This window comes from Ranitomeya imitator, chromosome 2 (assembly GCF_032444005.1).
Source record: "Ranitomeya imitator isolate aRanImi1 chromosome 2, aRanImi1.pri, whole genome shotgun sequence".
Classification (NCBI taxonomy): Eukaryota; Metazoa; Chordata; class Amphibia; order Anura; family Dendrobatidae; genus Ranitomeya; species Ranitomeya imitator.
In genome coordinates this window covers 586,037,867-586,109,955 of record NC_091283.1, presented here as the reverse complement: position 1 = coordinate 586,109,955, position 72,089 = coordinate 586,037,867, and the positions used below count along the sequence as shown (strand labels likewise).

General features: G+C 47.2%; 1 protein-coding gene across 1 annotated transcript; it reads left to right on the top strand.

The window, feature by feature from the left end:
* The first annotated feature begins 16,034 nt into the window (after positions 1 to 16,034).
* Positions 16,035 to 64,426, top strand: CTNNBL1 (catenin beta like 1). The gene is made up of 16 exons (XM_069752281.1): positions 16,035 to 16,121; positions 33,710 to 33,871; positions 35,739 to 35,845; positions 35,935 to 36,074; positions 37,671 to 37,768; positions 37,845 to 37,938; positions 39,210 to 39,301; positions 42,466 to 42,538; positions 53,019 to 53,077; positions 54,741 to 54,889; positions 55,018 to 55,199; positions 58,640 to 58,737; positions 58,830 to 58,910; positions 61,791 to 61,928; positions 62,745 to 62,817; positions 64,119 to 64,426. The coding sequence occupies exons 1-16, from the start codon at positions 16,092 to 16,094 to the stop codon at positions 64,205 to 64,207; spliced, it is 1,665 nt and encodes a 554-aa protein (XP_069608382.1). The 5' UTR covers positions 16,035 to 16,091; the 3' UTR covers positions 64,208 to 64,426.
* The last annotated feature ends 7,663 nt before the right edge of the window (positions 64,427 to 72,089 follow it).

Sequence of the window (72,089 nt, the reverse complement as noted above, 5' to 3'; positions counted from 1 at the left end):
GGTCAGCCTGGGGGCTCTGGTGAGGATTCAGTGACCCCTCCTCAAGGGGGGGTACTGTTGTGAATTCTGTGGCAGAGCTCCCTCCTGTGGTCACAAGTGGTACTTCGGCTGATTCTCTCTGTAAGCTTCCGTTGGTGGAGGGAAGTGGTACTGCGGCTTCTAAGTTTCCTCCCTCAGGTGATGTGGTGAGGTCGTTAGGTGCTGCTCTACTTAACTCCACCTAGTGCTTTGATCCTGGCTTCCTGTCAATGTTCCAGTATTGGACTTGTTTTCCTCCTGGATCGTTCCTGTGGCCTGCTGCTCTGCATAGCTAGGTTTTCCTTTGCTATTTTGTTTGCTTTTCTTCTGTCCAGCTTATCTATTTGTTTGCTGGAAGCTCTGGGACGCAGAGGGTGTACCTCCGTGCCGTTAGTTCGGTACGGAGGGTCTTTTTGCCCCCTTTGCGTGGTTTTTAGGGTTTTGTGTTGACCGCAAAGTTACCTTTCCTATCCTCGCTCTGTTCAGAAAGTCGGGCCTCACTTTGCTAAATCTATTTCATCTCTACGTTTGTCTTTTCATCTCACAGTCATTATATGTGGGGGGCTGCCTTTTCCTTTGGGGTATTTCTCTGAGGCAAGGTAGGCTTATTTTCTATCTTCACCACCGATCGACCAAACCGCTGCACGGCCAGCTCTACCCTACCTACTGTATCCTCACCCATCCCTTGTAGATTGTGAGCCCTCGCGGGCAGGGTCCTCTCTCCTCCTGTACCAGTTGTGACTTGTATTGTTCAAGATTATTGTACTTGTTTATTATGTATACCCCTCCTCACATGTAAAGCGCCATGGAATAAATGGCGCTATAATAAATAATAATAATAATAATAATCTTCAGGCTAGCTAGTTTCTCAGGCTGTGCCGAGTTGCATAGGTAGCGTTAGGCGCAATCCACGGCTGCCTCTAGTGTTGTTGGATAGGATTAGGGATTGCGGTCAACAGAGTTCCCACGTCTCAGAGCTTGTTCTATGTTTTTGGATTATTTTCAGATCACTGTATGTGCTCTGACCTCTATGTTCACTGTGGTACTGAATTGCCTAATCATAACAATTAATACATCACACTAAAAAATGCAATATCACCTAGTCTGTACAGTCTGCAATTGGGGTGCAAAAGTCCTTGGAGATCCATGACTTGTTCATCGTAATAAAAGTTAGGTAGTCAACACTTTGAGGGGACAACCATATGTGCTTATCCGTCAGGACACCACCAGCAGCGCTGAAGACATGTTCTGAGAGAACGCTGGCTGCCAGGCACGATAAAACCTCCAAGGCATGTGAGGCCAGCTCAGGTCACTCCTCCATTTTGTAAGACTAAAATGTGAAAGGGTCCAAACCCTCCCTGATGGTATTGATATTTAGATCTAGATACTCCTGCACCATCCTCTCCATTCGTTCACCACATGTAAGACTTGGACTCTGTTGTGCTGGTGCACAAGTTGGTCTAAAAAAAAGTGTATAAGGACTCACAGAAACTGTTTCTTCTACTTCCACCACTGCTGCTGCTAATGTTTTGGCATTGAATTGACGGACCAGAGGCTGGAAGTTTACAGCTGCGATGCGAACTGTGTGCTTCACTGCTGTCTTGGGGAAAAGCTCTCTTAAGGTTGTATAAAAGCATGTTTCGACACTCCAGCATTCGCGGGTCCCTTTCTAGGGCAGGAATCATCTGGCAAAATTTGGTTTTATAACGTGGATCTAATAAAGTGACATCCCAGTAGTCAGCATTATTCCCAAGCATTACTACACATCTTGCAGATTGTGCAAGAAGGCACTCATATGTCAGGGTCTACAATGAGGTCCGAGCCCATGCTGTGGTGGTGGCTGGGAAACAATGAGGCTTGTTTCTTCCATCCCCTCCCGCCGACCCTGATCAACAGACAGAGGAGGATTATCCTCTTCATCAGACAGTTGCTCGCCCAACACCTCTTCCTCCTCCATTTGTTCCTTGGATCTTGCACTTTCGATAAGTTTGTCTGTTATGACAGCCCCCCTTGATTGCAGTACTCCACCCTCCCTTGGCACCCGCCTGTTTGACGACACTATTGAACTTTGAGACAATGTTACCCCTTCCGCAGGCTCCTCTGCTTCCTCCTCTTCTTCTGGGACCACCATATCCTCCTGCAGGCTATTCAAAGTCAGCTCCAGCATATACATGACCAGTATAGTGATGCTGCTGATGGCGTTGTCAGCGGTAACCATCTTAGTAGCCATTTCAAAACTGTGCAGAAAGGTGCAGGGGTCCTTAATCTGTGCTCACTATGTAAACGTGATATGCGTCACCTCCGTACTGCGTTGGCCCAGGCTATTCGACATGACATACTGCGTCAGGGCTCGTTGCTGCTACCACAGTCACTGCAATATGTGTAGAGTGGAATTTCACCGTGTCGGCACATCCCATATCAATCTGTTAACTGGCACGGACAAAGACCCCTGTATCAATGCAAGTCGATGAGCAGAGGGGTGCGAGCGGCGGAAATTAGCACAGTTTATGTGCTTTCTGGAGCAGGTCACACAGGGCAGGATAGTGGCTGAGAAAATGCTGCACCACCAGGTTGAGGATGTGAGCCATGCAAGGCACGTGTGTGAGCTTGCCTCGCCGAAGGGCCGCCACCAGGTTTTCAACGTTATCAGACACGGCTTTCTCTGAATGCAGGTTCAGCGGAGACAGCCACTGATCAAATTTAGCCTGGAGAGCTGTCCACAACTCTTCAGTTGTATGACTGTGACTCCAAAGGCATTTTAATTTTAAAACTGCCTGATTGTGGTGAGCCCTGGCTGCGCAGTAAGGAGGTGGTGCTGGTTCGCTATGCCCTGTGAGAATGCATGTCTCGTGAGGTTAAGGGCGCAGGTGGAGGCCATAGAGGAGGCAGAAGCAGTGGAGGAAGTGTTAAATGTAGAGGTTTGGCCTGCAAGCCTTGGAGATTCCAAGACTTGTGGAGCAGCGCCTGTCCCCACAGCCATCAGAGTCACCCAGTGCCCAGTCAGTGAGATGTAACACCCTTGGCCATGCTAACTTGTCCAAGTGTCTGTGGTGAAACGCACCCTGGCAGAGATTTTGTCAAGGAACGGGTGATGTTGTCTGCTACATGCTGGTGTAGCGCAGGCACAACTTGGAAAAATAATGGTGACTGGGTAATTGGTACTGGAGGACTGTGACGGCCATCAGCTTTCAGAAACCGCCGGTATCCAGCAGGTGGAAAGGCAGCATTTCCGTGGCTAATAAATTGGAGATGGTGTAGTTCAACCTCTTAGCTTCATCATGCATAGTAGGAAACAATCTTTTCCGTGACCACAACTGCGGAACCGTGGGCTGGCTGCAGTGCTGTGAAAGGGCGGAGTACGGTGAACCTGACCAACTGCTAGACCGTGAGAGAGGTGCAGGCGGAGATGTTACTGTGGATTGAGAAACTTGAGGTGTGATCGTTCTCTGAGATCAGTCAAAAAGAGTAGGCCTATCCGCTTCCATTACAAATGAAGGCAGCCTGTCAGTCAGCGTGACTCAATCCAGTAAAGAACCCGAGGTTCTATGGTCAAAGACCTGCGTCTCAATAGTTGGCACGGTAACAGAGGAGGAAGAAGCAGCAGATGCGATTGATGGGGCAGCTGATGGTGGTTGATGTCTGCTGGTCCACATTTTTGCACAGTGGGATTCCCACACTAAAGCATGTTGATTGCGCCTGTGAAGGTTTATACATGTAGTAGTCAAATTTTTGCATTTTTTATCTCAACTCAGTTTTTTTTGTAAAGTTGGCAGATTACGTAAGTTGGCTCATCCTTTGCAGTGTCAAAAAAGGCCCAAGCTAGACAACTCTTGCCACCCCTGCGAGCTGCACAGCCGCGGACGCTGCTGGTCAGAGGCACAGTTATGGCTGAGGATGCACCGCTCGTCGTGGCTGCATCACTACGTGTCTGCGACGGACGGTACAACATAACCTCCTTATCTTCCTCCTCAGATGACCTACTCAGCTGTGTGCCTCTATGTTCATGCCAACTAGTATCTAGCACTTCATCATCATCCTTTGTGTTATAACATTCCTGACCATCGGAGTCACTCTCCTCCTCTTCTTGCCCTGACAGCGCAGTACAGTTCGCATGAGCCTCAGATATCTGAGTCTCATCAGGATCACCTCCTCCCCAGGGGTTAATGTCTGAAGGCGAGGGTCGGGATGCTGTGGGGACCATACTGCTTCCTGCCCTGGATCCAAGCTAAAAAAATTTTGCCATCGGTGCAGATTTCCTCATCTTGACTCTGCAAAGCTTTTGAGTACACTTCTGATGAACATGGCATAGAATGTGTGAACAGCTCAGAATCACCTACTGTATCTGTGGTTCCATGCAGTCAGTTAAATGTTTGAATAATTGGGACGCAGAAGGAAGCAAGGGGAATTTGGATGCCACATCTGTGGACTCTACTGGATGTGATGTTGAGGTGGAGGAAGAAGAGGAGAGACCACTTGAAGCTGCACTTGCCATCCACTCGAGTACATGCTTTCACCAACATTACCACATAGCCCACGTACACACTGAACACCAAGCCTAATTCCCCTTCCACCACGGCCTCGCTTTCTCTCATTCATGTTGCTCAGATAGTTTGGTAGGAGCACAGTATTAACAAATAAAAATTAGATTTTAAACTCTGCACCACCTCTGCAAACAGCTCAACTTCAGCGACAGTAAATTCAAAGTTGAAATATGGTGTGCTGTATCGTGTTAGTCACAGAAAAAATATTTTTATTTGGACCAAGGATCAGGCGTCTATAACACACTAGATGCTAAAAACTATGTTTCAAGTCAGAACCCTTACTGTATGTTACAGCGGTCGCTGTTCAGGCTGCTAGCGTAGCTGCAGCCATTTTGTTCACTGCCACCCCTGCTCTGACTTTATCTAGTCTCCCGCTACCTGATAAGTTTACTGGTGACAATAAGCTGTGTCGGGGATTCGTGAGTCAGTGTGCCATACACCTTGAGCTCCTGGCTGCACTTTTTCCCACGAAGCGGGCGAAGGTGGAATTTATTGTATCCCTGTTGTCGGGCAGGGCATTGGAGTGGGCAACGCCGCTGTGGGAGCGTGACGATCATGAGGTGCAGAGTGCTGCAAGGTTTCGGGACTCTCTGAGACAGGTCTTTTTGGGACCTCGTGTCACCCATGATTCGGCGCTCCAACTGCTGGCTTTGACACAGGGTTCATCCATGGTCAGTCATTTTTCCGTTCACTTCCGGACTTTGGCATCTGAGCTGGAGTGGCCGGATAAAGTCCTTATCCCTGTGTTCTGGAGAGGACTGGCTGACCATGTGAAGGACGCCTTGGCCACTAGGGAGATTCCCGTCACACTGGAAGAGCTGATAGCCATATCCACTCGCATTGACCTCCATTTTCATGAGCGGGGGTTGGAGTGAGCCCACTGTAGGCAGAGGTTTCTGCTGGCACCTACCTTCGCCAAGCCTCTGGAGTCCCCTGGAGTTCAGGCGTCCAAGCCCTATGATGCCATGGAGGTTTCTCAAGCAGGTCCTAAGTCTCGGGCAGCTCGAATACCCATGGCCTGTAATGTCTGCCAGCAGTCAGGACATTATACCAAGAAATGTCCACAGCGGCAGGGGAAACGACCGCGTCTAGTAACTGTAGGAGGAGGTTCACTAGACACAGTGGTGTTTTCCTCCAAATTGTCCTTTAAGGGGACAATTACCTATGGCGCTTCCACTGTAAGGGGTGAATGGGTCGACACTGCCCTCACAAATTACAGACTAGACTATCCTGTTTACATTATCCATGTCTCCATCCCATCAGGAGATCATTTCCCTTCTTGTCATTCCTGAGGGAATAGACGAGATTCTGCTAGGGATACCTTGGTTGCGTTACCACTCTCCACATATAGAGTGCTCCTCTGGGAGAATTCTGGGATGGAGTAAATCTTGTGAGGGCAGATGTCTGAGGGAGTGCGTTCAGGTTGCCACAACAGAGGTACCCGCAGATCTTACCTCTCTCCCCAAACACTATTGGTCTTATGTGGACATATTCTCCAAGAGAGCTGCAGAGACTCTTCCGCCTCACCGCCCCTATGACTGTCCTATTGATCTCTTGCCTGGGTCTGAGCCTCCCTGGGGACGAGTCTATCCCCTGTCTTTCCCGGAGGCAATGTCACTATACATCCAGGAAACTCTGGCAAGAGGATTCATTAGGAAGTCAGTGTCACCTGCAGGGGGCGGGGTTCTTCTTTGTGCAAAAGAAGAACAGAGATTTGCATCCATGTATTGACTACCGGGGTCTTAACACCATCACCGTTAAGAATAAGTACCCTCTGCCTTTGATATCTGAGCTCTTTGATAGACTACGAGGGGCGAGGGTATTTACTAAGTTAGATCTGCAGGGTGCTTACAACCTGATTCGCATCCGTGAGGGGAATGAATGGAAGACGGCTTTTAATACCAGGGATGGGCACTATGAGTATCTGGTAATGCCCCAGCCGTCTTCCAAGACTTTGTGAATGACATCTTCCGGGATATGCTCTCCACCTCGGTGGTAGTCTGTCTGGATGATATTCTCATCTACTCTCCAGATATAGATTCCCACCAGAGAGATGTTTGCAGAGTCTTCGACCTCCTACGGGCAAACTCCCTCTATGCCAAGTTGAAGAAGTGTCTGTTTGAGCAGGATTCCTTGCCTTTCCTGGGCTATATCATCTCATCCCGAGGGTTAGCTATGGATCCTGCCAAGCTACAAGCAGTGATGGACTGGCAGGAACCTCAGTCTCTCAAAGCGGTGCAGCGCTTTATGGGTTTCATTAATTATTATCGCCAGTTCATTCCCCACTTCTCCACTTTGGTACCTCCCTTGGTAGCCCTCACCAAGAAGTGTGCAAATCCCAAATTGTGGTCGGAGGTCTCCAAGGCCTTCTTATCTGTTAAGTCCCATTTTGCTAGCGCTCCCATTCTGCATTGTCCCGATGTAGATAAGCCCTTCATTATTGAGGTGGATGCCTCATCCGTCAGTGCTGGAGCGGTTCTCTTCCAAAAGGACGCTCAAGGTCGGAAGCATCCTTGCTTCTTCTTCTCCAAGACCTTCACTCCGGCGGAGAGGAATTATTCCATCGGGGACAGGGACTTGCTAGCAATCAAGTTGGCCTTTTCAGAGAGGAGACACCTCCTGAAGGGAGCTTGCTTTCCCTTCTAAGTTTACACTGACCACAAGAATTTGGTGTATTTGCATACAGCCCAGCGGCTAAATTCTCGCCAGGCTAGGTGGTCCCTGTTCTTCTCCCAGTTCCACTTCACCCTTCATTTCCTATCCGGTGAAAAGAACATTCGTGCCGACGCTCTCTCCCGCTCCGTGGTGTCATCTGAGGAGGAGGATCCTCGGCTAATTGTCCCCTCCAAGAGTCTGAGAACTGTGGCTCCGGTGTCACTAGAGTGTGTGCCCCTGGGCAAGACTTTCATGCCATCTAATTTGCGACTGGAGGTTCTCTCTTGGGCTCACTCGTCCAGGGTGGGTGGATATTTCGGGATCAAGAGGACATCAGAGCTCCTGGCGAGGACGTAATGGTGGCCGCATATGGCCCGTGACGTTGAAGACTATATTCAGGCGTGCGTCTCCTGCGCCAAGAATAGGTCTTCTCGACAACAGCCTGCTGGGCTACTTCACCCCCTACCGGTGGCTGATAGGCCCTGGGAGATGGTCGGGATGTACTTTGTGGTTGGCTTACCCAAGTCCCGTAGCTGCACCATTATTTGGGTAGTTACCAATCATTTCTCTAAAATGGTGCATTTGGTGCCTCTCCCACAGTTACCTTCTGTACAGGCCTTGGTGGCGTTGTTTGTCAAACATGTCTTCCGCTTACACAGTATGCCTGATAAGATTGTCAGTGACCGGGGTCCCCAGTTTGCGTCTCAGTTCTGGAGAGAGCTGTCGCCTACTTAGTATTGAGCTGAATCTCTCTTCAGCGTACCATCCCGAGACGAATGGGTTGGTAGAGAGGGCCAACCAGACCCTGGTCACATACTTACGACATTTTGTCTCGGCCAGGCAGGATGACTGGGCATCCCTGCTACCGTGGGTGGTTTGCCTTGAACAACGCCGTAGCTGACTCCACTGGGCAGACCCCATTCCTCCTTAACTACAGCCAGCATCCGCGGGTTCCTGTGCCTATGCCCGTGTCTTCCGCCGACTCCAGGGTGGTAGACTGGGCAGTGGAAGCATGGGACATCTAGGACCACACACAGGATGCCATCCGGACCTCCAAGGAGAGAATGAGGGTCTCTGCCGATGCACATCGGTGCCCCGCTCCGACCTTTGCTCCTGGCGACTAAGTATGGCTCTCCGCCCGCAATATCAGGCTGCGAGTTGAGTCCACTAAGTTTGCGCCTTGCTACTTAGGTCCCTTCAAGGTTCTGGAACAGGTTAATCCTGTTGTCTACCGTCTGGTTCTTCCTCCATGCCTGGGTATCACCGACACCTTTCATGTGTCCCTCTTAAAGCCCATTTATATGTCCCAGTTTTCCGACTCATCTGCTGGGACATCGGGTTCGTCCATGGACGAGTACGAGGTGAACTCTGTCTTGGGGTGCAAGGTGGTATGTGGCAACAAGTACTATCTGGTGGACTGGAAGGGTCACAGCCCAGAGGACAGAACCTGGGAATCTGTGGAGAACATTCAGGCTCCGCTGCTCATTGCAGCCTTTGAACATAGTGAGGCCAAAGGAGGGGGGGGGGGGGGGGGGGTAATGTTAGGTGTCGAGTGCACAGAGGGAATCTCGAACCATGTCCACTGCGGTCTCCCATTCCCCTCCAGTCGCAGTGGAACCTGCTCAGCAGAGACATCGATCCCAGTGTCTGGCTCAAGCTGATACTGTGCGCTTGGGTACTGCTGCCTTTCCAGGCTCTGCCTTTGTAAACAAAGGCTCTGCCTTTGTAACCAGCATTGTTCAGCAGCGAGCAGGCGTTTCAGGGACTAAGTCCTGCTTTTCCCACACTGAGCATGCCCACAGGATGACCTCCCATTGGAGGTCGGGGGTCACATGCTCAGGCCCTGTTGCGGCTCCTATTGGACCATCAGGAAGGTCCCGGAGCGCTACTGCTATAAAAGGTTCGCATGGCCGCTCGGCCATGCGCTAGTGTAAACTTATTAACTTGTGTGTGTGTGAATGAACACCTGTCGATGGATGAAAGCTCCGAATCATTCCCATCCCTAGTGTTGTTGCCTGCTTGCGAATGGTATAACTACCTAGCGCCCGACAATGCTATCCTGCAAAATTGCACAAGTTGCTAATCCAGTTAGCAGCAACCGCCAGAGCGGCGCCATGCGCAGATAGTGTGCTTTCCCAGCCCTACTTAGGGTGGTTAGTGGCATCCGCCAGAGTGGCGCTGCACGCACTCCTGTGCGGAAAATATTTACTTTGCTTTCCCTGGCACCGCAGCAGAGTGCAAGAGATCTAGAGGAACTCTTACCCCGGGTCTTGTGGCAGAGTTCTGTGTCGCCTTGCTTGCACTCTGTGCAGTATCGTGGCCCTGCGACGCAACAAGGTTCGCTTCCTTCATACCGGGTGAAGCTAACCCGTGTGTGTACTCACATTATACCGCCATATAGTCCATCATTACCATGCAGCAGGTGTCTTAGCTGCACGCTGGACCCCGTACTGCAAACGCACCTTATATCATCTCCAATTATTATTTGGTGCGTTCCGCCAGTCCTAACACCTTAGGTCTGGAGACAGGTTCATTTCACCGCCACAAAATGACCATGTGGGATACAGCAGGCTGTTTCACATTTAACAACAGAAAAAATTATAACTTTTTTTAAATGTGCCTTAGGTCTGCAAACCGTTTTATTCCACCACAGCACTAAATTACAAGATGGGATACAGCAGGCTGTTTAATATTTTTTCACTAGTGACATGTGAACTAGAATGCTATACTTGTGCATCGATCACAATAGAAGCAGTGCCCTGCTGGATTTGTTTGTGCAACTCAGTATGGCCAAAAAAGAAAAAAAATATGCTGAAAGGTAAATTTTACAGCCACCCTGGACACTATCTAGCTACCTACAATATCTGACTCATATACAACCACCTTACTAACTAAAATTTGGGATACAGCAAGCTGTTTCACATTTAGCTACTGATATAATATTATTTAGTATGCTATACTCGTGCATTGAGCACTATATAAGCTGTGCATAACACACTTGCAGGACATGTGCCCTGTTGGCTATGTCTGAGAACCTCAGTAATGCCACAAAAAAAAATTATCTGACTGATATACAACCGCGGCCTAACCAAAACCTAAGCTGAAATCTTGCTAGTAACAGTGGCAGCATCAGGAGCAGTCTCTCTGCGCTGTTACAGTGTCAAAAAGGCGCTAAAACAACACTATTTATATGGAGAGGGACATGTGATTTCAGCAGCCAATGACACAAGCCGTGGTGTCAGAACATTGTGTTTCCTGGGCCCTGATTGGCTAGCCACAATGTGCACACAAAGTTAGGGGGAAAAAAATTACTGCCGTGCTGTGCTTTCAAGAACGCGGCGCCTCTGAGCTCTGAAAACCCCCTCCCCTCATCAAACACATGCCAAACGCTCATGATACACCACCATTACCATTGCTAAAGTGAGGAAAATATTTTGATGGCAACGCAAATATTTTCCTGCACTTTTACAGATTTTATGAAATTTTGCTGAGATTTACGATCATGAATCCGAATGTGCCATATTTGTGCCGAATTTATGTTTGGCTATCATTTTTCGAACAAATTCGCTCATCTCTACTCACAACCACATTCAAGAAGTGTATTAACCCTTCAGGTACTTCACAGGAATTTTTGGAACGTGGAAGGAAAAAATAAGCATTTACTTTTCTTTCCCCCAAATTTTCCTTTAGTCCTAATTTTTGGACCATGCAATTTGTTGTGCAATTTCTCTTGAGCATGCAGATACCCCCCTCATGTGGGGGAAATCTATTGTTTGGGCACACGGCAGGGTTCGGAAGGGAAAGAGCGCCATTTCACTTTTTGAATGTAAAATTTGCTGGCATAATTAGCGGATGCCATGTTATGTTTGGAGAGCCCCTGATGTCCCTAAACAGTGGAAACCCCCAACAAGTGACACCATTTTGGAAACTAGACCCCTTAGGGAACTTATCTAGATGTGTATTGAGCCCACACGTAGAGTCGTGGAAATAAAAAAAATCACATTTTTCCCAAATAAATCTTTTTTAGCTAAATTTTGTATTTTCAAAGGCAAAATGATAAAATGGACCCCAAAGTTTGTTATGCAATTTCTCCTGAGTTCACCAATACCTGATATGTGGTTGAAAACTACTTTTGAGGCAAAGCACAAGGCTCAGAAGGGAAGTAGCACCATATTACAGTACAGATTTTACTGCACTTGTTTATGGGTGCCATGTTACATTGGCAGAGCCCCTGAGGTGCCAGAACAGCAGAACCCCTCCCATAAGTGACACCATTTTACCAATTAAACCTCTCAATGAATTCATGTAGGGGTGCAGCGATTATATTGACACCACAGGTGTATCACAGACATTTGTACCATTGGACAGTGAAGAAAAACTACCGTATATACTCGAGTATAAGCCGACCCGAGTATAAGCCGACCCCCCTAATTTTGCCACAAAAAACTGGGAAAACTTATTGACTCGAGTATAAGCCTAGGGTGGAAATGCAGCATTTACCGGTGAATTTCAAAAATAAAAATAGATCATTATTTCCCCATAGCTGTGCCATATAGTGCTCTGCACCGTTCATTATTTCCCCATAGCTGTGCCCCATATAGTGCTCTGCACCGTTCATTGTGCCCCATTGCTGTGCCCATATACGGTGCTCTGCACCGTTCATTGTGCCCCATTGCTGTGCCATATACGGTGCTCTGCACCGTTCATTGTGCCCCATTGCTGTGCCATATACGGTGCTCTGCACCGTTCATTGTGCCCCATTGCTGTGCCATATACGGTGCCATATGCTCCCTGCATGTCCCACATATATACACAGCTCTGCCGCCTGCATGTCTCACATATATACACAGCTCTGCCGCCTGCATGTCCCTCATATATACACAGCTCTGCTCCCTGCATGTCCCACATATATACACAGCTCTGCTCCCTGCATGTCCCACATATATACACAGCTCTGCCGCCTGCATGTCCCACATATATACACAGCTCTGCCGCCTGCATGTCTCACATATATACACAGCTCTGCCGCCTGCATGTCCCTCGTATATACACAGCTCTGCTCCCTGCATGTCCCACATATATACACAGCTCTGCTCCCTGCATGTCCCACATATATACACAGCTCTGCCGCCTGCATGTCCCACATATATACACAGCTCTGCTCCCTGCATGTCCCACATATATACACAGCTCTGCCGCCTGCATGTCCCACATATATACACAGCTCTGCTCCCTGCATGTCCCACATATATACACAGCTCTGCTCCCTGCATGTCCCACATATATACACAGCTCTGCTCCCTGCATGTCCCACATATATACACAGCTCTGCTCCCTGCATGTCCCACATATATACACAGCTCTGCTCCCTGCATGTCCCACATATATACACAGCTCTGCTCCCTGCATGTCCCACATATATACACAGCTCTGCTCCCTGCATGTCCCACATATATACACAGCTCTGCCGCCTGCATCTCCCACATATATACACAGCTCTGCTCCCTGCATGTCCCACATATATACACAGCTCTGCTCCCTGCATGTCCTACATATATACACAGCTCTGCTCCCTGCACCGTTCATTGTGCCCCATAGAAATCTCTGCCGCCGCCGCTGCTGCAATAAAAAAAAAAAAAACATACTCACCTCCCTTGATTGCAGCTCCCGGCGTCTCGTTCCGGCGCCTCCATCTTCCCGGCGTCTCTGCTCTGACTGATCAGGCAGAGGGCGCCGCGCACACTATATGCGTCATCGCGCCCTCTGCCTGAACAGTCAGAGCGCAGACGTCGGGAAGATGGAGGCGCCGGCCGGGAAGATGGAGCGACGCCCGGCGGCTGGAATGAGGACAGGTGAATATGACATACTCACCTAGTCCTGGCGATCCTCGCGCTGTCCCTCTGCCTGGTCTTCGGTGCCGCAGCTCTTCCTGTCAGCGGTCACCGACACCGCCGATTAGAGGAATGAATAGGCGGCTCCGCCCCTATGGGAGGTGGAGCCGCTTATTCATATCTCTAATGAGCGGTCCCACGTGACTGCTGAAGAGAGGAAGAAGCTGCAGCACAGAAGACGGGGAGGAAGGCAGGGACAGCGCGAGGATCGCTGGGACTAGGTAAGTATACCTTAGCGCCCTCACCCGCCGACCCTGCCACCCACATTGACTCGAGTATAAGCCGAGAGGGGCACTTTCAGCCCAAAAATTTGGGCTGAAAATCTCGGCTTATACTCGAGTATATACGGTAATTAACATTTTTACCAACAAGATTGTGTGTTAGCCCCAAGTTTTACATTTTCACACTGGGAAATGGGTAAAAATGGCACCAGAATGTGTCCCACAATTTTTGCTGAATGTTGAAATACCACATATGTGGCTGTGCAGTACTACTTTGCCATATGGAGAGACTCGGGAGGGACGGAACGCTATTTGCCTCCTGGAGTGCAGATTTTCCTAGACTAGTTTGCTGATTCCATATAAAGAGCCCAGTCCCGCAGCTCCTCACATCTATACACAGCCCAGTCCCACAGCTCCTCACATCTATACACAGCTCAGTCCCGCAGCTCCTCACATCTATACACAGCCCAGTCCCACAGCTCCTCACATCTATACACAGCCCAGTCCCACAGCTCCTCACATCTATACACAGCCCAGTCCCACAGCTCCTCACATCTATACACAGCCCAGTCCCACAGCTCCTCACATCTATACACAGCCCAGTCCCGCAGCTCCTCACATCTATACACAGATCAGTCCCGCAGCTCCTCACATCTATACACAGCCCAGTCCCGCAGCTCCTCACATCTATACACAGCCCAGTCCCTCAGCTCCTCACATCTATACACAGCCCAGTCCCTCAGCTCCTCACATCTATACACAGCCCAGTCCCGCAGCTCCTCACATCTATACACAGCTCAGTCCCGCAGCTCCTCACATCTATACACAGCCCAGTCCCTCAGCTCCTCACATCTATACACAGCCCAGTCCCGCAGCTCCTCACATCTATACACGGCCCAGTCCCGCAGCTCCTCACATCTATACACAGCCCAGTCCCGCAGCTCCTCACATCTATACACAGCTCAGTCCCGCAGCTCCTCACATCTATACACAGCTCAGTCCCTCACATCTATACACGGCCCAGTCCCTCAGCTTCTCACATCTATACACAGCTCAGTCCCGCAGCTCCTCACATCTATACACGGCCCAGTCCCGCAGCTCCTCACATCTATACACGGCCCAGTCCCGCAGCTCCTCACATCTATACACAGCTCAGTCCCGCAGCTCCTCACATCTATACACAGCTCAGTCCCGCAGCTCCTCACATCTATACACGGCCCAGTCCCGCAGCTCCTCACATCTATACACAGCCCAGTCCCGCAGCTCCTCACATCTATACACAGCCCAGTCCGCAGCTCCTCACATCTATACACAGCTCAGTCCCGCAGCTCCTCACATCTATACACAGCTCAGTCCCGCAGCTCCTCACATCTATACACGGCCCAGTCCCGCAGCTCCTCACATCTATACACGGCCCAGTCCCGCAGCTCCTCACATCTATACACGGCCCAGTCCCGCAGCTCCTCACATCTATACACGGCCCAGTCCCGCAGCTCCTCACATCTATACACAGCCCAGTCCCGCAGCTCCTCACATCTATACACGGCCCAGTCCCGCAGCTCCTCACATCTATACACAGCCCAGTCCCGCAGCTCCTCACATCTATACACAGCTCAGTCCCGCAGCTCCTCACATCTATACACAGCTCAGTCCCTCACATCTATACACGGCCCAGTCCCGCAGCTCCTCACATCTATACACAGCCCTGTCCCGCAGCTCCTCACATCTATACACAGCTCAGTCCCTCACATCTATACACGGCCCAGTCCCGCAGCTCCTCACATCTATACACAGCTCAGTCCCGCAGCTCCTCACATCTATACACAGCTCAGTCCCGCAGCTCCTCACATCTATACACGGCCCAGTCCCGCAGCTCCTCACATCTATACACGGCCCAGTCCCGCAGCTCCTCACATCTATACACAGCTCAGTCCCGCAGCTCCTCACATCTATACACAGCTCAGTCCCGCAGCTCCTCACATCTATACACGGCCCAGTCCCGCAGCTCCTCACATCTATACACAGCCCAGTCCCGCAGCTCCTCACATCTATACACAGCCCAGTCCCGCAGCTCCTCACATCTATACACAGCTCAGTCCCGCAGCTCCTCACATCTATACACAGCCCAGTCCCGCAGCTCCTCACATCTATACACAGCCCAGTCCCGCAGCTCCTCACATCTATACACGGCCCAGTCCCGCAGCTCCTCACATCTATACACAGCTCAGACCCGCAGCTCCTCACATCTATACACAGCTCAGTCCCGCAGCTCCTCACATCTATACACAGCCCAGTCCCGCAGCTCCTCACATCTATACACAGCTCAGTCCCGCAGCTCCTCACATCTATACACAGCCCAGTCCCGCAGCTCCTCACATCTATACACAGCCCAGTCCCGCAGCTCCTCACATCTATACACAGCCCAGTCCCGCAGCTCCTCACATCTATACACGGCCCAGTCCCGCAGCTCCTCACATCTATACACAGCCCAGTCCCGCAGCTCCTCACATCTATACACAGCCCTGTCCCGCAGCTCCTCACTCCACACATAAACACACTGTTCCGCAGCCTCTCCCACACACAGCTCCCTTGTGCGCCGCCTCTCAGCTATACACATTGTTCTGCAGCTTCTGCCCTTCCTCACTTCTCAGTGACCAACCCACGTGTGCACTGCTGCTTCCTGGCATGAGCGCTGCATTGTGGGGAGGCTCCGCCCCTTCTTGTTACGTCATCCCCCCGGGAGCCGCTGAGGTCTAGGTTCGGCCATGGATGTTGGGGAGTTGTTGCGGTATCAGGTAGAGCACCGGGGTTATGCGCGGTATGTGCCGGGGAGGCCGCGGGGCTGGACACTATGGACCCGTGTGTGGAATGCCTGCATGCTGAGACTTGTAGTGTGCGCTGCACATATAGTACCCAGCAGCAGGTTATTAGATGGATGGATGCATTACCATCACAGTATATAGCCAGCTGGTAGAGCTGGCACAGCAGTAATGTTTCCTGCCCTGTGTATGCGCACGATACATGGTGCTCGTGCCCGTGGATGAATGGGCACTAGTGTGGGCTGATCCATCTTGCAGGGGGCTGTTCTAGGGGCACAACTTCTAGTGAAACAATCCATTTAATACAATTACTGTTTTATTACATTTGTCAATTGATAAATTTGTGCCGCTCTCTGCCATCCCCTTTACTAGACACCAGACTGCCTGTAGTGCCTCTTCCCAGTATGTCTGACCGCACATAGAGCGTCTGATCTTGCGGGGTCACGATCTTTTGATTTACCAAATAAATCACATAAATCAAATAAATACTAAAAAACAGCCTCTTCTGGACACAAAGGTATCACAGCAAACACACAGTACACCCAGCAGAACAATATTGTATCATACAATTATTAGGTTCTGTAGAAGGACGTAGATCTGGGGATTTATTATGATGGAATATAGGCTGAACTGGATGGACAAATGTCTTTTTTCGGCCTTACTAACTATGTTACTATGTTACTATGTTATGTTCTTGGTTATATTTGTACAGGGATTCAACTTGGGATCTATCAAATTTATATATTTTTTTTAAGCCTTGAATCATCTGATTTTATGTTTGTGTGAGTTTCTTCCCTTTTTCTTTTCAAATTACAACTTCTTGCATATAAATGTTGAATTCAATAATAAAGAAACACAAAAAACAAATACTGAAGTGCCAGAATAAATACATCTTAATCATCATAACACAACTTTCTCAGCATTTTCAACCTGAATGCATTGAACAAGCCAAAAGAAAAAAGGTGATCATATCCTCAAGTGCAATTTTTCCAAATACAGTCTCATCCTAATTATGTTAAAAACAAGATTAAAAGAACCAATATTTTTTCCACCTATTTATACATTAACTATTTTTTCTATTATATCACTAAACATGTCATTTATGAAGTGTTTAAGAATAGTACAGTAGTTAAATCCTCGTTCTATAAAATATGAACTACCGTATATTCTCGAGTATAAGCCGACCCCCCTAATTTTGCCACAAAAAACTGGGAAAACTTAATGACTCAAGTATAAGCCTAGGGTGGAAAATGCAGCAGGTACCGATAAATGTCAAAAATAAAAATAGATACCAATAAAAGTAAAATTAATTGAGACATCAGTAGTTTGTGTTTTTGAATATCCATATTGAATCAGGAGCCCCATATAATGCTCCATACAGTTTATGATGGGCCCCATAAGATGTTCCATATTAAAATATGCCCCATATAATGCTGCACAAATGTTGATTATGGCCCCATATGATGCTCCATACAGACATTTGCCCCGTATAATGCTCCACAAATGCTGATTATGGCCCCATAAGATGCTCCATAGAGATATTTGCCCCATATAATGCTGCACATGGCCCCATAAGATGCCCCATACAGATATTTGCCCCCATATAACGCTGCACATGGCCCCATAAGATGCTCCATACAGATATTTGCCCCATATGCTGTTGCTGCTATTAAAAAAAGATGACATACTCACCTCTCAGGCCCCTGGCACTTGCAATTCTCACCGGTCCTCGTTCTGGTGCCGCTGTGTCTTCCACGTCCTCTGACCTGAGCGTCACTGCAGAGGACGGGGAAGACGTAGCTGCGGCTGTCGGTGGAACGGGGAACAGGTGAATATCGCGCACTGCGTTATATTCACCTGCTCCTGGGGCGGTGCAGTCCCTTGTTCTCCGGCAGCTTCTTCCTGTGTAGAGCAGTCACATGGTACCTCTCATTACAGTAATGAATATGCGGCTCCACTCCCATAGGGGTGGAGCCAGGTCCATATTCATTACTATAATTAGCGGTACCATGTGACCGCTCAGTACAGGAAGAAGCTGTCAGTGCCCAGAGAACCAGGGACTGCACCGTGCCAGGAGCAGGTGAGTATTATTAGACAGCTGTCGCTCCCCCTCCCCTGCCGACCCTTGGGAATGACTTGAGTATAAGCCGAGAGGGGCAATTTCAGCCTAAAAAATGGGCTGAAATTCTCGGCTCATACTCGAATATATACGGTAATCAAACAATTAATAGTAGGTTTTTACACTGGCCTTTTATCATCAACTAGATGGTGGCCCGATTCTAACGCATCGTGTATTCTAGAATATGCATGTCCACGTAGTATATTGCCCAGTGATGTAGTATATTGCCCAGTCACGTAGTATATTGCCCAGTCACGTAGTATATTGCCCAGTCACGTAGTATATTGCCCAGTCACGTAGTATATTGCCCAGTCACGTAGTATATTGCCCAGTCACGTAGTATATTGCCCAGTCACGTAGTATATTGCCCAGTCACGTAGTATATTGCCCAGTCACGTAGTATATTGCCCAGTCACGTAGTATATTGCCCAGTCACGTAGTATATTGCCCAGTCACGTAGTATATTGCCCAGTCACGTAGTATATTGCCCAGTCACGTAGTATATTGCCCAGTCACGTAGTATATTGCCCAGCCACGTAGTATATTGCCCAGCCCACGTAGTATATTGCCCAGCCACGTAGTATGTTGCCCAGCCACGTAGTATGTTGCCCAGCCACGTAGTATGTTGCCCAGCCACGTAGTATGTTGCCCAGCCACGTAGTATGTTGCCCAGCCACGTAGTATGTTGCCCAGCCACGTAGTATGTTGCCCAGCCACGTAGTATGTTGCCCAGCCACGTAGTATGTTGCCCAGCCACGTAGTATGTTGCCCAGCCACGTAGTATGTTGCCCAGCCACGTAGTATGTTGCCCAGCCACGTAGTATGTTGCCCAGCCACGTAGTATGTTGCCCAGCCACGTAGTATGTTGCCCAGCCACGTAGTATGTTGCCCAGCCACGTAGTATGTTGCCCAGCCACGTAGTATGTTGCCCAGCCACGTAGTATGTTGCCCAGCCACGTAGTATGTTGCCCAGCCACGTAGTATGTTGCCCAGCCACGTAGTATGTTGCCCAGCCACGTAGTATGTTGCCCAGCCACGTAGTACGGTATATTGCCCAGCCACATAGTATACAGCAGAGCCACGTAGTATATTGCCCAGGCACGTAGTATATTGCCCAGCACAGAGCCACGTAGTATATTGCCCAGCCATATAGTATATTGCCCAGCACAGAGCCACGTAGTATAGAGACTTAAAAAAAAATAAACATATGCTCACCTTCCGAAGGCCTGTTGGAAGTCCTGCTATACTCACCATCCGCTGCCTTTGCTGCTCCTCGCCACGCTCCCGGGACCGCTCCATTGCAAGCGGCAGCTTCCGGTCCCAGGGCTGGTGTGAGCAGGACCTATGATGACGTCGCGGTCACATGACCGTGACGTCACGGCAGGTCCTTGTCGCACACCAGCCCTGGAACCGGGAGCTGCCGCTTGCAATGGAGCGGTCCCGGGAGCGTGGCGAGGAGCTGCAAAGGCAGCGGAGGGTGAGTATAGCAGTTTGTTTGTTTTTTAATTATTTTTAACATGACATATTTTTACTATTGATGCTGCATAGGCAGCATCAATAGTAAATAGTTGGGGACACACAGGGTTAATAGCAGCGGGAACGGAGTGCGTTACACCGCGGGCCGTTACCGCTGCCATTAACCCTGTGTAAGCGGTGACTGGAGGGGATTACGGAGCGGGCGCCGGGCAGTGAGTGCAGGGGAGTAGGGGAGGGACTAATCGGACTGTGGCCGTCGCTGATTGGTCGCAGCAGCCATGACAGGCAGCTGCTGAGACCAATTAGCGAATGAATTAACCGTGACAGAAGGACAGACAGATGGAAGTGACCCTTAGACAATTATGTATATAGATGTGTTCCTTCTAGTGGGTGAAATGTCATCTTGTCCATAAGCGCTTACTAACAATGGCCATTTCCTTTTGTGTCAGTATGTACGGCTGTCATGGTGTTCGGCTCCACCTGAGTTAATATCTGATTTTTGTAACTTTTACAATGTCTGGTTTTCTTGGATACACAAAGGACGGCGCTGGACCAGAAGGTGCAGACAAGTCACTTGTACTTCTTCATTTTCACAATCTTTGGAGAGTCCAGTAGCCGCCACCAGCGCCAATCATATTCACAGGTCACATAACCAGTTGTCATCCATTGCCAATCTTGTGCCACCTTCTACCACCTCATGGACTTCGCTGTCTTTGCTGAATGAAGAAACCCTTGTTTTTATTTCTGTCACTACATGGGATGACGGTGCGGTATTGCGGAGTCCCTGTGATGGGTTCTGCTTCCTGTAACCGAGGTTTTCACAAACTCTCCTCCTCCTCTTCGTAGTCCTGGTTTGTACAATACATGAACTGGATGTTAAGAATATTTTTCTCCCTCCATTTGAACAGTTGCCTGAGTGTTCAGATTTGGTGTGAATATGGCCTCTGGAGGCTCGAGCGCCGGCCGGTCATCTGCTCTGCATTCACTGTCTACCCCTGCTCATTCTCAGCCCTAACAAAGCTTTCTCCTTTGTCCTCTCCTGCTTCTTAGGCTTCTTTCACCCATGCGTCGGTACGCGGCTGTCACAACGTACGTTGTGAAAATTCGACACAACGTGGGCAGCGGATGCAGTTTTTCAACGCATCCGCTGCCCATTCTAAGTGCCGGGGAGGAGGGGTTGGAGTTCCAGCCGCGCATGTGCTGTAGGAAAAGACGGACCCGACGTACGAAAAAACATTCCCTTGAATGTCTTTTCGTGAGGACGGTCCGCCAAAACACGACGCACCCAGTGCACGACGGATGCGACGTATGGCCATACGTCGTGATCCGTTGGCAATACAAGTCTGTGGGAAAAAACGCATCCTGTGGGTACATTTGCAGGATGCGTTTTTTCCCCAAAACGACACATTGCGACGGACAGCAAACGACGCAAGAGTGAAAGAGGCCTTAGACTCTGTAACATAATAAAATAATACAGTAATCTCTAAAAATCATGGATTATTTGGTAAATATAGACCCCACACTTTTACACCACAGGCTGAACAGATCTGAATTCAAGATTTTCGAATTTACACTATAATAGTTTTATTTTTTAAAATATGATCCCATCACGATCCCAACTTGTATTTTGGTATAGATGTGGCTAAGAGCATAGCAGGCACATGTGCAGTTTTTGAAATTTTGAAATTAAATGTTTTTTTCCAAAATGCATTTAAAATTTTTCATTTGCGTTCGCATCTATATACATAATTGTCTAAGGGGTACTTCCGTCTGTCTGTCTGTCCTTCTGTCACGGTTATTCGTTCGCTGATTGGTCTCGGCAGCTGCCTGTCATGGCTGCCGCGACCAATCAGCGATGGCCACAATCCGATTAGTCCCTCCCCTACTCCCCTGTACTCACTGCCCGGCGCCCGCTCCGTAATCCCCTCCACTCACCGCTCAAACAGGGTTAATGGCAGCGGTAACGGCCCGCGGTGTAACGCACTCCGTTCCAGCTGCTATTAACCCTGTGTGTCCCCAACTATTTACTATTGATGCTGCCTATGCAGCATCAATAGTAAAAATAGGTCATGTTAAAAATAATAAAAAAAAACAAAAAACCTGCTATACTCACCCTCCGCCGCCTTTCTCGCTTCTCGCCACGCTCCCGGGACCGCTCAATTGCAAGCGGCAGCTTCCAGTCCCGTCCCAGGCTGGGCAATATACTATGTGGCTGGGCAATATACTATGTGGCTGGGCAATATACTATGTGGCTGGGCAATATACTATGTGGCTGGGCAATATACTATGTGGCTGGGCAATATACTATGTGGCTGGGCAATATACTATGTGGCTGGGCAATATACTATGTGGCTGGGCAATATACTATGTGGCTGGGCAATATACTATGTGGCTGGGCAATATACTATGTGGCTGGGCAATATACTATGTGGCTGGGCAATATACTATGTGGCTGGGCAATATACTATGTGGCTGGGCAATATACTATGTGGCTGGGCAATATACTATGTGGCTGGGCAATATACTATGTGGCTGGGCAATATACTATGTGGCTGGGCAATATACTATGTGGCTGGGCAATATACTATGTGGCTGGGCAATATACTATGTGGCTGGGCAATATACTATGTGGCTGGGCAATATACTATGTGGCTGGGCAATATACTATGTGGCTGGGCAATATACTATGTGGCTGGGCAATATACTATGTGGCTGGGCAATATACTATGTGGCTGGGCAATATACTATGTGGCTGGGCAATATACTATGTGGCTGGGCAATATACTATGTGGCTGGGCAATATACTATGTGGCTGGGCAATATACTATGTGGCTGGGCAATATACTATGTGGCTGGGCAATATACTATGTGGCTGGGCAATATACTATGTGGCTGGGCAATATACTATGTGGCTGGGCAATATACTATGTGGCTGGGCAATATACTATGTGGCTGGGCAATATACTATGTGGCTGGGCAATATACTATGTGGCTGGGCAATATACTATGTGGCTGGGCAATATACTATGTGGCTGGGCAATATACTATGTGGCTGGGCAATATACTATGTGGCTGGGCAATATACTATGTGGCTGGGCAATATACTATGTGGCTGGGCAATATACTATGTGGCTGGGCAATATACTATGTGGCTGGGCAATATACTATGTGGCTGGGCAATATACTATGTGGCTGGGCAATATACTATGTGGCTGGGCAATATACTATGTGGCTGGGCAATATACTATGTGGCTGGGCAATATACTATGTGGCTGGGCAATATACTATGTGGCTGGGCAATATACTATGTGGCTGGGCAATATACTATGTGGCTGGGCAATATACTATGTGGCTGGGCAATATACTATGTGGCTGGGCAATATACTATGTGGCTGGGCAATATACTATGTGGCTGGGCAATATACTATGTGGCTGGGCAATATACTATGTGGCTGGGCAATATACTATGTGGCTGGGCAATATACTATGTGGCTGGGCAATATACTATGTGGCTGGGCAATATACTATGTGGCTGGGCAATATACTATGTGGCTGGGCAATTTACTATGTGGCTGGGCAATATACTATGTGGCTGGGCAATATACTATGTGGCTGGGCAATATACTATGTGGCTGGGCAATATACTATGTGGCTGGGCAATATACTATGTGGCTGGGCAATATACTATGTGGCTGGGCAATATACTATGTGGCTGGGCAATATACTATGTGGCTGGGCAATATACTATGTGGCTGGGCAATATACTATGTGGCTGGGCAATATACTATGTGGCTGGGCAATATACTATGTGGCTGGGCAATATACTATGTGGCTGGGCAATATACTATGTGGCTGGGCAATATACTATGTGGCTGGGCAATATACTATGTGGCTGGGCAATATACTATGTGGCTGGGCAATATACTATGTGGCTGGGCAATATACTATGTGGCTGGGCAATATACTATGTGGCTGGGCAATATACTATGTGGCTGGGCAATATACTATGTGGCTGGGCAATATACTATGTGGCTGGGCAATATACTATGTGGCTGGGCAATATACTATGTGGCTGGGCAATATACTATGTGGCTGGGCAATATACTATGTGGCTGGGCAATATACTATGTGGCTGGGCAATATACTATGTGGCTGGGCAATATACTATGTGGCTGGGCAATATACTATGTGGCTGGGCAATATACTATGTGGCTGGGCAATATACTATGTGGCTGGGCAATATACTATGTGGCTGGGCAATATACTATGTGGCTGGGCAATATACTATGTGGCTGGGCAATATACTATGTGGCTGGGCAATATACTATGTGGCTGGGCAATATACTATGTGGCTGGGCAATATACTATGTGGCTGGGCAATATACTATGTGGCTGGGCAATATACTATGTGGCTGGGCAATATACTATGTGGCTGGGCAATATACTATGTGGCTGGGCAATATACTATGTGGCTGGGCAATATACTATGTGGCTGGGCAATATACTATGTGGCTGGGCAATATACTATGTGGCTGGGCAATATACTATGTGGCTGGGCAATATACTATGTGGCTGGGCAATATACTATGTGGCTGGGCAATATACTATGTGGCTGGGCAATATACTATGTGGCTGGGCAATATACTATGTGGCTGGGCAATATACTATGTGGCTGGGCAATATACTATGTGGCTGGGCAATATACTATGTGGCTGGGCAATATACTATGTGGCTGGGCAATATACTATGTGGCTGGGCAATATACTATGTGGCTGGGCAATATACTATGTGGCTGGGCAATATACTATGTGGCTGGGCAATATACTATGTGGCTGGGCAATATACTATGTGGCTGGGCAATATACTATGTGGCTGGGCAATATACTATGTGGCTGGGCAATATACTATGTGGCTGAGCAATATACTATGTGGCTGGGCAATATACTATGTGGCTGGGCAATATACTATGTGGCTGGGCAATATACTATGTGGCTGGGCAATATACTATGTGGCTGGGCAATATACTATGTGGCTGGGCAATATACTATGTGGCTGGGCAATATACTATGTGGCTGGGCAATATACTATGTGGCTGGGCAATATACTATGTGGCTGGGCAATATACTATGTGGCTGGGCAATATACTATGTGGCTGGGCAATATACTATGTGGCTGGGCAATATACTATGTGGCTGGGCAATATACTATGTGGCTGGGCAATATACTATGTGGCTGGGCAATATACTATGTGGCTGGGCAATATACTATGTGGCTGGGCAATATACTATGTGGCTGGGCAATATACTATGTGGCTGGGCAATATACTATGTGGCTGGGCAATATACTATGTGGCTGGGCAATATACTATGTGGCTGGGCAATATACTATGTGGCTGGGCAATATACTACGTGGCTGGGCAATATACTACGTGGCTGGGCAATATACTACGTGGCTGGGCAATATACTACGTGGCTGGGCAATATACTACGTGGCTGGGCAACATACTACGTGGCTGGGCAACATACTACGTGGCTGGGCAACATACTACGTGGACATGCATATTCTAGAATACCCGATGCGTTAGAAACGGGCCACCATCTAGTAGGTAAAATATTATCTAAGATATTCTTGTGACATATCTGTCTAAAGTCTGTACAGTTCTGAGTAGAATGGTGTTTATTTTGTTTCTCTATCTTTTTTCTAGCCTGAGTTATGAGGAGAAATGTAAAGGCAGGCAACATCGAAATTCGCACTTATTCCGAACTTTGAAAATCAATTTAAAAAAAAAAAAAAAAATCTACTATATAAAGCTGAATGTGTGTGTGTGTATGTGTGTGTGTATGTGTGTGTGTATGTGTGTGTGTATGTGTGTGTGTATGTGTGTGTGTGTATGTCCGGGATTGGCATCTGCACCGTCGCAGCTACAGCCACAAAATTTTGCACAGTCACACGTCTGGACCCTGAGAGCGTCATAGGCTATGTTGTGAGGCGAAATTTTAACCCCGCGCTTTCCAATTCACCAAACAATTTTGCCCCTATCTACATAATGGGGAAAAAAGTGAAAGGAAAAGTGTTGGAAGCGTCGCAGCTACAGCCACAAAATTTTGCACAGTCACACGTCTGGACCCTGAGAGCGTCATAGGCTATGTTGTGAGGTGAAATTTTAACTCCGCGCTTTCCAATTCACCAAACTATTTTTCCCCTATCTACATAATGGGGAAAAGTGAAAGGAAAAGTGTTGGAGGCAAATTGACAGCTGCCAGATGTGAACAAGGGGGACTTAAAGAGTGAGAGCGATGGCGCCAAAGAGTATATACCGTACAGTTGCTAAGGTGGGACCCCGACATGGGATACTCATCACACACGGGGATATGAACACACACACAAAATGCGCCACACACTACCACGTGCTTGAACACATATACCACCCTCAGCACACATTTCACCACACATACACCAACCTCGCCACATAAAAGTCGAAACACAAAAGTCGCCGCTCAAAACTCACCACGCGCAAAACTTGCCACATGCAAAAAATAGGCTCACGCAAAACTCGCCACAAGTGCAAAACTCACCTCATGGAAAACTCGCCACACGCAAAACTTGCACATGCGGAAAAGTTGCCACATGCACAAAATTTGCAACACATGCAAAAGTTGCCTCACACAAAACTTGCACATACTCAAAAGGCACCAGACATAAAACTCACCACGCGCAAAACTCGCCATGCGCAAAACTTGCTGCACACAACTTGCTACACTAACCTGTCACATGCAACTCGACACACAAAAAGTTGCTACACGCATGTTGCCACACAAAACTCATCTCACAAAAGTCGCTACATGCATGTCGCCACACACAACTCAACACACACAACTTGACAAACGAAACTCGCCCTAAAACACACACAAGTCTGGTATTAGCCTTCAAAAATAAAAATCTGATTAATAAGCAGACAAACTACAAGAGCAACAAATGTACCATATAGGAAATACGGCAGCTGTCAGTCACATGACCTGTCTATTATGTGTATGTGTGAGCTAATATATACTGCCAGGGGGAGGACTTCCTGTTGGCTGGGGATTTATCAGGCTGCCAATTTATCTTACAAATACTGAGGTAAAAATACTGAGCAAATAACGTGTTAACGAGGTCTAATACAGGAGATCACACAGGTATATACTATATACAGGGGAGATGACACACAGATATATACTATATACAGGAGAGATGACACACAGGTATATACTATATAAAGGAAGAGATGACATACAGGTACATACTATATACAGGAGGAGATGACATACAGGTATATACTATATACAGGAGGAGATGACACACAGGTATATACTATATACAGGAGCAGATTACCTACAGGTATATACTATATACAGGAGGAGATGACATACAGGTATATGCTATATATAGAAGATGACATACAGGTATATACTATATACAAGAGGAGATGACACACAGATATATACTATATACAGGGGAGATGACACACAGGTATATACTATATACAGGAGGAGATGACATACAGGTATATACTATATATAGAAGGAGATGACATACAGGTATATACTATATATAGGAGGAGATAACATACAGGTATATACTATATATAGGAGGAGATGACATACAGGTATATACTATATATAGGAGGAGATGACATACAGGTATATACTATATACAGGGGAGATGACACAGCAGGTATATACTATATACAGGGGAGATGACATACAGGTATATACTATATACAGGAGATGACATACAGGTGTATACTATATATAAGGGAGATGACAAACATGTATATACTGAGGTGAAAATGAGAGGTGTGAGGTGAAAATGTGTGAGTGCAAAATGAGAGGAGTGAGGGAAAATAGTGTAGTGATCGGAAAATGACAGATGTGAGGTCGAAATGACAAGTGTTAGGCGGGAATGAGAGGAGTGAGGGAGAAAATGAGAGGTGTGAAGGAGAAAATGAGAGATGTGAGTGGGAAAATTAAAGATGTGATTGGGAAAATGAGAGGCGTGATGGGAAAATAAGAGAAGGGACGTGCTATAACTAACCACAGATATTTACTATGCCCAGGCAACGCCGGGCTCTTCAGCTAGTGTATATATATATATATATATATATATATATATATATATATATATATATATACATACATATATATACATATATATATATACACACACATATACAGTACAGACCAAAAGTTTGGACACACCTTCTCATTTAAAGATTTTTCTGTATTTTCATGACTATGATTGTAAATTCACACTGAAGGCATGAAAACTATGAATTAACACATGTGGAATTATATACTTAACAAAAAAGTGTGAAACAGAAAATATGTCTTATATTCTAGGTTCTTCAAAGTAGCCACCTTTTGCTTTGATGATTGCTTTGCACACTCTTGGCATTCTCTTGATGAGCTTCAAGAGGTACTCACCGGGAATGGTCTTCCAACAATCTTGAAGGAGTTCCCAGAGATGCTTAGCTCTTGTTGGCCCTTTTGTCTTCACAAATTTACGGAGCCGAAACCCCATAGATTGGACCCTTCTCACCATGTAATCAGCTTTTATCATTGGGAAAGCAGCTACTGACTTAGTCATTGGGTCGTGTGTGTAATGCATGGATGAGCCCAGACTATTCGCTGTAATGTAGGTGGATCATGAGCGGCGGTGCTATATTCCGCTACGTAGTGTTAGAATGGCACAAGCACTCGGCATTAGAGATGGGTGAGCCATGACAGAAGTGTTGTGAGAGGACGTTCAGTGGGCGTTCACTTTATCCGAGCACGCTCGCTCATCACTAGGTAAGTTATTGATCAGTGAGTATTTGATTGCTGGGACCCTCACCGATCAGCAGAATGAGGAATTTCTGTCTTTGGGGGGATACCTATATCTCTATGAGTATAAGGTGGCAGCAGTTCACATGGTCGACCACCGCTCCATTCATTCTCACAGGGACAAAAGTTACCTATTCTACTGCTTGTGCAGGTCCCGGCTGTCAGACCCCCACTGATTAATAAGTTGTTGTACTTCTGGTGGATAGGTGGTAACTTGTTTTCACCGGAGAATTCCTTTAACCCCATAATGCCGCATGACGGATACATCCATCATGGAACATGTCTCAAAGCATAGCCAACTCCACACAGGGCAAATACTGGCTATAATATATAGCTGACATCCGACAATAAGAACACTGTTCCGGTAGGCCACAACCTGCAGAAGCCCTCCCATGGCTTTGTCAGCGAGAAAATAATAGAAGTTATGGCTCTTGGAAGAAGGGGAGGGAAAATGAAAGTGCAAAAACTTGCTTGATGCCTAAGGGGTTAAACATGTGGACACTTTCCTATTCTGCACTAGAAATGTAATCACTTCACAAATACAAAAATGCTAGTAATTATCTGACTAAAGGGCTAGAGTAGAAAAACCAATAATGTTGTGGAGAAATTAAAATCTTGTGCAGCCCACGTCTTTCTGACCAGATGATGGCTAGCATAGCCCTACATGCATCTCACTGCTTTGTCAGGCATTAGAGCTGGCTTCATTAAATGCATCACACCTCTTGCACAAAGTCTTCAGGTACTTCCACTTGTCAGAATCCACTGTGGATTTTGTGCACTGGCGTACAGGCTCTGTCCCAGTCTGTATATGGGGATTTTTTCCTTCGGCTAAGTTCACATTTGCGGTTGAGTCTGCAGCGCATCGTCCGCAAACGCATGCAAAACGCATGATAACGTAGCTTTTTTTATCCACATCAGCGTAAGCATGACGGCAAAAAAAAACGCAGCGTTTGCATGTGCTTTTGCCTGCGTTTGCGTTTTTTATGCACATGCGTTCGATATTTCCAGGAGGGAGTGACTCATTGGGCGTGTATAAATCAGTTCTTGGATATGCACAATCCAAAGTACGGAAGCGCGTCGAATGCATGCGTTCCCATAGACACTCATCCGCATGTGCATGCCTGCGCATATTTGTTGGAAATTTGCCACCTCAAAAATTGCAACATGGTGCGTTAGCCGCGCCCTCGACGCACACCGCGAAAAAACGCATGTGTAAGCAAACGCAGGTGAACGCATGCAAATGCATGAACCTGCGTCTACAATGTTGAAGATAGGAAATCAAGACGCATGCGGATGTATGCGTCCGAAATGCTGCGGACACAACCGCAAATGTGAAACCAGCCTTAGAGGCAGCATTCCTAGCCCTAATAGTAGGTTATGCATTCACTTTCTGATCGCTAGGGATCCGACCTCTGGGATCACTGTTTTGCAGCTTATGGGTAGAAATGCTCTTGCAGGGAGGAAACGGCGAGGAGGACGCAACACTGTGCCAGCTGTACCACCAGCGCATCACTTTCATTCTCAGGATTAGGGTTGGTAAGTGACAGCATATCCTAGCGATTTATGCCTTCATTTACTGACACTAAATCAGCTTGGTTCTGTGGTCATATCATTATTTGTACCCGAACTATGACATAAAATATCCAGACAGACTTTCACCCATCAGAGCCACTGTAAGGGCAGATAGTAAACCTACGATAAAGCGGTGCTCCTTTATATGGATCCCACCTTACATCCCTCCCCCCTCGTCAAGCCGAGTGTTCATTTTCACAAGTCACATTGGTGCAGTGCTGACGGTATTTTAGAAATACCGAGCTGCCTGAGAACCTGACAGTAGAAAATGGCATCATTTACATAAAGGGAGAAGGTGTTAAAAGGAATATCGCTTTTTATGTGTGGCGTGAGATGCAGCACATAGTGGACACATCGGTATCTGAACCGTTCATCCCCCGTCATGTTTCTACCTCTGAAATAATCACACTCGGGGCATTGAAAGCAGATCATGGAAATTATAGGGTGAAACATTAACCTTTCTGGGATTACTGGAGACCCTTTATCAGTAAATGGGGGTCTATAAGGCATAGGCATACACGGGCAGGGCATATAGACCCAGAAAGTCTGAGCACCGGCTTATCATCTACTCTGCACAGCCTCAAAATCTGTCTCCGCAAGATAAGATTGGTCTTTTCGTGTAATTAATAATTTTAATTAAACCCCATAAACTAGCCTCCGAGCAGGGAGATGAGCGGACAGAGGGGATCCACTTACACACCAAATCCCGGTACTTCATCCACACGCCAGTGTAAGCTGGCAGGCCAAGATTAGTGACTGTCTAACGAGGGCCATGAATTATTAATTGGCAAATTACCATTTGCATCCAGAACAAGCTTGGTCTTGCTCTGTAACCCCACACCACACATTTGATTGCTCGCATTTAGCGTTCAGCTTTGTTATTCGGGCCGAGTTGAATATTAAGCGGCTTTTCACTGCTGCTTTATCGAACTGTTTGATGTTTGTCTTGTCTCCATACCAGAGCTATATGTGCCAGGCATAGCAATGCCGCCTTGGCATAAAGTAGTAGGCGGGTTGCATAAGGCTATGTTCCCACCATGAGTATTTGATTTTGCAGATTTTCTGCACCTATTAGGTAAATCTGTTTCCTAGCATTTTTTTCCTTGCGTTTTTGACTGCTTTTTTTAAAATACGTTTTTAGTTTTTTTTTGTTTTTTTTTAGTGTCCTGTTTTAAATAAATTTTGCTCTGACCATGAGAGTGTGGTGTGTGGGGGGAGCCACTATATGAGGAATCTATCTCTATCTCTCTCCCTCTTTGGTACCCAGTATAGGGGTAGTTGTATCCTCTTATTTCGTGAAACCATATCATCTATTGGGAATATAAATAAAACTTAAATATGTGCATGGGAGTACTGGCCTAGAGTCTATCAGTTAACGGATTGATGTTTTGTCAACAGGGCCCCTTGGGAAGTGGTAATGGCTTTGGTTAGGAAGTACCAAAAATATCCCTCTACTGGGATGGAAAGTGGTTTAGCCCATGCTCGACTAAGTGAGGTCATAGAGGGTATGAGAACCCTGTGGGACTAATCATGGGTATCTTTGCTTGGCCCATATAGTCTGGTGGGCATGGAATAGGACGGCTCATGTAAACGCCGTATTACTGTGCCCTTCATGTGAAGGTCGATCAGTAGCTACAGGAGCCTCCTCTTTTTCTAGTGTCTGTCATATAATTTATTTGCAGCGATGATTGACGTCAGGGGTCCTCTTGTAGTGTGTCCTAAATGGAAACTTTAGGTTCTGTATAGTAATAAGTTTTTTTATTGCCTGTATCACATAGGGTTTGTGTAGCAGTAACATGTACTTAGTTTTCCCATTCTTGAACAGTGTCTGAGATATATAGTGTAGGATCAATGTGCCGTTACACTAGCGACCTTCTGGCAGTGATGGACCTATACACCTATTATTGGTGTTGTAGCAGTCCTACAAGGGTGACTGCACAGGCGCGTCTGCGATCTCTGGGACATGGAGGGAGCGGTGTTGGTGTGCCTGCGTGATTGGGCCCTTCACAGCGGTGCACCATCCCGCCGTCCGCCCTTGTCTCGGTGTATAGGATGATTGCGGCACATTAAGATCTGCACTTAGGAAATAGGCGGCGCCTGCGCATAGAGGTGACGCTTGGAGTGTCACCTAGGAAACCAATCCCTTTACACTGCGGCGCGTCCTGACATTTCTGGGCATGCGCGATGGCACCCTGGGGCTGGATATGAAGTGGCGGTGATGCATTGCGCAACTGAGTCTCCAGGGGTACCGGTTAATTTGGCTGCATGTGCGCACGGGTAGTGGAGAGCATGGTTTTAGGGATTTCCTCATACCAGCCGTCACTATGATGTGTGTGCTTACATATTGGCGTCACTGCATTGCCTAGGTAACCACTGACCATGCGCAGTGGTTACTTCCGGGACGCTGTGGAACGAGGGCTCGGCGTCGGTGCTCGCTCCCTCATGGGAGACTCCCTGCAGCTGCACTTCATTGCACAATTAGTAAGTACTATATAATCCAGGATCTAGTAGCCATCACACTATCGTTACCCCTGATGAAGTCACTTATGTGACGATACGCGTTGGGTGGGCCACATGGGGGCTGATTCCCTTCTTACTTTTTCTTCCTCAGTGATCTGATCGATTATGAGCATGTCCATTGGGAATTTATTCTGGTAATGTGTGCTCTCATATTTCTGTCCTGTTGTTGGCTATTATGCGGAGTCTGTTATCGCCATATTGCTTACGTTATGGCAGACCAAAACTTTTGTATAGTTATTTGCACTACTGTACTATGTGGCTTATATTAGATATCATCATATTAGTGCAGAGAATTGTTTAGGACAGTATGTGATTTTTGAGGTAGATTTGTTGGGGATCATTTTCCATGTGGATTATTAATCTTCTTGGGTAATTCTCTCTATGTTTGGTTTTTAAATATATAGTGTGTGGTCTAAGGACTTGTTATCAATAAAAATTTGTTATATTTGTTGATCCCTGCGTGTAAGCATGTTTCCTTTTCTGTGTTGCTGTTTTAAATAAAGCTGATTTGTTGTTCATGCCGCCTGGTATTTGGCATTGACAAAACTTTATTGATCCAGTCATGCAGAATATGTGGGTTTTCAATGCTTTTCCGAAGCAGAAACTCACTAAAAACAGATGTGTTCTTTTACCTGCGGATTTTACTCATTGAATTCAATTCTGTAAGGAAAATCGGCACATAAAACTCATAACCACAAAAGAAAATGACATGTTGTGGATTTCAAGCGTGCACCGCAGGTCAGTTTATTCAGCGTAAAAAGCCCGATGGTGAGAGATTTCTATAAATGCCAATCATTTTACTGAAACTGTAAGAAGCTGCGAAAAAACATAATCATAAACTCATCGTAGGACCATAAGATTAGATATCCTTTTATATGCGACCATGCATATGCACACACCCTGTATGGCAGGACATGGTACCTCCTACACACCTATAGGCTTTCCTAATCGTCCCTCTGTATTTCACATTAATCCTGTTTAATGCCAATTTTTGTTTTCCCTATTTCTCTCCTAAGCCTGACAGAGGTGCTAAAAGGGGGCGAGAAGAAGACCCAGATGAGGTCAAACCTCCAAGAAAAGAGAGAGGTGGTCGGAACTGGGCGCGTGATGAAGAGAAGGCACTACTAGAGGATGAGCGGAAAACAACCGATGGAGCTGGCAGTGCCGATGACGAGGAGGTGAGTAGTGGCTGTCAGGGACTCCAAACTTCAGAGTCGCAGGTGTCCCCCTGAAAAAGGTCTCCTCTCCTGCGGAACCCTGAATTTCATTGATGCAGCAAAGACTCTAGGGACCAACACAGCATTCTACAATTGTTACCTACTGCTATAATTTGGCTCCGATATTTTTAACTGTTTTGCAATGCAAAAAACAAAAGAAACGGCATTAACATTGTTTGGCATTGTGTTTGAACACTTTACGTAACAGGAAATTTTTAGTGTTTTGTTTTTTCCTTCACCTCTTCCAGGAGTCATAAAAAAAAGTATTATTTATTTTTAATTTTGCTATCGACATGGAAGTATCTTTTCAGGGCAAGTTGTAGATTTGAATGACAACATTCATTTTACCATATAGTGTACTGAAGAATGGGAAAAAAATCCAAGGGGCATGAATTGGTGAAAAAAAAATCAATTCTACCATTGTTTTTTGGGTTTTGGTTTCACAACAATTTTTTTTCTTTTTTAATAGGGCAAAAGTGGGGTAATTTGAATATATATGGTCCTAATGCAGAACAAGCGTCAGTCAGGGCCGGGGGCACAGTTACAGGTAATTGAACCCGCATCTGTGCTCCCCTCCACCGTGACTGAAACTGGAACACTGCCGGGGAAATAAAATTAATTTTCTCTCTACAGTGTTCGGGCATGAGCAGCAACTGAGCAGGTTAATAACATTATTATTAACCCCAAATCTGCAGGTTAATAGCAGTTTTTCTTGTGACAAGTTCCCTTTAAGTAGTTTGCCACTGTGCCATAAGCCGGCAATATACTATAGCTGGTATCTGTCGCATGTGGAAGGAGCCCCCTCCACACTTGCGAACCCCTTCATTGTTAATTCACGTCCTAATGTGGCAAGAGGTTAAATTAAAAAATCTTGCAGTTTTCACTCTGGCCACTAATAGGCTGATATTTCCTGTTTTGCCAAGACTGTTTTTTAGTAGTCATCTTATTATAATCACAGGCAAGATTGCACTCACAGATAACACCTATATACACAATACATGATTGTCTCCCTTCATCTCCTCTCCCCTCCCTGCACAATGACCTCTGCACAGATTACAGAGCATGCCTAGATCTCTATCCTGTAAAAGTCTTCATCAGTTGACAGCTCCAAGTGTCCATGTTGATGGTGTGAGTTATGTGTAGCTACTTTCCATAGACTGCAGGTGAAGAAGCAGCTGGTTGGTTATTGGGCTGGGCTGCAGGAGTGGCTTGGTGTGAGCACTGCTACTGTGCAGCATCACGGCACTGTCTGCATCTGCCTGGGAAGGAACGCTGACTGTAAGATGACCAGTCACGTCTGCTGATATGTGCCTGGCCCTGTGTGTGTGTGCAGTGGGCATCGTGCACTGGTACATTGTACATTATCTGCCGATCGGGCACACAACCTAGCTGGAATCACTATACATGATCACTATACAGTGATTAGCGAGTGTACTCGTTGCTCAGGTGATCTCCGAGTATTTGGTAGTGTTCGGAGATTAAGTTTTCATCGGCGCAGCTGAATTATTTACAGCCATTAGCCAAGCTGAGTAAATGTGGGGGTTGCCTGGTTGCTAGGGAATCCCCACATGTATTCAAGCTGGCTAGTAGCTGTAAATCATCCAGCTGAGGTGATGAAAACTAAATCTCTGCGCAGTCATAAATATTCGGAGGTCACCAGAGCGTTCCCAGGGAAAACCCGAGCAACGAGTACACTCGCTCATCACTAGTAATTAGTATCTCATCAGGTACCTTCATTACTGCACTTTTATTTCTTTAGAGTAGGACCCTTTGTGTTTCGGGGAGATCTATTTAAGGGGTGCTAAATGCTAATATTTTTCCCTGTTAGGTGGAGCCTCTGGATGAAAGTGCAGTGAAGAGGATGATTCTGACTTTTGAGAAGAGATCTTATAAGAACCAGGAGCTGCGTATTAAATTCCCAGACAACCCCGAAAAGTGAGCAAACCTCTGTGTTATATAGCTGAGCCTTGTGGACCCGCCACCCGTGGCTCCGATCACCAGACTCTTCCTCTTTGCACTGGCAGGTTCATGGAGTCTGAGCTGGACCTGAACGACATCATACAGGAGATGCACGTGATCGCCACCATACCGGACCTGTATCACCTGCTGGTGGAGCTGAATGCCGTGCAGTCTTTGCTGGGATTGCTGGGGCATGAAAACACTGATATCCTTTCACGGAAAATGACAACCACTATATTGTTGAGTGTGCTATGGTGGCCATGGAATTACTGTGGACCTGGAATGTGCAGGATGTTGGCTCTGGCACAAATAATTTTTTTCTTCCATTTCTACGAGTGAAAATGATTGTTCATCATCATAATCGCCTCTAAAAAAAAAAAAAAAATGGCACGAGCATCGCTTCCTATGGAATGGACTCATGCAAGCGTCGCGGTTGTCAAGGTGGGCTAGAGCTTGTAAGACCATGTGAAAGAGAGAGACTGACATGTGACCATTTGTTCTGTGTACAATGCTGTGGAATATGGCAGTGGTATAAACATTTGGATTATTTAAAGGGGTATTCCCATTTCCAAGATCCTGTCCCAATATGTAGTAGGTGTTGTATTAATAATAGCAAATGCCACCAATTAGAAATGTAGTATAGTTTTTCTGATTCGCTATGTCGCTTACCTCATGCAGGGCATTGCAGTAGCTTGGGTATCCATAGTTACGACCACTAAGAGCTGTCTGTCACTAAATGAGTGGTTGTAACCATGGATACCCAAGCTACTGCAATACCCTACATGAAATAAGCAACATAGCAAATCAGAAGAACTATACTACATTTCTAATTGGAGGTATTTGCTATTATTATTACACCTACTACATATTGGGATAGGATCTTGGAGATGGGAATACCCCTTTAAATAAAAGGACTGTCCCCTTTGAGAACAGTTTTTTTTTTTTTTCCTGTATGCTCCATTAGTAAAAAAGTGAAATGTGCTTTACTTAGTCTGCTTGGATCCTGCATTGAGTCTCCAGCGCTGCACTCGGTGACTGGCGTTGTCGACAGCTCTGACATGACGTTGATGCAGACAATTGAGTTCAGTGCCTCATCCTATATAAGCGGCACGAGCCTAGTCCTCTTCTCAGCTCATTCATTGCCTGCTGCGCTGTTGACGTGACATCAACAGACACTGGGGAGTAGTGGCTTAGCGCTGGACCTGGGCAAGGTATGCAAAGCGCTTTTTTTTTCTTTTTTTTTCTTAACACTACTAATGCAGCTTATAGGGAAGACTTTCCTTTTAATTTCTGAATAGATATTGCAAATTAGATGTACCGTTAAAGGGGCGTTATGGATAAATAAAGCTATGTGTGGGGAAATGTTCTGCAATATTTTATCGTGGTTTCTGTATACACTCCTGACAGTGATTCAGAATAGTTTACTTTCAGTGGATAAATCTCTAGTCTTGTGATGCGGGACCCCCGGGTGTGCGCTTGTTACATAATAATGCCTCCTATTGGATCCTTATAACAGAGGACGTCCACTTTGGGAAATGAATACAGAAAGTGTTATACTCAGTTGTGGATACTGTTACTGTTACTATTGTATCATTGCATCTGTTACTATTGTATCATACAATTATTAGGTTCTGTAGAAGGACGTAGATCTGGGTATTTATTATGATGGAATATAGGCTGAACTGGATGGACAAATGTCTTTTTTCGGCCTTACTAACTATGTTACTATGTTACTATGTTACTGCCGTTTCCCTTTATCCTCGCTGTCTGACTACAGCACGTTCCTTCCTTAGCGTGCCACATGTATGTATTGCTGTGGTTGACTTGCTGCAGGAGCTGACGGATATAGATACTTTACATGAGAGCGAGGAGGGCGCGCAGGTCCTTATAGACGCATTGGTGAGTAACCCCATAGGAGCACATTACTCCATGCAATACTGCTTGTAAAACTGGAGATGGCTTTGCTGATCCTCAGGTGGAAGGGCAAGTGATCGCCCTGCTGGTGCAGAACCTGGAGCGTCTTGATGAAACCGCGAAGGAGGAAGCAGATGGCGTGCACAACACTCTCGGTACGGCTGCAGATACAAATTATTTTTTTACTCTTGAGAAAATGTGTTAAAAATGCAGTGTGTGAACAAGCCCTTGCCATTCTTCATTTCCCGTTATAAGCACCAATTGTCATCTCCTGACCTGAGAATTAGGGAAATTAAAGAAGTAGTCTACTACTCGGACCACTTCTCATACCCCTCACTTTCCCCCCATAAAATAATAAAGCCTATACTCCCCTCCCGTGCCAGCGCCGTTCCCGCGGTGTCTACATTCTGACTCCTGAGCTCCCGTGCGGTTGTTGTGATGCTGGCGCCCAATCAGAGGCGGCGTCACTGTCCTGTCGAATTGAGCAGGAAGTGGAAGTCCGAGATAGCTGTGGCCCAGACTTCCTCTTCATGTTCGATTTGTCTGAAGGCGGGGACAGTGACGCCAGCTCTGATTGGGCGCCTGCACCACGTGTCACAACAACAGCATCGGAGACTGCGAGTGCCAACACCGCGGGAATGGTGCCGACGCAGGAGGCCATACATTTTGATCAATATGGGTTTGTCCTTGTAGTGGACAACCCCTTTAATGATCAATCCAGGAGGAGAAAGAAGTGGATTTCTCTGATAAGATACAATTGATTTCTGAAAAGAATAAAATGATGGTTGCTCTTTAAGGCATTAACTTCCATAATATGGATAGCTCATGTAGCACATATAATATTCTTTTATCAAACTAGATATATCCCAGTCCCATTTACTGAGGTGACTTTGTAATGGGAACTGAATTTAATTTTAATTTCCAACTTCTGAGGAGAAAAAAACCTCCTGTTTGCAAGTGTGTACGTAGGGAGCGAGATCAGGAGCAAAGTCAGCTGGGTAATGGCTGTGGTATACTGATGACAGTCAGTTTACCCCTTAGGGGTCACAGTCAGTAGCTATTGACCAAGGTATCCAAGTGGGTACACAAAGAGAAGTGGGCCCCACAGTCACCCCCTGCAGTGTGAGCCCATCTCGGACACATTTCTAAGGTTATGTTGTGGGAATTGCTTACATTGCTATTCCTAGGCCATGTTACAGGTTTGCTGACCGATGAGCTATTGTGATCTAGACAATCGTGAGGGGAGGTAATGGTCTTTCATCTACCAAAACAGAAATGCTGTAACGATACTGAGCCGTGTAAATTGTAGAGTGTCGTTATTCGCACTTTGTTGTGTGTAGTTTTGTTCCCAATTACTGTATTGAGAAAACGGTAATGCAGATGGTGGGAACATTAGGGCTAAGTAACGTCCTCCTTCTCCCATCAGCAATCATTGAAAACATGACGGAGTTTCGTCCGGAGATATGTTCTGAGGCGGCACAGCAAGGGTTGCTGCAGTGGCTGCTGAAGAGGTTGAAGGTAGGTGGAAGGATCCCCTGGACTCTTGGCTGCTTAGTAGAAGGAGGCCATTCCCCTACAGGTAATGGACGTCAGTCTGTATTCTGTCCATTGTACAGCAGGTACAGACTGATGTAAAACAGCCCGTAATACATTGCTGCTAAAAGAATTCTGTATTGTAAAAGTCTCGGCTAGGCTACATTCACACATCCATGTGGCACGTTGGTGAGTTGTTCAGTTTTTTTCTCAGGGGCAACACACAAACCCATAGCGTTCCATTGATCCTTGCACACATCTATTTTATACACCGATCCGTGTGTCCGTCGTGTTAGGCTCGGAGCGTGTCCTATTCTCGTCTGTGTGCAGATTCTCCTATTAAACCCTTAGTGACTTAGAGCTCATTTTCACTTTATGACCAGGCCAATTTTTTTTTTTTAAGTCTGACCACTGTCACTTTATGAGGTCATATCTCTGGAAAGCTTCAGCGTATCCCACTGATTCTGAGATTGTTTTTTCATGACGCCTTGTACTTCAAGTTAGTGGCTTATTTTGGTCGATATGATTTGCGTATGTTTATGAAAATAACAAAAATTTGACAACCCTTGAAAATGTGGCAATTTTCAAACTTTGAATGCTTATGCCCATAAATCAGAGAGTTATACCACACAAAGTGGTTAATAAATAACATTTCCCACATGTCTACTTTACATCTGCATCATTTTTTGAAGCTTTTTCTATTTTTTTAGGAAGATAAAAGGGGTAAAAGTTGACCAGCGATTTCAAATTTTTCCAACAAAATTAACAAAACCTTTTTCTTAGCGACCACCTCATATTTGAAGTCACTTTGAGGGGCCTATATAGCAGAAAATACCCAAAATTGACACCTTTCTAAAACTGCGCCCTTCAAGCTGCTCAAAACCACTTCCAAGATGTTTATTAACCCTTCAGGTGCTTCACAGGAATTAAAGGGATCCTGTGACACCCCCCCCCCCCCCCCCCAGGCGTTTTTAACTAAAAGAGCCACCTTGTGCAGCACTAATGCTGCATTCTGTCAAGGTGGCTCTTTTAGTTTGGGTCCCTGCAAACGCTGAAATAATCGCTTTTTTATAATGTGCCCCATATTCCTGAATTTGTCAGGGGGGCACGTCTTTTTCCCCTGACACAAATGCCTCCCAGCCGTCGCTCAGAGTCTCCGGGCGCCGCCTCCATTTCCTTCCTGAACATCCCCAGCGCCTGCGCTGTATTGAAGGGCAGGGCAAACTGCACATGCCCGAAAAAAAAAACTTACAGCGCAGGAGCTGGGGACGTTCAGGAATGAAATGGAGGCGGCGCTCAGAGGCCCTGAGTGACGGCTGGGAGGCGTTTGTGTCCGGAGGGGGAAAGACATGCCCCCCTGACAAATCCAGGTACGAGGGGCACATTATAAAAGCGATTATTTCAACATTTGCAGGGACCCCAACTAAACGAGCCACCTTGACAGAATGCAGCATTAGTGCTGCACAAGGTGGCTCTTTTAGTTAAAAATGCCTGGGGGGGGGGTGGAGAGTCAGGTTCCCTTTAGTAGAATATAGAAGGAAAAAGTTAACATTTTGCTTTTTCCACAAATATTTTACTTTAGCCACAGTTTTTTACTTTCATAAGGGCAACAGGAGAGATCGCACCATACAATTTGTTGTGCAATTTCTCCTGAGTACACCTATACGCCATATGGGGGGGAAACTACTTTTTGGGCGTACAACATGGCTCAGAAGGGAAGTAGCACGTTTGACTTTTTCAACGCAAAATTGGCTGCAATCGAGAGCGGATGCCTTGTCACGTTTGGAGACCCCCTGATGTGCCTAAACAGTGGAAACCCCCCACAAGTGAATGACAGGCAATTCCAGCATGGTATTTGGCTGTCTAACAGCAGCGAAATATGCAGTGCGGAGACTCGAGCATGTCACTCGAGCACACCCGCGATGCTTGGTGCATACCCGAGAACCCGATGCAAGCTCGAATTGCAAACACTTGCGCTCAACACTAGTCATCTTAATTTTTTTTTACTTTTGAAAAAAAAAAAAACAAACCTAATGGTAATGCTAAGAGTGATAGAAATAAAAGTGATTTAAAAAGATAAATAATAATCTAAAGGGATGACATGGGGGGGGGGGGATTACCTACTAATTATTGCCTTTTGATCACTGTGATAAGGTCATTATGATCAATAGAAAAAAATTTTGGTGGTGGCGGCCGGTAGATTTCAGGAAGACAAGGTGGAAGGTCGTGAGACAATGTAGGTAACGGGGGTGCTTGGGGCCATCAATTCTCCCTCCTCTGATTTGACATGTCGTGTCACAAGAGAGAAAAATTATTTTAATAGCAGGCACCCTTTTTTTTTTCCTTTTATCAATGTGATCGCCATTATTCATTGAATAACTGTGATCAGCGAGCTAATAATCCAGCCCTGATCGCATTCTCCAGGGTCTTCCCCTGTAGCTGTGACCCTGGAGATTTTTGCATTCTGGAGGGTGCTATGCCCTTATTCCCAATCGCTGTTTTAAAACGGCGATGAGGGAATAAGGCCCCTTTTGGGCCGGCGTTGTAATGTGTATCGGTGGTCATTAAAGGGTTAAAGTCTTTGGGGATGTGTGTAAGGGCTTGTTCAGATGAGTGCCTATTATACGTACGTGTGCTGTCCATATTGGAAAACCTTAGGAATCCATGGTTACAACCACTGATTTAGTGACAGTGAGCTAGTTGCTAGTGGTCGTAATCATGAATACTTAAGGTCCTGCAGCGCCTGCACATGACGATCGTGACATAGCAAATCAGAAGAACTATACTACATTTCTGATTGTAGGTATTTGCTAATATTATTATTATTACACCTACTACATATTGCGATAGGATCTTGGAGACAGGAATACCCCTTTTAAGTTTATGGCAGTAAAGTCACAAGCATCTTGCATTCTATAATGATAAATTTAAACACAGTTTGGATTTTTTTCAAGATTTTTGTTAGTTAGCCATGCGACCCAATTTCCAATCATTGGTTGTGATAGATGCAATGCTGCCTGGCCGCAGTCTTCCTGTATTGTAGATACCCAGTGTTCCTCCTGCATTATAATTTCATATATTGCCTCCTCGCTGCTCTGTGTATTTTGTGGCTGCCAACACACTAATTCCTGAGTTTTTCTGGCTTGTAGGCCAAGCTACCGTTTGATGCCAACAAGCTGTACTGCAGTGAAATTCTGGCCATTCTTCTCCAGAATAACGATGGTAAGAGGATTAGGGTCTTAATGTATTGTTTATGCCTTCTGTCATTTGTGGATTAGATGCACAGCTCAGCTGACTGCATCTAAAAGTTCCCCAACCTTCCTCGCATCCAGGTCTCTCCTACTCCTGACGCCTTTCTCCCGGTCTCCCCAGTCCTCTACTACTCCTGACACCCCTCTCCCCAGTCCTCTCCTACTCCTGACACCCCTCTCCCGCTCTCCCCAGTCCTCTCTTACTACTCTCTTACGCCTGACACCCCTCTCCCGCTCTCCCCAGTCCTCTCCTACTCCTGACACCCCTCTCCCGCTCTCCCCAGTCCTCTTTTACTCCTGATACTCCTCTTTCCATTCCTCGCTTACTTCTGACACCCCTCTCCCACTCTCCCCAATCCTCTTACTCCTGACACTCCTCTCCCACTCTCCCCAGTCCTCTCTTACTCCTGACCCCAGTCTCCCACTCTCCCCAGTCCTCTCCTACTCCTGACACCCCTCTCCTTCTCTCCCCTGTCCTCTTTTACTCCTGACACTCCTCTTTCCAATCCTCTTACTTCTGACACCCCTCTCCCGCTCTCCCCAATCCTCTTAATCCTGACACTTCTCTCCTGCTCTCCCCAATCCTCTCTTACTCCTGACACCCCTCTCCCACTATCCCCAGTACTCTGCTACTCCAGACACCTCTCCCCAGGACTCTCCTACTCCTGACACCCCTCTCTTGCTCTCCCCAGGTGTCTCCTAGTTCTGACACCCCTCTCTTGCTCTCTCCAGTCCTCCCCTACTCCTGACACCCCTCACCCGCTCTCCTCTGCTTCTCCTACTCCTGACACCTCTCTCTCGCTCTCCCCAGTCCTCTCCTACTCCTGACACCCCTCTCCCGCTTTCCCCAGTCCTTTCCTACTCCTGATACCCCTCTCCCTCTCTCCCCTGTCTTCTCCTACTCCAGACACCCCTCTCTCGCACTCCCCAGTCCTCTTTTACTCCTGACACTCCTCTCCCGCTCTCCCCAGTCCTCTCCTACTCCTGACACCCCTCTCCCACTCTCCCCAATCCTCTTTTACTCCTGACACTCCTCTTTCCAATCCTCTCTTACTTCTGACACCCCTCTCCCACTCTCCCCATCTTCTCTTACTCCTGACACCCCTCTCCCGCTCTCCCCAATCCTCTCTTACTCCTGACACTCCTCTCCCGCTCTCCCCAGTCCTCTCCTACTCCTGACACCCCTCTCTCGCTATCCCCAGTACTGTGCTACTCCAGACACCTCTCCCCAGGTCTCTCCTAGTTCTGACACCCCTCTCTTACTCTCCCCAGTCCTTTCCTACTCCTGACACCCCTCACCCGCTCTCCTCTGCTTCTCCTACTCCTGACACCTCTCTTGCTCTCCCAAGTCCTCTCCTACTCCTGACACCCCTCTCCCGCTCTCCCTTGTCTTCTCCTACTCCTGACACCCCTCTCCCGCTCTCCCCTGTCTTCTACTCGACACCCCTCTCTCGCTCTCCCCAGTCCTCTCCTACTCCTGACACCTCTCCCGCTCTCCCCAGTCCTCTCCTACTCTTGACACCCCTTTCTCGCTCTCCCGTCTTCTGACACCGCTCTCCCCTGTCTTCTCCTACTCCTGACACCTCTCCCGCTCTTCCCAGTCCTCTACTACTCCTGACACCCCTTTCGCTTTCCCGTATTCTCCTTCTTCTGACACCCCTCTCCTGCTCTCCCCAGTTTCTCCTACTCCTGTCACCCCTCTCCTTCTCCTCCCAGTCTTCTCCTACTCCTGACGCCTCTCTCCCGCTCTCCCCAGTCTTCTCCTACTCCTGACACCCCTCTCCTTCTCTTCCCAGTCTTCTCCTACTCCTGACACCCCTTTGCCGCTCTTCCCAGTCCTCTCCTTTCTGACACCCCTCTCCCGCTCTCCCCAGTTTCTCCTTCGCCTCATTGGGGGACACAGACCGTGGGTGTATGCTGCTGCCAATAGGAGGCTGACACTAAGTGATACAAAAAAAGTTAGCTCCTCCCCTGCAGTATACACCCTCCTGCTGGCTCTCAGCTAACCAGTTCGTGCTTAGTGTCTGTAGGAGGCACATGGGTCTGTTTCAGACCCCAACGTTTTTTATTTTGTTTACATTTCTGTAAATTTTTATTTTTTAATTAACTTAGTGAAGGGGGCGACGGTTCCTTTCAAGGTTCCGATCTCCCCCGAATCATCAACAGGCGAGCACGGCGAGTATACCTCCCCGTACCCTTTCCTGCGGCGTGGGAAGCCATGCCTGAGCTCACTTCAGGGGCGACGGTTCCTTTCAAGGTCCCGATCTCCCCACACCAGCAGCAGGCGACCACATGGAGTGTCGCCTCCATGTATTGTCTCCTGGAGCCAGGCCTAATGCCGGACAACTGGCCCTGTCCACCCGGACTGAACTCCGTGAATGTACAAAGGCCCCTCTCTATGGCGTCCGAGCAGCCCCCACTGTCCCACCACTGTGAAAGCGGATGGCACAAGGAGGCGGACGGTTCCTCTCCACCTCCCTAACAAACGGATGATGGATTGAGGTTTATCCCTGCACCGTCCACGCTGCACAGAACAGCGCTGAAACCCACATCCGCGGCGGCTCCATGCCGGGATGCGCAGTGGATCCATCTTCAGAGGGATATCCACATGCTGACAGGCAGCCTCAGCCACTTCCCTGTGGCCCACCTCTCTGTGGTAACGCTCTGGATGGCTGCAAAAATTTAGCCCCCGGCTTCGGCCGATTTGTAGGCCGCATCCTGGAAGTCTTGCCTGGAACGACCCACTGGTGACGTCTGCCGGCTACAGAAATTTAGGCCCCGGCTTAGGCCTATTCAACATCGTGTCTGTGGCTCCACCCCCCAAATTGGCGCTTCTCGCTCTCTGCGAGATTTTATCAACTCTACAGCTCCCGGTGGCCATCTTGGTCCACCCGGCCAGCTCACACTGGGGTGACAGTATTTTTGCATTAAAGGGGCACATCGACTCTACATCAGTACCCGGGAAAGGAAGTACCTGGTCTTAAAGGCACATGACCAGTATTTCCTGGTCTTAAAAGCACATGACCAGTATTCCCTGGTCTTAAAGGCATATGGCCAGTATTCCCAGTCTTAAAGGCGCATGACCAGTATTCCCTCGTCTTAAAGGTGCATGACCAGTATTCTCTGGTCTTAAAGGCGCATGACCAGTATTCCCTGGTCTTAAAGGCGCATGACCAGTATTCCCTGGTCTTAAAGGCGCATGACCAGTATTCCCTGGTCTTAAAGGGGCACAACCAATATTCTCTGGTCTTAAAGGTGCATGACCAGTATTCTCTGGTCTTAAAGGTGCATGACCAGTATTCTCTGGTCTTAAAGGTGCATGACCAGTATTCTCTGGTCTTAAAGGTGAATGACCAGTATTCCCTGGTCTTAAAGGTGCATGACCAGTATTCTCTGGTCTTAAAGGTACATGACCAGTATTCCCTGGTCTTAAAGGTGCATGACCAGTATTCCCTGGTCTTAAGGGTGCATGACCAGTATTCTCCGGTCTTAAAGGCGCATGACCAGTATTCTCCGGTCTTAAAGGCGCATGACCAGTACTCTCCGGTCTTAAAGGCGCATGACCAGTATTCCCCGGTCTTAAAGCCGTATGACCAGTATTCTCTGTTCTTAAAGGCGCATGACCAGTATTCCCTGGTCTTAAAGGCGTATGACCAGTATTTCCTGGTCTTAAAGGTGCATGACCAGTATTCCCTGGTCTTAAAGGCGCTTGATCAGTCCGAGGAGCCCTCCGCCGCCGACCCCAACTTTATCCTCTAGTTCCCCTCAGTGGACTTCTTCACTGACCAATCCATGGTTCTCTGACCAAGAGATTGAATCCCTCTGTGTACCCTCTGTGTTTGGAGTGCTCGCAGGACCAATATACATGGTCCCTATCCTACATGGGAGCCGTCGGCTAGCAGGGGCCGCAAGTATTCTAGAAACGTGCAGGTGTCTAGAAACATACAGGCATCTAGAAAACGGAAGTTTTTCGTTTCCTGCTCCCTCACCAATGATTTGATGACAACAAGCCTCTGAATATGGATTGGATATTGCCAGAGCTTCAGAGACTAAACTCCCTCGAGAGTCTGTGGACATATAGAGGCACCCTTTTTGGCGTACGAGCTCCCCCCTCTGCATCACCACTATTTAGTGGATGATGCAAGAAGGCGGACAATTCCTCTCCACTTCCCTGTTAAGAGGTTGATGGATCGAGGGTTCCTAATTTTTATCTCTGCACCGTGAAAAGAGGAGATGGCAAGAGACTATGACCTGATGGATGCAGCCGCACATTCTGCCATGGGGCAGATTAACCGGGTAGAATCTCCTGTGGTATACCTACCAGTATCCCTACCTGATGGGTCATCAATTAAAAATGCCACGGACTGTCAGATAGCAAATCTGGTTCGTTCCGTCTTGCGGCTTCGGGTCCAGCGCTCTATCCTCCCTAGCGGCCGCATGGATTGCTAGAGCAATGGTCTCCTGGCTGGAGACCTTAACTACCTTGATTCACACCAGCAACAACTGGCCAATCAAATCCTTTGAGCGGGAGACTGACAAAGGATTGTATAAGGATTGTCCAGCACAGTCTAGATCTAAGGGATCTTGGTTCCAAACAGGGGAACGAAAAGTAAGATCGACCCTGGACCTCAAACTTCTAACAACCTTTGACATGGTCCTCCTTCTTTGGATGGAGTTCCTCCGCTCAGCCATTACTTCAACAGAAAAAGGTGCAGTTTCCGGCATCCATCGACATTCGGGTTGCTTGCCCTCTGCAAAAATTACTTCGCCTTTCCATTCGTCAACAGCATTTTCAAGTCACAACCTTGTTCTTCGGCCTTGCTTCCGCACCCAGTGTTCGCTCGGGTCATGGCGGATGTCATGTTTCTCTTGCACTCTAGAGGCGTGCTCGTCCTGCCCTGTTTGGTCTGTCTAGCCGCCCTTCCAGGACTACGCTGAGTCGTCTATATCTCTTGCGATACCTTCTCTCCTGGGCTGGCAGCTACACTTAGACAAGTTCTCCTCATTTCCAGCCCAGCAGATATCCTTTTTGAGGATGATCCTGCACACTTCTAGAAAGATGGTAATTCTTCCTCGAGACAAGGTCATGGCCCTTCAACAGGGCGCGCAAGGAGAGTTCTGAGGACTTGATTACTCACCCCCTCATTTCATTCGATTTGCTAAGAGAGTTCTGAGGAAAAATGGTGACGACAATGGAAGCGGTTTCCTTTGCTCTGCTCGTTTTCAGCAAGTCAAACAGACTTTCAGACAATAGTCTCTGAGCTCCTTCTTCATCCAGGGCCTTTCTCCCGGTTCAATGGTTATTAGTAACTACCAATGCCAGTCTTCTTCTCTCCATCATTGTTCTGGAGATCCGAACGGTAGTCTTACAGCAGGTCCACTGCCTTCTGGCGGGTCACCCTATCCGAATTCAATTGGATAATGCCACGGCGGTGCCTTACGTCAGTCATCTAGCAGGTACCCACGGTCAGGCGTCATGACCGAGGTACCTCACTTTCTCTGATGGGCCGAAGTCTATTATTCGGTGATCTCGGCAGTATATATCCCAGAAGTAGAACTCTGAATGGCAAACAAATTCAGCCGTCAGGGTTCCGCCTCAAGTCAGTGGGAACTTCTCCCCAAAGTCTTCCATCAGATCTGTCCTTACTGGAGCTCTCCAGTTGTAGGTGGGATGACATCCAGACTGAAGGCCAATGTACTCGAGTTCGTGGTTCGGCCTCGAGATCCAAGAACCATCGCTCTCCATGCTCTGGTTCTGCCGTGGTACCAGTTTCCATAAATCCCCTTCCACTGCTTCCGAAAGCCTTTCGGAAGCAGAAAGGGGCCCCAGTGATCCTCAGAGATCCGCACTGACCAAGTCCGTTTTTTGTTTGCGGAGCTAGTATCTTCTCGCCTTATCGCAGCACAACTGCAAGTAGGGACTTTCTCACAGGGAGTTTTTCACACGTAGTTCTTCTCTATCGCATACCGTTAGATCATTGGGACCTTATTATCCCTAGGAGCCTTACAGTAGGCTCCTTTTTCATCCGGGCAGACTTTACTATCAGGGAAAGTCGTCCCGTTCTCCTCTGCGATATTCTCACTCTGACGAGTCTTCGGAGCTAGCTTCTCTGCTCTTTCAGACTTTTTCCCCTTATTACCTTTGAGGCAAGGTTGTCCTCAGGCCATCTCCATCCCTTGTTACCAAGGTGGTACTGTATTACCACTGTTATGAGGGCACTAGATTGTGGCCCGATTCTAACGCATCGGGTATTCTAGAATATGCAAGTCGCCGTAGTATATGGACAATGATGATTCCAGAATTCGCGGCAGACTGTGCCCGTCGCTGATTGGTCGAGGGAACCTGGCTTGGCGGCCTCGACCAATCAGAGACGGGCACAGCGACGATGATGTCATAAAGGACGTAGACATCCCGCGTCTTTGATTCAGCATCGGGTATTCTAGAATATGCATGTCCCTGTAGTATATGGACAATGATGATTCCAGAATTCGCGGCAGACTGTGCCCGTCGCTGATTGGTCGAGGCAACCTTTATGACATCATCGTCGCCATGGCAACCATTATAACATCTACGTCGATACTGTGCCCGTCACTGACCAATCAGACGCGGGATGTCTATGTCCTTTATGACATCATCGTCGCTGTGCCCGTCGCTGATTGGTCGAGGCCTGGCGGCCTCGACCAATCAGAGACGTGGGATTTCCAGGACAGACAGACAGACGGAAAAACCCTTAGACAATTATATATATACTAGATTGTGGCCCGATTCTAACGCATCGGGTATTCTAGAATATGCATGCCCCCGTAGTATATGGACAATGATGATTCCAGAATTCGCGGCAGACTGTGCCCGTCGCTGATTGGTCGAGGCAGCTTTTATGACGTCATCGTCGCCATGGCAACCATTATGACATCTACGTCGATACTGTGCCCGTCGCTGAATCAGAAACGTGAGATGTCTACGTCCTTTATGACATCATCGTCGCTGTGCCCGTTGCTGATTGGTCGAGGCCTGGCGGCCTCGACCAATCAGACGCGGGATTTCTACGTCCTTTATGACATCATCGTCGCTGTGCCCGTTGCTGATTGGTCGAGGCCTGGCGGCCTCGACCAATCAGAGACGCGGGATTTCTACGTCGATGCTGTGCCGGTCTCTGATTGGTCGAGGCCTGGCGGCCTCGACCAATCAGAGAGCCGGGATTTCCAGGACAGACAGACACAGACGGAAAAACCCTTAGACAATTATATATATAGATAGATAGTTCTTCCCTCATCTCTTTTGGCTCCAGTCCACAAAATGGAATAAGATCCCCCATATTCTGGACGAAGTGAGTGCTCTGAGTAGATACGTCTTGAGGACGGCGTCCTTCTGAAGGTTGGACGTTTTATTTGGGCTTCCTGACGGTAGAGGAAGGCTTCCTGACATTTTCAGGAGGGTTTAGCCGTTTCATCGACCATGATAACATGGTGAATTCTTTTCACCATCCAGGAGTCCTTCCGTGCTAGATGTCAGCCTATCTCCCTGTCTTTCAAGGGTTCTAGGCACCAGGCGTCAGCAAGGCACGCCTGCAAGCTTGTGGATTCGTCCAGTCCGCATGCATTCTTGAAGCACTATAATTCCCACACTTCCACAGATGTGAGTCTGGGCAGGCGGACTCTGCAGGCCGCGGTGGCGCACTTGTAAGTAGCGGTTACACAGGGCCTGATCTATTGTTGTACCCACCCAGGGACTGCTGTGGGACGTCCCACGGTCTGTGTCCCCCAATGAGGCGAAGGAGAAATAGGGATTTTTGTGTACTCGCCGTAAAATCCTTTTCTCCGAGCCATTCATTGGGGGACACAGCTCCCACCCTGTTATTAGCTTATGCTTGTTTTTTAGAATATGACATGCTATACGCTCATATATTGTTATTGATCTCCTACTGCTTTTCACCAAACTGGTTAGCTGAGAGCCAGCAGGAGGGTGTATACTGCAGGGGAGGAGCTAACTTTTTTTGTATCACTTAGTGTCAGCCTCCTATTGGCAGCAGCATACACCCACGGTCTGTGTCCCCCAATGAATGGCTCGTAGAAAAGGATTTTACGGTGAGTACACAAAAATCCCTATTTCTCCTACTCCTGACACCCCTCTCCTTCTCCTCCCAGTCTTCTCCTACTCCTGACACCCCTCTCCCGCTCTCCCCAATCCTTTCCTACTCCTGACACCTCTCTCCCGCTCTCCCTAGTCTTCTCCTACTCCTGACCCCCCTCTCCTTCTCTTCCCAGTCCTTTCCTACTCCTGACACCCCTCTCACGCTCTCCACAGTCTTCTCCTACACCTAACACCGCTCTCTCCAGTCTTCTCCTACACCTGACACCCCTCTCACGCTCTCTCCAGTCTTCTCCTACACCTGACACCCCTCTCACACTCTCCCCAGTCTTCTCCTACTCCTGACACCCCTCTCCCACTCTCCCCAGTCTTCTCCTACACCTGACACCGCTCTCCCCTGTCTTCTCCTACTCCTGACACCGCTCTCCCCTGTCTTCTCCTACTCCTGACACCCCTCTCCTGCTCTCCCCTGTCTTCTCCTACTCCTGACACCCCTCTCCGTTTCTCCACAGGCCTCTCCTACTCCTGACACCCCTCTCTCGCTCTCCCCTGTCTTCTCCTTCTTCTGACACCCCTCTCCTGCTCTACCCAGTCTTCTCCTACTCCTGACACCCCTCTCCCACTCTCCCCAGTCTTCTCCTACACCTGACACCGCTCTCCCCTGTCTTCTCCTACTCCTGACACCCCTCTCCATTTCTCCACAGGCCTCTCCTACTCCTGACACCCCTCTCTCGCTCTCCCCTGTCTTCTCCTTCTTCTGACACCCCTCTCCTGCTCTCCCCTGTCTTCTCCTACTCCTGACAACCCTTTCCCGCTCTCCCGTTTTTTCCAACTTCTGACACCCCTCTCCCGCTCTCCGCTGTCTTCTCCTACTCCTGACACCGCTCTCCCCTGTCTTCTCCTACTCCTGACACCGCTCTCCCAAGTCCTTTCCTACCCCTGACACCCCTCTCCCGCTCTCCCCTGACTTCTCATACTCCTGACACCCCTCTCCCGCCCTCCCCAGTCCTCTCCTACTTCTGACACCCCTCTCCACTCTCCCCTGTCTTCTCCTACTCCTGACACTCCTCTCCCCAGTCCTTTCTTACTCCTGACACCTCTCTCCCGCACTCCCCAGTCCCCTCCTATTCCTGACACCTCTCTCCCGCGCTCCCCAGTCCCCTCCTACTCCTGACACCCCTCTCCTGCTCTCCCCAGTCCTCTCCTACTCCTGACACTCCTCTCCCCAGTCCCCTCTTACTCTTGACACCTCTCCCCAGTCCTTTCCTACTCCTGACACCCCTCTCCCACTCTCCCCTGTCTTCTCCTACTCCTGACACCCCTCTCCCGCTCTCCCCTGTCTTCTCCTACTTCTGATACTCCCTCTCCCGCTCTCCCCAATCTTTTCCTACTCCTGACACCTCTGTCCCGCTCTCCCCAGTCTTCTCCTACTCCTGACACCCCTCTCCTTCTCTTCCCCGTCTTCTCCTACTCCTGACACCCCTCTCCCCAGTCCTCTTTTACTCCTGACACCCCTCTTCCGCTCTCCCAAGTCCTCTCCTACTCCTGACACCCCTCTCCCACTCTCCCCAATCTTCTCCTATACCTGACACTGCTCTCCCCTGCTTCTCCTACTCCTGACACCCCTCTCCCGCTCTCCCCAGTCCTCTCCTACTCCTGACACCTCTCTCCCGCTCTCCCCAGTCTTCTCCTACTCCTGACACCCCTCTCCTTCTCTTCCCAGTCTTCTCCTACTCCTGACACCCCTCTCCCCAGTCCTCTTTTACTCCTGATACCCCTCTCCCGCTCTCCCCAGTCCTCTCCTACTCCTGACACCCCTCTCCCACTCTCCCCAATCTTCTCCTACACCTGACACTGCTCTCCCCTGCTTCTCCTACTCCTGACACCCCTCTCCCGCTCTCCCCTGCTTCTCCTACTCCTGACACCGCTCTCCCCAGTCCTCTCCTACTCCTGACACCCCTCTCCCGCTCTCCCCAGTCCTCTCCTACTCCTGACACCGCTCTCCCCAGTCCTCTCCTACTCCTGACACCCCTCTCCCGCTCTCCCCAGTCCTCTCCTACTCCTGACACCCCTTTCCCGCTCTCCCCGGTCCTCTCCTACTCCTGACCCCCCTCTTCCGCACTACCCAGTCTTCTCCTACTCCTGACCCCCCTCTTCCGCACTACCCAGTCCTCTCCTATTCCTGACAACCTTCTCCCGCTCTCCCCAGTCGTCTCCTACTGCTGACACCCCTCTCCCGCTCTCCTCAGTTCTCTCCTCCCTCCTCAGTCTCATGTACCATCTTGCCCTCTGTCACTGTGTATTGATCCTCTCTGCTGATGGATTTATTCTTCTCTGCTGACATTATCTTCCTTTCTCTCAGACACCCGTGAGCTCCTGGGGGAGCTGGATGGAATAGACGTGCTGCTTCAGCAGTTATCGGTGAGAGCCTCCCACTCGCTGCCCGCTTACACCTTGGCATCTATCCGAGCGTACGGTGGTAGACTGCTGTCTCAGCTTTTACAAGAGAATGTCACTGCGCACCTGTCTGTGATACTGTCTAATGCCAAACCCCATGCTCTGCTAAAATATTGATTATTGCTATTCTTCATCATTTTCTCATTTCTTTCTGCCAATTGCCAGTGTGGCATACACCTATGGGGTTTACAGCTTTGAACAGGATTCATACATTCATTAGGATTTGTACAGGTATCGAGTCTCTGCTACATTTCCTTTGCAGTGCTGTGTAAATAAAATTGCTCTTTAGGTACATGGATAATGCCATCTACAACGCTTAGAGCTAATTATCGTAATCTGTATGGACAATTTCAAAATTGAGAACATCAGCTTCTTGCCAGCCCACTCCAGTGCGAGCTAAATACAGATTTAAAGGGTATCTGTCACAAAGTTTTCGCTACTTAATCTAAGATCAGTATAATGTAAAGTTGGAGACCCTGGTTCCAGCGATGTGTCACTTACCTAGCTACTTGTTGCAGTTTCAATAAAATTACTGTTATTGGCAGATTATCACTAGAGGACTAGGAAACCTGCTGCCTTGTAGTACTCCATATTCATGAGCTTTGTATAACCCTTCCCCAGCTCTTATTGACAGCTTTCTGCCTATGCATTGTGTACTTGGAAAGTAGCCAATCAGTGGTGTGAAGGGGGGGGGGGGTTATACAAAGCACAGCATTGAAGAGAACTGGTAGGTCTGTGCAGATAAAACTGTGATTGTATCAAAGCTACAGCAAGCAGCTCAGTAAAGGTACCGTCCCATTAAGCGACGCTGCAGCGATCTAGACACCGATCCCGATCGCTGCAGCGTCGCTGTGTGGTCGCTGGAGAGCTGTCACACAGACAGCTCTCCAGCGACCAACTATGCGAAGTCCCCTGGTAACCAGGGTAAACACCGGGTTACTAAGCGCAGGGCTGCAATTATTAATCCGATGTTTACCCTGGTTACCAGCGTAAACATAAAAAAACAAACACTACATACTTACTTACATTCCGGCGTCTGTCCTCTCCGGCACTCTGCTCTAAACTAAGCGCCGGCCGGAAAGCCGAGCACAGCGGTGACGTCACCGCTGTGCTTTCCGGCCGCTGCGATTACACAGTGCAGAGAAGCAGAGCGCCGGAGAGGACAGACACCGGAATGTTAAGTATGTAGTGTTTTTTTTTTTTTCACGTTTACGCTGATAACCAGGGTAAACATCGGGTTACTAAGCGCGGCCCTGCGCTTAGTAACCCGATGTTTACCCTGGTTACCAGTGAAGACATCGTTGAATCGGCGTCACACAGCGATGTCTGCAACGTCACGGATCGCTAGTGATATCGTTCAGTGTGAAGGTACCTTAAGAGATACATCACTGTAATCAGGGTCTCTGCCTATACATCATACTGCTCTCCGACTGCAAAAACCTGCTGACGGGTTCTCTTTAAAGACGTGTTCTCTTCCTTTCACATAACACAGGTGCCAGATATAGTACCTGTATGGCACTTATGGCTCTTGGCGTATACGCCTTTGTGGATACTCTTAGGTTTTTGTATTTGGGGTGAAGTTATTCATTGTACATAGTGTATCGCTGAGCATTTTGCTTCCTCTTAGGTGTTTAAGCGGCATGATCCTAGCACCGCAGAGGAGCAGGAAATGATGGAAAACCTGTTTGATGCCCTTTGCTCATGCCTAATGTTGAGCAGCAACAGAGACCGATTCCTGAAAGGTGAAGGACTACAGCTCATGAACCTTATGCTCAGGTGAGGTGCCCCCCATTGTAAAGACTTCTGAAAGCAAGACGTGTAATAAATGTGCGGCTTCAAGAACATGTATTACTGATGTAAGGCTTTGTGTGTAAGTTGTAACAATGTCCTGTAATTCTTTGTAGAGAGAAGAAAATGTCCCGCTGTAGCGCTCTTCGTGTGCTGGACCACGCCATGATTGGCCCTGAAGGCAGTGACAACTGCCACAAGTTTGTAGACATCCTCGGCCTCAGGACCATCTTTCCACTCTTCATGAAATCGCCCAAAAAGATGAAGAAAAGCGGTGTATCCGAGAAGGAACATGAGGGTGAGGACTCAAAGAAGTTGTGCATTGCAGGCTCTGAGCCTCAGCAGTGCAGTCCACCACGGCTCCAAGCCTCAGCATTGCAATCCACCACGGCTCCGAGCCTCAGCAGTGCAGTCCACCCTGGCTCCGAGCCTCAGCAGTGCAGTCCACCCTAGCTCCGAGCCTCAGCAGTGCAGTCCACCACTGCTCTGAGCCTCAGCAGTGCATTCCACCACGGCTCTGAGCCTCAGCAGTGCAGTCCACCACGGCTCCGAGCCTCAGTAGTGCAGTCCACCACGGCTCCAAGCCTCAGCAGTGCAGTCCACCACGGCTCTGAGCCTCAGCATTGCCGTCCACCACTGCTCCAAGCCTCAGCAGTGCAGTCCATCCCGGCTCCGAGCCTCAGCAGTGCAGTTCACCATGGCTCTGAGCCTCAGTAGTGCAGTCCACCACGGCTCCGAGCTTCAGCACTGCAGTCCACCACTGCTCCGAGCCTCAGCAGTGCAGTCCACCTCGGCTCCGAGCCTCAGCAGTGCAGTCCACCACAGCTCCGAGCCTCAGCAGTGCAGTCCACCACAGCTCCGAGCCTCAGCAGTGCAGTCCTCCCCGGCTCCGAGCCTCAGCAGTACAGTCCATCCCGGCTCCGAGCCTCAGCAGTGCAGTCCTCCCCGGCTCCGAGCCTCAGCAGTGCAGACCTCCCCGGCTCCGAGCCTCAGCAGTGCAGTCCACCACAGCTCCGAGCCTCAGCAGTGCAGTCCACCCCGGCTCCGAGCCTCAGCAGTGCAGTCCTCCCTGGTTCCGAGCCTCAGCAGTGCAGTCCTCCCCGGCTCCGAGCCTCAGCAGTGCAGTCCTCCAGAGCTCCGAGCCTCAGCAGTGCAGTCCTCCAGAGCTCCGAGCCTCAGCAGTGCAGTCCACCACGGCTCCGAGCCTCAGCAGTGCAGTCCACCCCGGCTCCGAGCCTCAGCAGTGCAGTCCACCACAGCTCCGAGCCTCAGCAGTGCAGTCCTCCCCGGCTCCGAGCCTCAGCAGTGCAGACCTCCCCGGCTCCGAGCCTCAGCAGTGCAGTCCTCCCCGGCTCCGAGCCTCAGCAGTGCAGTCCTCCCCGGCTCCGAGCCTCAGCAGTGCAGTCCTCCCCGGCTCCGAGCCTCAGCAGTGCAGTCCACCACAGCTCCGAGCCTCAGCAGTGCAGTCCACCCCGGCTCCCAGCGCACTGACACTGCACAGGGTTATAAGTAGAGTGTAAATGATGTAAATTACACGTGGTATGCGTAAAAATAATTCATGCCAAGCTGGATAGCAGTTCTCTTCTGCAGGAAGTCCTAGGAGACTTTCAGAGGAGTCATTTCCAGAGGTTGAACTAATCCACTGATTACCCCGGAGCCCCCCGCACGCGTTGCTTTTAGACTGCGTTCCCATGTGATGCTGTTACTCAGTTTGCGATGGCAGGAAACTAAAGCCCTGAGTGCTGCTGTTATTTTCCCAGTAGCAAATGTCCCTGCCATTCCGGCTCTGACCTTTTCACTGGCTCCTCCAACTTGGCTTTTATGTGGAAAAGTTTTTTGTGAGATTATCCACACTGCAAACTAATTCCTATAAATATATAAAGGCTATTTTTTATTTTAGTGACGCAAAAGTAATTTTTCCAGTAAGTGTTAAGAAATCACCAGTAAATATGACTTGTTTCCATCCAGGATTAGGCCCCTTTCACACATTAGTTTTTTGCTATCAGTCGCAATCCGTCGAATTTTGAAAAAAACTGATCCGGTTACTGATGCCGCTGGATCCGTTTCTTTTCTCATAGACTTGTATTAGCGATGGATGGCCTCTCGTTTCATCCGTCGTTCACCGGATCCGTCGAAAATTGTTTGATTGTCCAGTGGCCGGAGACAACAGACAAAGTTACGTTTTTTGTGTCCGTTGAAAAATGGACAGCAACGGATCCGTCGCCGTCCATAGTTTGCTAGAATGGAAGCCTATGGCACCGGATCAGCCAAATGACAGAATCTGGCAACGTATTCCACTTTTTTAAACTGAGCATGCTCTGATTTTTTTAGAACCCAATTAGCTGGATTAGCTAGTTGGGATCCATCGCATCAGTTTTTCACAATCTGCGACAGATCCGTTTTTTTTCACAATTCGACGGATTGTGACTGATTGCAAAAAATGTATGTGTGAAGGGGTCTTACTAGCATACTGAAGGGCACTATTGGCTAACAATGTAACAATCTGCATAAGTAAGTAGGTCTGCTGACCATAGATCTGGAAACGAGACTTATTACTATGGGAAATGAAGAAGCGGTTATATTGGTGAAGTAAGCACACCAATGAAATGAGGAAAATAATTTGTAATAATTTACATCTGCTAGTGCAGCTCGGTCTATTCACCTACATGGGTATGATCTGTTATGCCAGGCTCTGGTCAAGAGTTTCACTGTTTGTAGGGATAATTAGAAACTTGCCAATCCCTTTTACCCCCTTAGCACAAAATGATGCACATGCTTGTCCATGCTGGGGTCACATTCAGTAGATGTCTGCTATATAACATAGCTGGTGTCTGTGTCATCCAGCAGATAGCTGAGCTCCGATCACTGCTGTTAACTATTTAGATGCCGCTGTCAAACTCTGACAGCGGCATTAAAATGAAGCACGCAAATCGGCTTGCATTGCTGCATTCCATAATGGGGTATGTAACCTCCTGTATACACCCCTAAAACCTTTTGAAACTTTCCTACACTCAATGTAAATTCTGCTGGATCATCCCGATAGGCGTCTTTGCTGAGGCGTCTATCCCTCCTCCCGAATTCTGATCGCCGTCATCCTGCGCATATGCCCTACTGAGAGCAGACCCTAACACATAAGGGCGCATATGCCTTACTGCGAGCAGACCCTAAGTCATAAGGGCGCATATGCCCTAGTGTGGGCAGACCCTAAAACATAAGGGCGCATATGCCTTACTGCGAGCAGACCCGAAGTCATAAGGGCGCATATGCCTTAGTGTGGGCAGACCCTAATACATAAGGGCGCATATGCCCTAGTGTGGGCAGACCCTAACACATAAGGGCGCATATGCCTTACTGCGAGCAGACCCTAAGTCATAAGGGCGCATATGCCCTAGTGTGGGCAGACCCTAAAACATAAGGGCGCATATGCCTTACTGCGAGCAGACCCGAAGTCATAAGGGCGCATATGCCCTAGTGTGGGCAGACCCTAACACATAAGGGTTTCAAAAATGTTTTGGGGGGTATACAGGAGGAGTCGTGGGGTTGTATACCCCTTTATGGAATGCAGCACAGGTGCAGATTTAAGGTGTTAGTCTTAGTTCAGACATGAAAAAAATGGGGACAGGTTCCCTTTAAGACGAAGCCCTAGGGATGCTTAGCATCACTGGTACGTCATTCAGAAGCTTTCTATACATTTTCATGTCAGCGTCTCTATTGGAACGTGTCATTTTTACTATACAGAACATATCTGCTCCATCTTGGCTTCATTACTGCGGAATCTGAAAGGGCAGCAAAGAACCAGACTACTCAACAAGTTCACCGAGAATGACAGCGAGAAGGTGAGTGTCGGTCACAAACACTTGTCCCCATAGTATGCCACACTGAGGTTTGCTGTGTGACTCGCCAACCTCTGCTCATTTCCATTTACCAGGTGGACCGCCTTATGGAGCTGTATTACAAGTATTTAGAAGCCGTGCGGGTGGCTGACAAGAAGATTGAAGGCGAGAAACACGTTAGTATCGTGCATTCCCACATTTCTTAATGTTGCGCATAGGACACACGGTCCAGTCTACCTCTACCATGCAGATCGGCGAGTACAGTATTCGTTTACCTCTGTCAGCGGCTGTCCAGTCATCAGCACCATGCAAATGGAGGAGAACGTATTTAGCATCTCTGGCCATTGGCTGAAAAGTCCAAGCCTATTTTTTTATGCTATTATTGTGTATCTGTGATCATGAAGCTCTTCACTTGTATTTGGGTTTTTCAAATATCTATATTTTTGTTTCTGAAAAGTTAAAGAATGTGATAAATCAGTGCATTAACCAATATCTATCGCCTAAGTGACAAGCCCTTCTTAATGAGCCCAGGGAGGTGGGGAAAAACCTCACCCGCTGAACCGATGCCGCTTTAGCGCTCACATCACACTGAATGGCATTAATTGCACGGTAGATGCCAGCGATACTCTTTGTAAATGTTCTCTGCTCAGGCTGTTAAGTGAGGGTCCCGAACTTGGTCTTCCTTCCTCTATTGATTCCTTTCTAGGGTATTTGAGAACTGGCCTCCTAAACCAGGCACGGACATATCTTATACGTCATTGCAGGGTGTCAGCTCAAAGGTCAAGAACGAGATGAGATACGTCCTGGCTACTATTGGCCATATCACAGCCACCATCCAGGACTCCTTTTAAAGCAAATATTGTCAGCTTTACAGTTAGACCGAAATCGTCGCTGTTCCACGACTCAGCACCAGATATCACAGGTTAAAGTGACACCTGCATGTCTGTCTGCAGCTCACTCTTCATTCTCACATAATAATGATTTTATTTCTGTAGCGCCAACATATTCCGCAGCACTTTACATTTTAGAGAGGACTTGTACAGACAATAAAAGACATTACAGAATAATAATCACATAAACAGATACCAAGAGGAGTGAGGGCCTTGCTCACAAGCTTACAGTCTATGAGGAAAATGGGGAGACACGAGACAATTGATTTCATTGTACGGTCCGGCCATAATGTAATAAATCGGATGTTCATGTAATGCTGCATGAACCGGTCACCGACCAGTATGTGTACAGACACTGAGGGCTAGTAAGTGCATGGAGGGTCTGAGAACAGATGATACAAGGGTCCAGGTTTTGAAGAAAAATTTTTATGGGCAAAACGGGCATAGTTAAGTGAGGTGAGGCGGTAGGCCGCTCTAAAGAAATGTGGTTTTAGGGCACGCTTAAATCTGGGTATTGGGAATTGAATTGTCCTGGGTAGTGCATTCCAAAGAATTGGCGCAGCACGCGAGAAGGCTTGAAGACCAGAACGGAAGGTTACTGAGGATGTTAATCTTGGGTCAGAACGGAAGGCACGGGTAGGGTGGTAGACCAACATGAGGACAGATATGTAGGGTGGTGTTGAAACATGGAAAGCTTTGTGGGTGAGAGTGATGAGTTTATATTGAACTCAATATCGGATAGGCAACCAGTGCAACGACTGGTACAGGGTAGAGGCATTGGTGTAGCAGTTGGCAAGGAATATGATCCCGGCTGCACTTAATTTTGTGATCTCTTGATCTGGGTTGGGACGACAGCCTTAGCTGCTGTGCCTTAAATCCAGGCTGAGATAAGGCCTATTAAATGTCCCCATCCTTCTGACTCCACCTGGTGTAAAGGATTAGCTGATAGGTGGCAAGGACAGAAGGGAGGTCAATGATATGATCCTCCTCCCGTCCCTAAGAGCAGATTTTGTGTGTTTCACACCACCAAAATTAGAAGAAATATTTAGAAAGAAAAATGAAGTAAATCATTAAAAAAAACACTCCTTTTTACTGTTGGTGAAAAATACACATATTTGGCATTGCTGTCTGTGTAACATCCCAAACTATAATAGTAGCTTGTCACGTCTCCTCAAATTAATTGTTAAAACACTATTCCAAAAATACTAACTAGTTAGTTTGTTTGAAATGAAAAAAAAACAAACAGCCCCTTCCCTCAAAAAAATAAATTTGGCAAAACATTTTTTGATTTTTTTTTTTTTAAATTGAAATTTATTTTTGAGGAAGTAATCAAACATAAATAAACTATATATATTTGGATTCATCATATCCATTTTGGCCCAGCATATGATGTATCCCAACCAGTAAACATATGATCATAAAACTGAAATTCGTATTTTTTATATCACTTTAAAAAAAAAAGTGATCAGTGTCATGAACCCCAAAGTAGTACCCACAAATGGTACAATTTATCACATGAAATCTAAGCTTTCATACAGCCCTGTCAGTGAAATAATAAAACCGTTACAGCTCTTACAATATGGCGACACATAAAACCATTTTTTTTAAATTGGATTTTATTGCAAGGAGAAAAAAAAAACAATAAAACAAACTACACTCCGGTGGCATCACCGTGTCTGTAGCGACCCAAACTATCAGATGAGCATACTATTGATCCTGGATGGCAAGCGCCATAAAAAGCCAGAATTGCTATTTTTTTGGTCACGTTGTCTCACAAAAGATAGAACAAAATAAAACTAAACCTCATGAGCCGAGGTATGCTTCCAGCCGCAGCTCACTGTGTGTCTATGACTGAAAGCCGGCGGCTCCCGGGAGGAATAAGGTTAGTTTTCTCCCAGTAGCAGCTCTTTCAGTGCAGCGGCCAGACTAACCTCTTATCGGCAGGTTAATAGTGTTGGGAACATGACAGGATCCCTTTAAGGGCTTTTTAATGAAATTTCAGATTAAAGTTTACAAGGTAACAAACCTTGATTGATTTTTGTTCTTATATGAAAAAAAAATCTGACATTAAAGTTTTGCAAAAAGAGTAATAGCCCATCCTGTGAAGTGGGAAAACAGTATGCTGTTGCCGAGCTACCATTCATCACTTTTCCTTTCTTTAACTAGGACATGGTGCGGCGTGGGGAAATACTAGATGATGATTTGGAAGACGAATTTTACCTGCGCCGACTGGATGCTGGGCTGTTCCTGCTTCAGCTGCTGTGTTACATCACCGCGGAGCTCTGCAACAGTAGCATGCCACAGGTGACTGCAGCACCCGGACCACTGGGGACATGCAGCACCCGGCCATTGGGGACATGCAGCACCCGGACCATTGGGGACATGCTGCACCGGGACCACTGGGGACATGCAGCACCCGGACCATTGGGGACATGCAGCACCCGGACCATTGGGGACATGCAGCACCCGGACCATTGGGGACATGCAGCACCCGGACCATTGGGGACATGCAGCACCGGGACCACTGGGGACATGCAGCACCCGGACCATTGGGGACATGCAGCACCCGGACCATTGGGGACATGTAGCACCTGGACCACTGGGGACATGCAGCACCAGGTCCATTGGGGACATATAACACTGGGACCACTGGGGACATGTAGCACCCGGGTCATTGGGGACATGCAGCACCCGGACCATTGGGGACATGCAGCACCGGGACCACTGGGGACATGCAGCACCCGGACCATTGGGGACATGTAGCACCCGGACCACTGGGGACATGCAGCACCAGGTCCATTGGGGACATATAACACTGGGACCACTGGGGACATGTAGCACCCGGGTCATTGGGGACATGCAGCACCCGGACCATTGGGGACATGCAGCACCCGGACCATTGGGGACATGCAGCACCCGGACCATTAGGAACATGCAGCATAGCTTGTGTTCAGTGCAACGTTCTTGTCTATTAATGGTATAAAGCAGTGCACCTTTTACATAAAGGATGGTACTTTCCTTTTTGTCCGCAGTGATTTTCTAGATGCTGACTTTTATGATCTAAGCTTATACTATGTGCTCTTTGCCTTCATACTCTATGTCCTATCTCCTTGGTTGTAGGTACGACAGAGAGTAATGCAGATTTTGACTATGAGGGGCAGCTCCATTAAAATCATCCGACATATACTGAAGGGTGAGTAATAAAGTGTTTTAGCTTGTCATATTCATTCCACTTATGTCCCTATGCCCTATTATAAAGGCCCCCCATATAGTAACCATTAATGAGGGTCACACTTTGTAACTTGGTTTCGTCATGAATCACATGGTCACCAGTTCATTCACACGGCTACTTGCAGCTTTTTCTGGCAATCGGTTATAGCTAGAAATGTCTGCAACCCCTTTAACAAACTATGTAATAAACTATGCAGGAAAAGGGCATTTTCTTAGAAGAAAACTTTTTTTTTTTTTTTTGTGAATTTGTTCTGAAAATTCAATATTGCTGAATTTCTCGAAGTACAAAGAATATTATGGATCTGAAAGTCCCCAAAGAGGCGGACTTTTTGAAGAATTTCAGCTTATAGATATATATTGAGTATATGTACACAACAGATCATTAATGGTGTATATGACCCCTGACGCTGATAGGCTATATTTAAGCTGGTCGGTGGTCAGTTAACCTAACCTAAAAGGCCTTGCACACAGAATGATTCGGCACCCACAGGATATCATGTTATTTGTAGCACATACAAGTGCTTCTCACAAAATTAGAATATCATCAAAAAGTTAAAAAAGCCTGTCCTTAACCTATGGGGTATTGTCAAGAGGAAGATGAGACACCAAACCTGACAATGCAGATGAGCTGAAGGCTGCTATCAAAGCAACCTGGGCTTCCATAACACCTCAGCAGTGCTGATCGCCTCCATGCCACGCGGTATGCAGTAATTGATGCAAAAGGAGCCCTGACCAAGTATTGAGTGCATTTGCTGAACTTACATTTCAGTCGGCCAACATTTTGGATATTAAAATCATTTTTCAAGCTGGTGTTATAAAGTATTCTAATTTACTGAGATAATGACTTTTGGGTTTTCATTGGCTGTAAGCCATAATCATCAATAATAACAGAAATAAACACTTGAAATAGATCACTCTGTTTGTAATGACTTTCACTTTTTGAAGAACTGAAATAAATTAACTTTTTGATGATCTAATTTTGTGAGAAGCACTTGTATGTTTGCATGGGGCGATGAGCTGCCGAGGGCAATAATTTTTATACCGGGATAAAAATCATTTCACCCGACGAACAAGCTTCTTGTTCATTTAACTGGTGACTGCCGGCCTCTTTAGATGGGCTGATTAGATGGGAACAACTATTCCTACAAACACCAGTTCTTCGATTACTGGGCCATTACTGTTTATTAGATGTGGCTGAAAACTCCCAAGTTATTCTGTGTAGCAATTAAAAACGTTTTAATAAATATTAATTATCTGTTGCAGAATATTCTGAGAACATCGGTGACGGGAAGAGTGCAGATTTCCGGGAGAGCGAGCAAAAGCGAATCCTGGAACTGATAGAGACATTGTAAAAGATTGTCCGTAATTCATTCCTAGGACAATATGGAGTCTGCAGAGCGTTGCACAATTCCAGGACATCAGATAACTGTTTTTTGTATATACTGATTTGGGATCGGATGTATTAGACATCGGGTTTCTGCCCACTCTCTGTGAATAGTGGGAACTTTATTGAGAATCACTTATGTGTGTCTTATTTTTATAAAAAGTCCATCATTAAATATTCAACTCTGTGTATTCCTAGTTATTTCAGGTTAGGTAAGGTGACCATATTGAGGCTGATGGTCTACATTCTTAAAGGAAAATTCCATTGTAAAGGTGGCCATCCACATCAGATCATTGTCAGCCAATGGTTCTCTTTTTTTCATTCCCTAATCTGTACGTGGAGAAGAGCATAAGCCAATGCCGGACACTTCTGTCATCGTCTTATCTCCAGAAAGAAGGGAAAGATCAAGAGTTCAAAGTGCTAAATTCTTGTATCCTCCAACATTATCAGCAAATCCCCCACACACATCATACAGTCGGACTGTCCCTTGGCAATCGGCCATTTTGGCTTAGCTGACTGTGAGTTTGGTCAACTATCAAGTCTTTAAATTGACGAACTCTGACTCTTGGAGACATCTGCCACTTGTGATCGAGAACAATGACCTATGTGTGATAGGGTAATGGTCCAAACTGATGAGGGTTTTTTTTTATTACAAACCACAATATATATTTAGATGGACCTCCTCTTTAATATTGTATATCTTTATAGTGTGTTATTAATAATGAACAGTTGAGTCATGTATAAAATGAAATGGCATTGAACGTTGTGGGTTATTAGACGATGCCAGCTAGTAATATAGTACTGTCTCGGTTGGTAAAGGCAATGTGCGTGGCCTAATTATGGAGGGGGGCAGTGGTTATTTCTCCCTTAGGATTAACGCAGTAACAAAGATGTGATTTTTCAGCCGGTGCAGACGGTATTCCTACTGCGTATCATCACTTGTGTAACAATAGCTGCTGGGCATGTGCTGAAAAATGCAGAGTATCAACTCATGTAATGAGGCTAGAATATGCAGACACACAAAGCACCCGAGTGACATAGGCTTTATTCCTAATCCCTTAATGACAAAGTTATTTTATATGTTAATTCCCAGAATACATTTCATATTTAAACAACGTGCAGATTTCTAAGTCTTCCCATACAAATGCCATATTGTTTCTACGATTGACTATTTTGCTGGCGTTGTTGCATTACAAAAGCCTTGCTAAAACGTTTATTCGTTCTCATCATATGTGTTGTTTAAGATTAACTGCACTTAAAGGGATTGTATTGTGAAAAAAAAGAATTTTTCAATATTGACCCCTTAACAACCAGAGGTATTTTTGGTTTTGCAATTTTAATTTTTTGCTCCCCTTATTCCCAGACCCATAACTTTTTTATTTTTTGATCAAGATGGCCATGTGTGGGCTTGTTTTTTGCCGGACGAGTTGGACTTTTGAGCGACACCATTTGTTTTAACATATCTTGTACTGGAAAATGGGAAAAAATTGCAAGTGCAGGAGCCCGCACCAAACGTGGAGACCGACATTGGCGTACTATTACGCCCTGTGTCGGAAAAGGGTTTAAAAAAAATTGCATGCTGAAAGTTGATGGATATTTAAACTAGATACCCTAAGACCAAGGGGCTTGAATAGCCAATTGGAGATTTTTGCATTTCAATGATTGGCAGCTATAGGTCATCAGGAAGCATGTATAAAGCACCATCTATCTTCTAAGGACCGTCCCTGACGAAGAAAACCGTAGATTTTCTGAAACGCGTAGAATATCTAGTTTGGTCCTTGCAGAGACTCTTACCAGCTTTAATCAGCGTGATGTCAGGTCATTACCAGGATTAACTATTAAGTATTCCATATCCTCAGGTGGACCACAATACTCCCTACACAGAGACGCTTTGCGCCTTATCTCCAACATGTACACGAAGGGTCTAATGTGGTTAGAGTGTGTGTGTAATCTACATCTGTCCATACCAAGTATTGTCAGGTGGCTAAGTACGACTAATCATTGTATTGATACACTTCACTAGAGAAACCTGTGGTTTTTTGACTAATTGACTCCTAGCTGGTTGCATACATACAAGCACCACTGCACACCTTATACAACAAACAAATTGGCAGCTGCAGAAAAAAATTAATATATGTTAAAACATTACATTTTCATTTAGTTTTTTAAATAAATGATTAATCAATACTTAATAATATAAAAGTTGTGACAGGCTCACTTTAGAAGTAATCCGCTATGCTTTTGAATAGGGAATAATTTTCTAATCGCTGGAACCCGCACCGATCCCGGGAGCTGGGACTCTGAAGAATCCTATGTGAATAGAGTGGCAGTCAATTATGAACATGTCAGTTCGATCCATGGGAGTGCCAAAGATCAACCGAACGCTGTGTTTTCATATACATTGAGTGGATCAGAGGTGTGCCACCACCTCTCCAATCACACACGTCTCTTCAAAGCCCTGTTGACATATGCTTTATCACCACTGTGGAAGTGATGTGACATGTGAAGCTCCATTACTACTGTGGATGTAATGTGGGGACATGTGAAGCTCTATCACCACTGTGGATGTGATGTGGAGACGTGAAGCTCTGTCACCACTGTGGATGTGATGTGGGGACATGTGAAGCTCTATTACCACTGTGGATGTGATGTGGAGACATGTGAAGCTCTATCACCACTGTGGATGTGATGTGGATACATGTGAAGCTCTATCACCACTGTGGATGTGATGTGGGGACATGTGAAGCTCTATTACCACTGTGGATGTGATGTGGAGATATGTGAAGTTCTATCACCACTGTGGATGTGATGTGGAGACATGTGAAGCTCTATCACCACTATGGATGTGATGTGGGGACATGTGAAGCTCTATTACCACTGTGGATGTGATGTGGAGACGTGAAGCTCTATCACCACTGTGGATGTGATGTGGATACATGTGAAGCTCTATCACCACTGTGGATGTGATGTGGGGACATGTGAAGCTCTATTACCACTGTGGATGTGATGTGGAGACATGTGAAGCTCTATCACCACTATGGATGTGATGTGGAGACATGTGAAGCTCTATCACCACTGTGGATGTGATGTGGAGACATGTGAAGCTCTATCACCACTATGGATGTGATGTGGAGACATGTGAAGCTCTATCACCACTGTGGATGTGATGTGGATACATGTGACGCTCTATCACCACTGTGGATGTGATGTGGGGGCATGTGAAGCTCTATCACCACTGTGGATGTGATGTAGGGACTTGTGAAGCTCTATCACCACTGTAGATGTGATGTGGGGACATGTGAAGCTCTATCACCACTGTGGATGTGATGTGGAGACATGTGAAGCTCTGTCACCACTGTATGTGATGTGGAGACATGTGAAGCTCTGTCACCACTGTGGATGTGATGTGGGGACATGTGAAGCTCTATCACCACTGTGGATGTGATGTGGAGACATGTGAAGCTCTATTACCACTGTGGATGTGATGTGGAGACGTGAAGCTCTATCACCACTGTGGATGTGATGTGGGGACATGTGAAGCTCTATTACCACTGTGGATGTGATGTGGAGATATGTGAAGTTCTATCACCACTGTGGATGTGATGTGGAGACATGTGAAGCTCTATCACCACTATGGATGTGATGTGGGGACATGTGAAGCTCTATTACCACTGTGGATGTGATGTGGAGACGTGAAGCTCTATCACCACTGTGGATGTGATGTGGATACATGTGAAGCTCTATCACCACTGTGGATGTGATGTGGGGACATGTGAAGCTCTATTACCACTGTGGATGTGATGTGGAGACATGTGAAGCTCTATCACCACTATGGATGTGATGTGGAGACATGTGAAGCTCTATCACCACTGTGGATGTGATGTGGAGACATGTGAAGCTCTATCACCACTATGGATGTGATGTGGAGACATGTGAAGCTCTATCACCACTGTGGATGTGATGTGGATACATGTGACGCTCTATCACCACTGTGGATGTGATGTGGGGGCATGTGAAGCTCTATCACCACTGTGGATGTGATGTAGGGACTTGTGAAGCTCTATCACCACTGTAGATGTGATGTGGGGACATGTGAAGCTCTATCACCACTGTGGATGTGATGTGGAGACATGTGAAGCTCTGTCACCACTGTGTATGTGATGTGGAGACATGTGAAGCTCTGTCACCACTGTGGATGTGATGTGGGGACATGTGAAGCTCTATCACCACTGTGGATGTGATGTGGAGACATGTGAAGCTCTATTACCACTGTGGATGTGATGTGGAGACGTGAAGCTCTATTACCACTGTGGATGTGATGTGGAGACATGTGAAGCTCTATTACCACTGTGGATGTGATGTGACATATGAAGCTCTATCACCACTGTGGATGTGATGTAGAGACATGTGAAGTTCTATCACCACTGTGGATGTGATGTGGAGACATGTGGAGCTCTATCACCACTGTGGATGTGATGTGGGGACATGTGAAGCTCTATCACCACTGTGATGTGATGTGGGGACATGTGAAGCTCTATCACCACTCTGGATGTGATGTGGGGACATGTGAAGCTCTATCACCACTGTGGGTGTGATGTGGAGACATGTGAAGCTCTATCACCACTGTGGATGTGATGTGGAGACATGTGAAGCTCTATCACCACTGTGGATGTGATGTGGAGACATGTGAGGCTCTATCACTACTGTGGATGTGATGTGGGGACATGTGAAGCTCTATCACCACTGTGGATGTGAGGTGGTGACATGTGAAGCTCTATCACCACTGTGGAAGTGATGTGACATGTGAAGCTCTATCACCACTGTGGATGTGATGTGGGGACATGTGATGCTCTATCACCACTGTGGATGTGATGTGGGGACATGTGAAGCTCTATCACCACTCTGGATGTGATGTGGAGACGTGAAGCTCTATCACCACTCTGGATGTGATGTGGGGACATGTGATGCTCTATCACCACTGTGGATGTGATGTGGAGACATGTGAAGCTCTATCACCACTGTGGATGTGAGGTGGTGACATGTGAAGCTCTATCACCACTGTGGAAGTGATGTGACATGTGAAGCTCTATCCCACTGTGGATGTGATGTGGGGACATGTGAAGCTCTATCACCACTGTGGATGTGATGTGGAGACATGTGAAGTTCTATCACCACTGTGGATGTGATGTGGAGACATGTGAAGCTCTATCACCACTGTGGATGTGATGTGGATACATGTGAAGCTCTATCACCACTGTGGATGTGATGTGGGGACATGTGATGCTCTATCACCACTGTGGATGTGATGTGGGGACATGTGAAGCTCTATCACCACTCTGGATGTGATGTGGAGACATGTGAAGCTCTATCACCACTCTGGATGTGATGTGGGGACATGTGAAGCTCTATCACCACTCTGGATGTGATGTGGGGACATGTGAAGCTCTATCACCACTGTGGATGTGATGTGGGGACATGTGATGCTCTATCACCACTGTGGATGTGATGTGGGGACATGTGAAGCTCTATCACCACTCTGGATGTGATGTGGAGACATGTGAAGCTCTATCACCACTCTGGATGTGATGTGGGGACATGTGAAGCTCTATCACCACTGTGGATGTGATGTGGGGACATGTGAAGCTCTATCACCACTCTGGATGTGATGTGGAGACATGTGAAGCTCTATCACCACTCTGGATGTGATGTGGGGACATGTGACGCTCTATCACCACTGTGGATGTGATGTGGGGATATGTGAAGCTCTATCACCACTATGGATGTGATGTGGGGACATGTGAAGCTCTATCACCACTGTGGATGTGATGTGGGGACATGTGAAGCTCTATCACCACTGTAGATGTGATGTGGGGACATGTGAAGCTCTATCGCCACTGTGGATGTGATGTGGAGACATGTGAAGCTCTATCGCCACTGTGGATGTGATGTTGGGACATGTGAAGCTCTATCACCACTGTGGATGTGATGTGGAGACATGTGAAGCTCTATGACCACTGTGGATGTGATGTGGAGACATGTGAAGCTCTATCGCCACTGTGGATGTGATGTGGGGACATGTGAAGCTCTATCACCACTGTGGATGTGATGTGGAGACATGTGAAGCTCTATCGCCACTGTGGATGTGATGTGGAGACATGTGAAGCTCTATCGCCACTGTGGATGTGATGTTGGGACATGTGAAGCTCTATCACCACTGTGGATGTGATGTGGAGACATGTGAAGCTCTATCGCCACTGTGGATGTGATGTGGAGACATGTGAAGCTCTATCGCCACTGTGGATGTGATGTGGAGACATGTGAAGCTCTATCGCCACTGTGGATGTGATGTTGGGACATGTGAAGCTCTATCACCACTGTGGATGTGATGTGGAGACATGTGAAGCTCTATCACCACTGTGGATGTGATTTCAGGTGTGCATTAAAATACATCCATATGTGTCTTTAATTAACTCAGAAGTTTCCAAACATATGACATCATATGGGCAGTCCAGAATTGTTTAAAGGCATAATAATCTTAATGTATGTAAAAGTTTGACTTTGCAGCATGTAATAAAAATGAGTTAAAATTAATTAATGGTAATCCTAATTGACCTAAAACGATATAGACAAAAACTTGCATATGTGCCTTTTATACAGTGTATGTAAACTTACGGTTTCAACTGTATATATATCACACTGCAGCATAGATTAGCTTTAAAAAAAAAAAATTGGATTTCGGGGTCGGACAACCTCTATCCTCTTAACAACCGCTGATATGCCTTTAAGGGAGCTTATTCCTCAGCGGCACTTAACGGCACTGAAAAATAACTGTATAGCGCCCCAGCATCGGAAAATCTCCAGGGTCTCTGCTACCTGGGGTAGCCGAGACCCCGGAGAACATGATTCAGCGGCAGATTTTACTGTCCCCAGTCATATGATCGCCATTATTCACCGAATAACAGTGATCACAACAAAAAAAGTCCTCTTTTCCATTCATTTCTCTCTTCTCTGATATGATCTAGCATAACAGAGGAGAGAGAAATAGGGTTCCCCGCGCCCCCCTGATGCCTCGCATCCCCGGACCCTCCTGCTCTGTCCCCCGGCCCTCCGCATACGCAGTGCGCCCGCCGAGATCTGCCAGCCGGTACCCGGCAAAAATAGATTTTTCCTATTGGTTCATTTTGATCACTGTGATAGACCCCATCACAGCGATCATAGTAAAAAAAATAGTAACTCAAACTCCCCTTTGTCACCCCCTTATTTAGGTAAAAATAATAAAATCATTTTTAATTTTTTTTTTCCCATTTTTTAGCAGTTAGGGTTGTGGCTAGGGTTAGGGTTGGGTTTCGGTTGTAGTGTTGGGGCTACGGTTGTGTTATGGCTAGGGTTAGGTTTGTGGTTAGGGTTGTGGTTAGAGCTGTGTTACGGTTGGAGTTAGAATTGGGGGTTTTCCACTGTTTAAGCAGATCAGGGGGTCTGTATACGTGATATGGCGCTCGCCATTGAATCCAGCCAAATTTGCGTTCAAAAAGTCAAACGGTGCTCCCTCTCTTCTGAACCCTGCCATGTGCTCAAACAGTGGCTTTCTCCCACATATGGGGTACCGGTGTACTTCGGAGAAATTACACAACACATTTTGGGGTCCATTTTCTCCTGATACCCTTGTGAAAATAAAAAAAATTGGGTTTGAAGTAATTTTTTTGTGAAAAAAGATAAATGTTCATTTTTTCCTTCCACGTTCCTTTAATTCCTGTGAAGCACCTGAAGGGTTAATAAACTTCTTGAATGTGGTATTGCGCACCTTGAGGGGTGCAGTTTTTAGAATGGTGTCACTTTTGGGTATTTTCTGC

Bases quoted from the DNA above. Each gene is read 5' to 3' on its own strand.
- CTNNBL1 (XM_069752281.1), top strand. From the start codon at position 16,092: ATGGATGTTGGGGAGTTGTTGCGGTATCAG. The intron at 16,122-33,709 runs GTAGAGCACCGG...TTCTCTCCTAAG, and splicing joins GGGAGTTGTTGCGGTATCAG to CCTGACAGAGGTGCTAAAAG. The intron at 62,818-64,118 runs GTGAGTAATAAA...TATCTGTTGCAG, and splicing joins CATCCGACATATACTGAAGG to AATATTCTGAGAACATCGGT.